The sequence below is a fragment of the Stenella coeruleoalba genome, assembly GCF_951394435.1.
Source record: "Stenella coeruleoalba genome assembly, chromosome: X".
NCBI lineage: Eukaryota > Metazoa > Chordata > Mammalia > Artiodactyla > Delphinidae > Stenella > Stenella coeruleoalba.
In genome coordinates this window covers 20,092,900-20,164,988 of record NC_137152.1, presented here as the reverse complement: position 1 = coordinate 20,164,988, position 72,089 = coordinate 20,092,900, and positions in this window count along the sequence as shown.

Below are 72,089 nucleotides of genomic sequence, written 5' to 3'. Positions count from 1 at the left end.
CCAGTACGAGTAACGAACTTGAAACTCTGATTACAAATCGTCCAACAAACAAAAGTCCAGGACCAGATGGCTTCACAGGTTATTTCTATCCAACACGTAGAAAAGAGGTAACACCCACCTTTCTCAAACTCTTCCAAACTATTGGCGTGGAAGGAACACTCTGAAACTCTTCCTGTGAGGCCACCGTCACCCTGTTGGGAAAACCAGACAAAGACAGTAGGAAAAAGAGTTACATCCCGATATCACTGATGAACTTAGATGCAAAGCGGCTCAACAAAATAGCAGCAACAGAATCCAACACCACGTTAAAAGTATCCTAACTCACCGTCAAGTGGGATTTTTCCCAGGGATGCAAGGATTCTTCAATACACGCAAATCAATGTGATTCCCCCTATTGACAATTTGAAGAGGAGAAAGCATATGATCAAGTCACTCGATGCAGAAAAGCTCGTGACAAATGTCAACACACATTTGTGATATAAAGCCTCCAGGACGTGGGCTTAGAGGGAACCTCACTCAACTTAATCAAGGACGTATACAACAAACCCGCAGCAAACATTTTCAGTGGTGAAGAACTGAAAGCATGTCCTCTAAGATCAGGAACAAGACAAGGATGACCACTCTCACCACTATTATTCATCAACATGGTTTTGGAACTTCTAGCCACGGGAATCAGAGCAGCAAAAGAAAGAAAAGGAAGGCAAACTGGAAAAGAAGAAGTCACAATGCCACTCTTTGCACATGACCTGATTCTATACTTAGAGAATCCTAAAGATGCCACCGTAAAACTAGTAGAGCTAATCCATGGATTTGGAAACGCTGCAGGACACAAAATTAATGCACAGAAATCCCTTGCATTCCTATTCATTAAGGAAGAAAAAAGGAAAGAGAAATTAAGGAAGGACTCCCATTTACCCCTGCAAGTAAAGGAATAAAATACCTAGGAATAAACCTACCTAGGGAGACAGAAAACCTGTATACAGAAAAGTATAAGACACTGATGAATGAAACTGAGGATGATACAAACAGATGAAGAGCTATACCATGTTCTTGGATAGGAAGAATCAATATTATGAAAATGACTCTACTACCCAAAGCAATCTACACATTCAGTGCAATCCCTCTCAAATTACCAATGGCAATTTTTTTACAAAAGCAGAACAAAAAATCTTAAAATGTGTATGGAGACACAAAACTCCCCGAGTGGCCAAAGCAGTTTGATGAAAAAAAAAAAGGAGCTGGAGGAATCAGGCTCCGTGACTTCGCACTGTACTACAAAGCTACGGTAACCAAGACAGCATTGGACTGGCACAAAAACAGAAATATAGATCAATGCAACAGGATAGAAAGCCCAGAGATAAAGCCACACGCCTATGCTCAACTAATCTCTGACAAAGGGGGCACGGATACACAATGGAGAAGAGACTGTCTCTTGAATACGTGGTGCTGGGGAAACTGGACAGAGACATGTAAAACAATAAGATTAGAACACTCCCAAACACCGTACACAAAAATTAAGTCAAAATGGAACAGAGACCCAAACTTAAGTCTGGACACTCTAAAACTCGTAGAGGAAAACCTAGGAAGAACGTCGTTGGACATAAATCACAAGAAGATCTTTTGTAATCCTCCTGCTAGAGTCCTGGAAATAAAAACAGAAATATCCAAGTGGGACCTCAGTAACCTTAAAAGATTTTGCTAAGCACAGGAAACTATGAGAAAGAAGAACACACAACCCACAGAAATGGGAAAAATATTTACATACAAATCAGCGGTCTGAGGATCAATCTCAAAAATACATAAACAGCTCATGCTGCTTGGTATTAAAAAAACCAACAACCCAATCTATATATGGGCAGAAGTCCTAAACACACTATTCTCCACAGAAGACATACAGGTGGCCAACAAGCAGATAAAAACCTGCTCAACATCACTAATTATTATAGAGATGCACATCAAAACTACACTGAGGTATCACCTGACACCATTTAGAACGGTCACCATCAGAAAATCAACAAAATAACTGCTGGGCACGGTGTAAAGAGAACACACTTGCACTCTTGGTGGGAGTGTAAATTGATAGAGCCACTAGGGAGGGAAGCAAGGAGATTCCTTGAAAAACTGAACATAGAAATAACGTATGACTCAGCCATCGCACACCAGGGCATAAGCCCAGAGAAGATCATAATTCTAAAAGGCACAGGCACCCCAATGTTCAGTGCAGCACTATTTACAACAGCCAGGTCATGGAAACAACTTAATGGCCACCCAAAGACGAATGGATAAAGAAGATGTGGTACCTATATACCGTGGAATATTATACAGCCACGAAAAGGAACTATGTTGGTTCATTTGTACAGGCGTGGATAGATCTAGACACTGTCATACAGAGTGAAGTCAGTCAGAAAGAGAAAATCGGATATGGTATATAAAAGCACATATATTCAACCTCGAGAAATGGTACAGATGAACCAGTGTACAGGACAGAATTGATACACAGATGTGGAGAAGTAACGTATGGCCACCAAGGGGGGAAAGTGGCAGGGTTGGTGGTGGCTGTGTGATGAATTCGGAGAGTGGGATTGACATATATACAGTAATATGTATAAGATGGATAACTAATAAGAACCTGCTGTATCAGATAATGAAGTAAGATTGCAAAGTTCACAAACCAATAAGATCAAAGGAAGAAGTTGTGTCCATCTGAACCAATCATTTACTCCATAGAAAACAAACTCTGAAGGTAGTTGGGACTGTCAATAAAAAGGTAGAAAAAGAAGAAAGAAATGACTGAAACAGCAACAAAGAAAACAATATCAAAGTTCAAAAAAACAAAAAGCTGGTTCTTTGAGAAGATAAACCATATGGATAAATCCTTAGCCAGATGCATCAAGATAAAGAGGGAGAGGACTGAAATCAATAAAATTAGAAAGGTAAAAGAAGTTACGACGGACAACACAGAAATACAAAACGTTGTAAGAGACTACTGCAATCAACTCTATGCTAACAAAATGGGCAATCTGGAAGAAATGGACAAATTCTTCGGAAGGTACGACCTTCCAAGGCTGAAGCAGGAAAAAATCGAAAATATGAACAGACCCAGTACGAGTAACGAACTTGAAACTCTGATTACAAATCGTCCAACAAACAAAAGTCCAGGACCAGATGGCTTCACAGGTTATTTCTATCCAACACGTAGAAAAGAGGTAACACCCACCTTTCTCAAACTCTTCCAAACTATTGGCGTGGAAGGAACACTCTGAAACTCTTCCTGTGAGGCCACCGTCACCCTGTTGGGAAAACCAGACAAAGACAGTAGGAAAAAGAGTTACATCCCGATATCACTGATGAACTTAGATGCAAAGCGGCTCAACAAAATAGCAGCAACAGAATCCAACACCACGTTAAAAGTATCCTAACTCACCGTCAAGTGGGATTTTTCCCAGGGATGCAAGGATTCTTCAATACACGCAAATCAATGTGATTCCCCCTATTGACAAATTGAAGAGGAGAAAGCATATGATCAAGTCACTCGATGCAGAAAAGCTCGTGACAAATGTCAACACACATTTGTGATATAAAGCCTCCAGGACGTGGGCTTAGAGGTAACCTCACTCAACTTAATCAAGGACGTATACAACAAACCCGCAGCAAACATTTTCAGTGGTGAAGAACTGAAAGCATGTCCTCTAAGATCAGGAACAAGACAAGGATGACCACTCTCACCACTATTATTCATCAACATGGTTTTGGAACTTCTAGCCACGGGAATCAGAGCAGCAAAAGAAAGAAAAGGAAGGCAAACTGGAAAAGAAGAAGTCACAATGCCACTCTTTGCACATGACCTGATTCTATACTTAGAGAATCCTAAAGATGCCACCGTAAAACTAGTAGAGCTAATCCATGGATTTGGAAACGCTGCAGGACACAAAATTAATGCACAGAAATCCCTTGCATTCCTATTCATTAAGGAAGAAAAAAGGAAAGAGAAATTAAGGAAGGACTCCCATTTACCCCTGCAAGTAAAGGAATAAAATACCTAGGAATAAACCTACCTAGGGAGACAGAAAACATGTATACAGAAAAGTATAAGACACTGATGAATGAAACTGAGGATGATACAAACAGATGAAGAGCTATACCATGTTCTTGGATAGGAAGAATCAATATTATGAAAATGACTCTACTACCCAAAGCAATCTACACATTCAGTGCAATCCCTCTCAAATTACCAATGGCAATTTTTTTACAAAAGCAGAACAAAAAATCTTAAAATGTGTATGGAGACACAAAACTCCCCGAGTGGCCAAAGCAGTTTGATGAAAAAAAAAAAGGAGCTGGAGGAATCAGGCTCCGTGACTTCGCACTGTACTACAAAGCTACGGTAACCAAGACAGCATTGGACTGGCACAAAAACAGAAATATAGATCAATGCAACAGGATAGAAAGCCCAGAGATAAAGCCACACGCCTATGCTCAACTAATCTCTGACAAAGGGGGCACGGATACACAATGGAGAAGAGACTGTCTCTTGAAAACGTGGTGCTGGGGAAACTGGACAGAGACATGTAAAACAATAAGATTAGAACACTCCCAAACACCGTACACAAAAATTAAGTCAAAATGGAACAGAGACCCAAACTTAAGTCTGGACACTCTAAAACTCGTAGAGGAAAACCTAGGAAGAACGTCGTTGGACATAAATCACAAGAAGATCTTTTGTAATCCTCCTGCTAGAGTCCTGGAAATAAAAACAGAAATATCCAAGTGGGACCTCAGTAACCTTAAAAGATTTTGCTAAGCACAGGAAACTATGAGAAAGAAGAACACACAACCCACAGAAATGGGAAAAATATTTACATACAAATCAGCGGTCTGAGGATCAATCTCAAAAATACGTAAACAGCTCATGCTGCTTGGTATTAAAAAAACCAACAACCCAATCTATACATGGGCAGAAGTCCTAAACACACTATTCTCCACAGAAGACATACAGGTGGCCAACAAGCAGATAAAAACCTGCTCAACATCACTAATTATTATAGAGATGCACATCAAAACTACACTGAGGTATCACCTCACACCATTTAGAACGGTCACCATCAGAAAATCAACAAAATAACTGCTGGGCACGGTGTAAAGAGAACACACTTGCACTCTTGGTGGGAGTGTAAATTGATAGAGCCACTAGGGAGGGAAGCAAGGAGATTCCTTGAAAAACTGAACATAGAAATAACGTATGACTCAGCCATCGCACACCAGGGCATAAGCCCAGAGAAGATCATAATTCTAAAAGGCACAGGCACCCCAATGTTCAGTGCAGCACTATTTACAACAGCCAGGTCATGGAAACAACTTAATGGCCACCCAAAGACGAATGGATAAAGAAGATGTGGTACCTATATACCGTGGAATATTATACAGCCACGAAAAGGAACTATGTTGGTTCATTTGTACAGGCGTGGATAGATCTAGACACTGTCATACAGAGTGAAGTCAGTCAGAAAGAGAAAATCGGATATGGTATATAAAAGCACATATATTCAACCTCGAGAAATGGTACAGATGAACCAGTGTACAGGACAGAATTGATACACAGATGTGGAGAAGTAACGTATGGCCACCAAGGGGGGAAAGTGGCAGGGTTGGTGGTGGCTGTGTGATGAATTCGGAGAGTGGGATTGACATATATACAGTAATATGTATAAGATGGATAACTAATAAGAACCTGCTGTATCAGATAATGAAGTAAGATTGCAAAGTTCACAAACCAATAAGATCAAAGGAAGAAGTTGTGTCCATCTGAACCAATCATTTACTCCATAGAAAACAAACTCTGAAGGTAGTTGGGACTGTCAATAAAAAGGTAGAAAAAGAAGAAAGAAATGACTGAAACAGCAACAAAGAAAACAATATCAAAGTTCAAAAAAACAAAAAGCTGGTTCTTTGAGAAGATAAACCATATGGATAAATCCTTAGCCAGATGCATCAAGATAAAGAGGGAGAGGACTGAAATCAATAAAATTAGAAAGGTAAAAGAAGTTACGACGGACAACACAGAAATACAAAACGTTGTAAGAGACTACTGCAATCAACTCTATGCTAACAAAATGGGCAATCTGGAAGAAATGGACAAATTCTTCGGAAGGTACGACCTTCCAAGGCTGAAGCAGGAAAAAATCGAAAATATGAACAGACCCAGTACGAGTAACGAACTTGAAACTCTGATTACAAATCGTCCAACAAACAAAAGTCCAGGACCAGATGGCTTCACAGGTTATTTCTATCCAACACGTAGAAAAGAGGTAACACCCACCTTTCTCAAACTCTTCCAAACTATTGGCGTGGAAGGAACACTCTGAAACTCTTCCTGTGAGGCCACCGTCACCCTGTTGGGAAAACCAGACAAAGACAGTAGGAAAAAGAGTTACATCCCGATATCACTGATGAACTTAGATGCAAAGCGGCTCAACAAAATAGCAGCAACAGAATCCAACACCACGTTAAAAGTATCCTAACTCACCGTCAAGTGGGATTTTTCCCAGGGATGCAAGGATTCTTCAATACACGCAAATCAATGTGATTCCCCCTATTGACAAATTGAAGAGGAGAAAGCATATGATCAAGTCACTCGATGCAGAAAAGCTCGTGACAAATGTCAACACACATTTGTGATATAAAGCCTCCAGGACGTGGGCTTAGAGGGAACCTCACTCAACTTAATCAAGGACGTATACAACAAACCCGCAGCAAACATTTTCAGTGGTGAAGAACTGAAAGCATGTCCTCTAAGATCAGGAACAAGACAAGGATGACCACTCTCACCACTATTATTCATCAACATGGTTTTGGAACTTCTACCCACGGGAACCAGAGCAGCAAAAGAAAGAAAAGGAAGGCAAACTGGAAAAGAAGAAGTCACAATGCCACTCTTTGCACATGACCTGATTCTATACTTAGAGAATCCTAAAGATGCCACCGTAAAACTAGTAGAGCTAATCCATGGATTTGGAAACGCTGCAGGACACAAAATTAATGCACAGAAATCCCTTGCATTCCTATTCATTAAGGAAGAAAAAAAGAAGGAGAAATTAAGGAAGGACTCCCATTTACCCCTGCAAGTAAAGGAATAAAATACCTAGGAATAAACCTACCTAGGGAGACAGAAAACCTGTATACAGAAAAGTATAAGACACTGATGAATGAAACTGAGGATGATACAAACAGATGAAGAGCTATACCATGTTCTTGGATAGGAAGAATCAATATTATGAAAATGACTCTACTACCCAAAGCAATCTACACATTCAGTGCAATCCCTCTCAAATTACCAATGGCAATTTTTTTACAAAACCAGAACAAAAAATCTTAAAATGTGTATGGAGACACAAAACTCCCCGAGTGGCCAAAGCAGTTTGATGGAAAAAAAAAAGGAGCTGGAGGAATCAGGCTCCGTGACTTCGCACTGTACTACAAAGCTACGGTAACCAAGACAGCATTGGACTGGCACAAAAACAGAAATATAGATCAATGCAACAGGATAGAAAGCCCAGAGATAAAGCCACACGCCTATGCTCAACTAATCTCTGACAAAGGGGGCACGGATACACAATGGAGAAGAGACTGTCTCTTGAATACGTGGTGCTGGGGAAACTGGACAGAGACATGTAAAACAATAAGATTAGAACACTCCCAAACACCGTACACAAAAATTAAGTCAAAATGGAACAGAGACCCAAACTTAAGTCTGGACACTCTAAAACTCGTAGAGGAAAACCTAGGAAGAACGTCGTTGGACATAAAACACAAGAAGATCTTTTGTAATCCTCCTGCTAGAGTCCTGGAAATAAAAACAGAAATATCCAAGTGGGACCTCAGTAACCTTAAAAGATTTTGCTAAGCACAGGAAACTATGAGAAAGAAGAACACACAACCCACAGAAATGGGAAAAATATTTACATACAAATCAGCGGTCTGAGGATCAATCTCAAAAATACATAAACAGCTCATGCTGCTTGGTATTAAAAAAACCAACAACCCAATCTATAAATGGGCAGAAGTCCTAAACACACTATTCTCCACAGAAGACATACAGGTGGCCAACAAGCAGATAAAAACCTGCTCAACATCACTAATTATTATAGAGATGCACATCAAAACTACACTGAGGTATCACCTCACACCATTTAGAACGGTCACCATCAGAAAATCAACAAAATAACTGCTGGGCACGGTGTAAAGAGAACACACTTGCACTCTTGGTGGGAGTGTAAATTGATAGAGCCACTAGGGAGGGAAGCAAGGAGATTCCTTGAAAAACTGAACATAGAAATAACGTATGACTCAGCCATCGCACACCAGGGCATAAGCCCAGAGAAGAGCATAATTCTAAAAGGCACAGGCACCCCAATGTTCAGTGCAGCACTATTTACAACAGCCAGGTCATGGAAACAACTTAAATGGCCACCCAAACACGAATGGATAAAGAAGATGTGGTACCTATATACCGTGGAATATTATACAGCCACGAAAAGGAACTATGTTGGTTCATTTGTACAGGCGTGGATAGATCTAGACACTGTCATACAGCGTGAAGTCAGTCAGAAAGAGAAAATCGGATATCGTATATAAAAGCACATATATTCAACCTCGAGAAATGGTACAGATGAACCAGTGTACAGGACAGAATTGATACACAGATGTGGAGAAGTAACGTATGGCCACCAAGGGGGGAAAGTGGCGGGGTTGGTGGTGGCTGTCTGATGAATTCGGAGAGTGGGATTGACATATATACAGTAATATGTATAAGATGGATAACTAATAAGAACCTGCTGTATCAGATAATGAAGTAAGATTGCAAAGTTCACAAACCAATAAGATCAAAGGAAGAAGTTGTGTCCATCTGAACCAATCATTTAGTCCATAGAAAACAATCTCTGAAGGTAGCTGGGACTGTCAATAAAAAGTTAGAAAAAGAAGAAAGAAATGACTGAAACAGCAACAAAGAAAACAATATCAAAGATCAAAAAAACAAAAAGCTGGTTCTTTGAGAAGATAAACCATATGGATAAATCCTTAGCTAGATGCATCAAGATAAAGAGGGAGAGGACTGAAATCAATAAAATTAGAAAGGTAAAAGAAGTTACAACGGACAACACAGAAATACAAAACGTTGTAAGAGACTACTGCAATCAACTCTATGCTAACAAAATGGACAATCTGGAAGAAATGGACAAATTCTTCGGAAGGTATGACCTTCCAAGGCTGAAGCAGGAAAAAATCGAAAATATGAACAGACCCAGTACGAGTAATGAACTTGAAACTCTGATTACAAATCGTCCAACAAACAAAAGTCCAGGACCAGATGGCTTCACAGGTTATTTCTATCCAACTCGTAGAAAAGAGCTAACACCCACCTTTCTCAAACTCTTCCAAACTATTGGCGTGGAAGGAACACTCTGAAACTCTTCCTGTGAGGCCACCGTCACCCTGTTGGGAAAACCAGACAAAGACAGTAGGAAAAAGAGTTACATCCCGATATCACTGATGAACTTAGATGCAAAGCGGCTCAACAAAATAGCAGCAACAGAATCCAACACCACGTTAAAAGTATCCTAACTCACCGTCAAGTGGGATTTTTCCCAGGGATGCAAGGATTCTTCAATACACGCAAATCAATGTGATTCCCCCTATTGACAAATTGAAGAGGAGAAAGCATATGATCAAGTCACTCGATGCAGAAAAGCTCGTGACAAATGTCAACACACATTTGTGATATAAAGCCTCCAGGACGTGGGCTTAGAGGGAACCTCACTCAACTTAATCAAGGACGTATACAACAAACCCGCAGCAAACATTTTCAGTGGTGAAGAACTGAAAGCATGTCCTCTAAGATCAGGAACAAGACAAGGATGACCACTCTCACCACTATTATTCATCAACATGGTTTTGGAACTTCTAGCCACGGGAATCAGAGCAGCAAAAGAAAGAAAAGGAAGGCAAACTGGAAAAGAAGAAGTCACAATGCCACTCTTTGCACATGACCTGATTCTATACTTAGAGAATCCTAAAGATGCCACCGTAAAACTAGTAGAGCTAATCCATGGATTTGGAAACGCTGCAGGACACAAAATTAATGCACAGAAATCCCTTGCATTCCTATTCATTAAGGAAGAAAAAAAGAAAGAGAAATTAAGGAAGGACTCCCATTTACCCCTGCAAGTAAAGGAATAAAATACCTAGGAATAAACCTACCTAGGGAGACAGAAAACCTGTATACAGAAAAGTATAAGACACTGATGAATGAAACTGAGGATGATACAAACAGATGAAGAGCTATACCATGTTCTTGGATAGGAAGAATCAATATTATGAAAATGACTCTACTACCCAAAGCAATCTACACATTCAGTGCAATCCCTCTCAAATTACCAATGGCAATTTTTTTACAAAACCAGAACAAAAAATCTTAAAATGTGTATGGAGACACAAAACTCCCCGAGTGGCCAAAGCAGTTTGATGAAAAAAAAAAAGGAGCTGGAGGAATCAGGCTCCGTGACTTCGCACTGTACTACAAAGCTACGGTAACCAAGACAGCATTGGACTGGCACAAAAACAGAAATATAGATCAATGCAACAGGATAGAAAGCCCAGAGATAAAGCCACACGCCTATGCTCAACTAATCTCTGACAAAGGGGGCACGGATACACAATGGAGAAGAGACTGTCTCTTGAATACGTGGTGCTGGGGAAACTGGACAGAGACATGTAAAACAATAAGATTAGAACACTCCCAAACACCGTACACAAAAATTAAGTCAAAATGGAACAGAGACCCAAACTTAAGTCTGGACACTCTAAAACTCGTAGAGGAAAACCTAGGAAGAACGTCGTTGGACATAAAACACAAGAAGATCTTTTGTAATCCTCCTGCTAGAGTCCTGGAAATAAAAACAGAAATATCCAAGTGGGACCTCAGTAACCTTAAAAGATTTTGCTAAGCACAGGAAACTATGAGAAAGAAGAACACACAACCCACAGAAATGGGAAAAATATTTACATACAAATCAGCGGTCTGAGGATCAATCTCAAAAATACGTAAACAGCTCATGCTGCTTGGTATTAAAAAAACCAACAACCCAATCTATAAATGGGCAGAAGTCCTAAACACACTATTCTCCACAGAAGACATACACGTGGCCAACAAGCAGATAAAAACCTACTCAACATCACTAATTATTATAGAGATGCACATCAAAACTACACTGAGGTATCACCTCACACCATTTAGAACGGTCACCATCAGAAAATCAACAAAATAACTGCTGGGCACGGTGTAAAGAGAACACACTTGCACTCTTGGTGGGAGTGTAAATTGATAGAGCCACTAGGGAGGGAAGCAAGGAGATTCCTTGAAAAACTGAACATAGAAATAACATATGACTCAGCCATCGCACACCAGGGCATAAGCCCAGAGAAGAGCATAATTCTAAAAGGCACAGGCACCCCAATGTTCAGTGCAGCACTATTTACAACAGCCAGGTCATGGAAACAACTTAAATGGCCACCCAAAGACGAATGGATAAAGAAGATGTGGTACCTATATACCGTGGAATATTATACAGCCATGAAAAGGAACTATGTTGGTTCATTTGTACAGGCGTGGATAGATCTAGACACTGTCATACAGCGTGAAGTCAGTCAGAAAGAGAAAATCGGATATGGTATATAAAAGCACATATATTCAACCTCGAGAAATGGTACAGATGAACCAGTGTACAGGACAGAATTGATACACAGATGTGGAGAAGTAACGTATGGCCACCAAGGGGGGAAAGTGGCAGGGTTGGTGGTGGCTGTGTGATGAATTCGGAGAGTGGGATTGACATATATACAGTAATATGTATAAGATGGATAACTAATAAGAACCTGCTGTATCAGATAATGAAGTAAGATTGCAAAGTTCACAAACCAATAAGATCAAAGGAAGAAGTTGTGTCCATCTGAACCAATCATTTACTCCATAGAAAACAAACTCTGAAGGTAGTTGGGACTGTCAATAAAAAGGTAGAAAAAGAAGAAAGAAATGACTGAAACAGCAACAAAGAAAACAATATCAAAGTTCAAAAAAACAAAAAGCTGGTTCTTTGAGAAGATAAACCATATGGATAAATCCTTAGCCAGATGCATCAAGATAAAGAGGGAGAGGACTGAAATCAATAAAATTAGAAAGGTAAAAGAAGTTATGACGGACAACACAGAAATACAAAACGTTGTAAGAGACTACTGCAATCAACTCTATGCTAACAAAATGGGCAATCTGGAAGAAATGGACAAATTCTTCGGAAGGTACGACCTTCCAAGGCTGAAGCAGGAAAAAATCGAAAATATGAACAGACCCAGTACGAGTAACGAACTTGAAACTCTGATTACAAATCGTCCAACAAACAAAAGTCCAGGACCAGATGGCTTCACAGGTTATTTCTATCCAACACGTAGAAAAGAGGTAACACCCACCTTTCTCAAACTCTTCCAAACTATTGGCGTGGAAGGAACACTCTGAAACTCTTCCTGTGAGGCCACCGTCACCCTGTTGGGAAAACCAGACAAAGACAGTAGGAAAAAGAGTTACATCCCGATATCACTGATGAACTTAGATGCAAAGCGGCTCAACAAAATAGCAGCAACAGAATCCAACACCACGTTAAAAGTATCCTAACTCACCGTCAAGTGGGATTTTTCCCAGGGATGCAAGGATTCTTCAATACACGCAAATCAATGTGATTCCCCCTATTGACAAATTGAAGAGGAGAAAGCATATGATCAAGTCACTCGATGCAGAAAAGCTTGTGACAAATGTCAACACACATTTGTGATATAAAGCCTCCAGGACGTGGGCTTAGAGGGAACCTCACTCAACTTAATCAAGGACGTATACAACAAACCCGCAGCAAACATTTTCAGTGGTGAAGAACTGAAAGCATGTCCTCTAAGATCAGGAACAAGACAAGGATGACCACTCTCACCACTATTATTCATCAACATGGTTTTGGAACTTCTAGCCACGGGAATCAGAGCAGCAAAAGAAAGAAAAGGAAGGCAAACTGGAAAAGAAGAAGTCACAATGCCACTCTTTGCACATGACCTGATTCTATACTTAGAGAATCCTAAAGATGCCACCGTAAAACTAGTAGAGCTAATCCATGGATTTGGAAACGCTGCAGGACACAAAATTAATGCACAGAAATCCCTTGCATTCCTATTCATTAACGAAGAAAAAAAGAAAGAGAAATTAAGGAAGGACTCCCATTTACCCCTGCAAGTAAAGGAATAAAATACCTAGGAATAAACCTACCTAGGGAGACAGAAAACCTGTATACAGAAAAGTATAAGACACTGATGAATGAAACTGAGGATGATACAAACAGATGAAGAGCTATACCATGTTCTTGGATAGGAAGAATCAATATTATGAAAATGACTCTACTACCCAAAGCAATCTACACATTCAGTGCAATCCCTCTCAAATTACCAATGGCAATTTTTTTACAAAACCAGAACAAAAAATCTTAAAATGTGTATGGAGACACAAAACTCCCCGAGTGGCCAAAGCAGTTTGATGAAAAAAAAAAAGGAGCTGGAGGAATCAGGCTCCGTGACTTCGCACTGTACTACAAAGCTACGGTAACCAAGACAGCATTGGACTGGCACAAAAACAGAAATATAGATCAATGCAACAGGATAGAAAGCCCAGAGATAAAGCCACACGCCTATGCTCAACTAATCTCTGACAAAGGGGGCACGGATACACAATGGAGAAGAGACTGTCTCTTGAATACGTGGTGCTGGGGAAACTGGACAGAGACATGTAAAACAATAAGATTAGAACACTCCCAAACACCGTACACAAAAATTAAGTCAAAATGGAACAGAGACCCAAACTTAAGTCTGGACACTCTAAAACTCGTAGAGGAAAACCTAGGAAGAACGTCGTTGGACATAAAACACAAGAAGATCTTTTGTAATCCTCCTGCTAGAGTCCTGGAAATAAAAACAGAAATATCCAAGTGGGACCTCAGTAACCTTAAAAGATTTTGCTAAGCACAGGAAACTATGAGAAAGAAGAACACACAACCCACAGAAATGGGAAAAATATTTACATACAAATCAGCGGTCTGAGGATCAATCTCAAAAATACGTAAACAGCTCATGCTGCTTGGTATTAAAAAAACCAACAACCCAATCTATACATGGGCAGAAGTCCTAAACACACTATTCTCCACAGAAGACATACACGTGGCCAACACGCAGATAAAAACCTGCTCAACATCACTAATTATTATAGAGATGCACATCAAAACTACACTGAGGTATCACCTCACACCATTTAGAACGGTCACCATCAGAAAATCAACAAAATAACTGCTGGGCACGGTGTAAAGAGAACACACTTGCGCTCTTGGTGGGAGTGTAAATTGATAGAGCCACTAGGGAGGGAAGCAAGGAGATTCCTTGAAAAACTGAACATAGAAATAACATATGACTCAGCCATCGCACACCAGGGCATAAGCCCAGAGAAGAGCATAATTCTAAAAGGCACAGGCACCCCAATGTTCAGTGCAGCACTATTTACAACAGCCAGGTCATGGAAACAACTTAAATGGCCACCCAAAGACGAATGGATAAAGAAGATGTGGTACCTATATACCGTGGAATATTATACAGCCACGAAAAGGAACTATGTTGGTTCATTTGTACAGGCGTGGATAGATCTAGACACTGTCATACAGCGTGAAGTCAGTCAGAAAGAGAAAATCGGATATGGTATATAAAAGCACATATATTCAACCTCGAGAAATGGTACAGATGAACCAGTGTACAGGACAGAATTGATACACAGATGTGGAGAAGTAACGTATGGCCACCAAGGGGGGAAAGTGGCAGGGTTGGTGGTGGCTGTGTGATGAATTCGGAGAGTGGGATTGACATATATACAGTAATATGTATAAGATGAATAACTAATAAGAACCTGCTGTATCAGATAATGAAGTAAGATTGCAAAGTTCACAAACCAATAAGATCAAAGGAAGAAGTTGTGTCCATCTGAACCAATCATTTACTCCATAGAAAACAAACTCTGAAGGTAGTTGGGACTGTCAATAAAAAGGTAGAAAAAGAAGAAAGAAATGACTGAAACAGCAACAAAGAAAACAATATCAAAGTTCAAAAAAACAAAAAGCTGGTTCTTTGAGAAGATAAACCATATGGATAAATCCTTAGCCAGATGCATCAAGATAAAGAGGGAGAGGACTGAAATCAATAAAATTAGAAAGGTAAAAGAAGTTACGACGGACAACACAGAAATACAAAACGTTGTAAGAGACTACTGCAATCAACTCTATGCTAACAAAATGGGCAATCTGGAAGAAATGGACAAATTCTTCGGAAGGTACGACCTTCCAAGGCTGAAGCAGGAAAAAATCGAAAATATGAACAGACCCAGTACGAGTAACGAACTTGAAACTCTGATTACAAATCGTCCAACAAACAAAAGTCCAGGACCAGATGGCTTCACAGGTTATTTCTATCCAACTCGTAGAAAAGAGCTAACACCCACCTTTCTCAAACTCTTCCAAACTATTGGCGTGGAAGGAACACTCTGAAACTCTTCCTGTGAGGCCACCGTCACCCTGTTGGGAAAACCAGACAAAGACAGTAGGAAAAAGAGTTACATCCCGATATCACTGATGAACTTAGATGCAAAGCGGCTCAACAAAATAGCAGCAACAGAATCCAACACCACGATAAAAGTATCCTAACTCACCGTCAAGTGGGATTTTTCCCAGGGATGCAAGGATTCTTCAATACACGCAAATCAATGTGATTCCCCCTATTGACAAATTGAAGAGGAGAAAGCATATGATCAAGTCACTCGATGCAGAAAAGCTCGTGACAAATGTCAACACACATTTGTGATATAAAGCCTCCAGGACGTGGGCTTAGAGGGAACCTCACTCAACTTAATCAAGGACGTATACAACAAACCCGCAGCAAACATTTTCAGTGGTGAAGAACTGAAAGCATGTCCTCTAAGATCAGGAACAAGACAAGGATGACCACTCTCACCACTATTATTCATCAACATGGTTTTGGAACTTCTAGCCACGGGAATCAGAGCAGCAAAAGAAAGAAAAGGAAGGCAAACTGGAAAAGAAGAAGTCACAATGCCACTCTTTGCACATGACCTGATTCTATACTTAGAGAATCCTAAAGATGCCACCGTAAAACTAGTAGAGCTAATCCATGGATTTGGAAACGCTGCAGGACACAAAATTAATGCACAGAAATCCCTTGCATTCCTATTCATTAAGGAAGAAAAAAAGAAAGAGCAATTAAGGAAGGACTCCCATTTACCCCTGCAAGTAAAGGAATAAAATACCTAGGAATAAACCTACCTAGGGAGACAGAAAACCTGTATACAGAAAAGTATAAGACACTGATGAATGAAACTGAGGATGATACAAACAGATGAAGAGCTATACCATGTTCTTGGATAGGAAGAATCAATATTATGAAAATGACTCTACTACCCAAAGCAATCTACACATTCAGTGCAATCCCTCTCAAATTACCAATGGCAATTTTTTTACAAAAGCAGAACAAAAAATCTTAAAATGTGTATGGAGACACAAAACTCCCCGAGTGGCCAAAGCAGTTTGATGAAAAAAAAACAGGAGCTGGAGGAATCAGGCTCCGTGACTTCGCACTGTACTACAAAGCTACGGTAACCAAGACAGCATTGGACTGGCACAAAAACAGAAATATAGATCAATGCAACAGGATAGAAAGCCCAGAGATAAAGCCACACGCCTATGCTCAACTAATCTCTGACAAAGGGGGCACGGATACACAATGGAGAAGAGACTGTCTCTTGAATACGTGGTGCTGGGGAAACTGGACAGAGACATGTAAAACAATAAGATTAGAACACTCCCAAACACCGTACACAAAAATTAAGTCAAAATGGAACAGAGACCCAAACTTAAGTCTGGACACTCTAAAACTCGTAGAGGAAAACCTAGGAAGAACGTCGTTGGACATAAATCACAAGAAGATCTTTTGTAATCCTCCTGCTAGAGTCCTGGAAATAAAAACAGAAATATCCAAGTGGGACCTCAGTAACCTTAAAAGATTTTGCTAAGCACAGGAAACTATGAGAAAGAAGAACACACAACCCACAGAAATGGGAAAAATATTTACATACAAATCAGCGGTCTGAGGATCAATCTCAAAAATACGTAAACAGCTCATGCTGCTTGGTATTAAAAAAACCAACAACCCAATCTATAAACGGGCAGAAGTCCTAAACACACTATTCTCCACAGAAGACATACAGGTGGCCAACAAGCAGATAAAAACCTGCTCAACATCACTAATTATTATAGAGATGCACATCAAAACTACACTGAGGTATCACCTCACACCATTTAGAACGGTCACCATCAGAAAATCAACAAAATAACTGCTGGGCACGGTGTAAAGAGAACACACTTGCACTCTTGGTGGGAGTGTAAATTGATAGAGCCACTAGGGAGGGAAGCAAGGAGATTCCTTGAAAAACTGAACATAGAAATAACGTATGACTCAGCCATCGCACACCAGGGCATAAGCCCAGAGAAGATCATAATTCTAAAAGGCACAGGCACCCCAATGTTCAGTGCAGCACTATTTACAACAGCCAGGTCATGGAAACAACTTAAATGGCCACCCAAAGACGAATGGATAAAGAAGATGTGGTACCTATATACCGTGGAATATTATACAGCCACGAAAAGGAACTATGTTGGTTCATTTGTACAGGCGTGGATAGATCTAGACACTGTCATACAGAGTGAAGTCAGTCAGAAAGAGAAAATCGGATATGGTATATAAAAGCACATATATTCAACCTCGAGAAATGGTACAGATGAACCAGTGTACAGGACAGAATTGATACACAGATGTGGAGAAGTAACGTATGGCCACCAAGGGGGGAAAGTGGCAGGGTTGGTGGTGGCTGTGTGATGAATTCGGAGAGTGGGATTGACATATATACAGTAATATGTATAAGATGGATAACTAATAAGAACCTGCTGTATCAGATAATGAAGTAAGATTGCAAAGTTCACAAACCAATAAGATCAAAGGAAGAAGTTGTGTCCATCTGAACCAATCATTTACTCCATAGAAAACAAACTCTGAAGGTAGTTGGGACTGTCAATAAAAAGGTAGAAAAAGAAGAAAGAAATGACTGAAACAGCAACAAAGAAAACAATATCAAAGTTCAAAAAAACAAAAAGCTGGTTCTTTGAGAAGATAAACCATATGGATAAATCCTTAGCCAGATGCATCAAGATAAAGAGGGAGAGGACTGAAATCAATAAAATTAGAAAGGTAAAAGAAGTTACGACGGACAACACAGAAATACAAAACGTTGTAAGAGACTACTGCAATCAACTCTATGCTAACAAAATGGACAATCTGGAAGAAATGGACAAATTCTTCGGAAGGTACGACCTTCCAAGGCTGAAGCAGGAAAAAATCGAAAATATGAACAGACCCAGTACGAGTAACGAACTTGAAACTCTGATTACAAATCGTCCAACAAACAAAAGTCCAGGACCAGATGGCTTCACAGGTTATTTCTATCCAACACGTAGAAAAGAGGTAACACCCACCTTTCTCAAACTCTTCCAAACTATTGGCGTGGAAGGAACACTCTGAAACTCTTCCTGTGAGGCCACCGTCACCCTGTTGGGAAAACCAGACAAAGACAGTAGGAAAAAGAGTTACATCCCGATATCACTGATGAACTTAGATGCAAAGCGGCTCAACAAAATAGCAGCAACAGAATCCAACACCACGTTAAAAGTATCCTAACTCACCGTCAAGTGGGATTTTTCCCAGGGATGCAAGGATTCTTCAATACACGCAAATCAATGTGATTCCCCCTATTGACAAATTGAAGAGGAGAAAGCATATGATCAAGTCACTCGATGCAGAAAAGCTCGTGACAAATGTCAACACACATTTGTGATATAAAGCCTCCAGGACGTGGGCTTAGAGGGAACCTCACTCAACTTAATCAAGGACGTATACAACAAACCCGCAGCAAACATTTTCAGTGGTGAAGAACTGAAAGCATGTCCTCTAAGATCAGGAACAAGACAAGGATGACCACTCTCACCACTATTATTCATCAACATGGTTTTGGAACTTCTAGCCACGGGAATCAGAGCAGCAAAAGAAAGAAAAGGAAGGCAAACTGGAAAAGAAGAAGTCACAATGCCACTCTTTGCACATGACCTGATTCTATACTTAGAGAATCCTAAAGATGCCACCGTAAAACTAGTAGAGCTAATCCATGGATTTGGAAACGCTGCAGGACACAAAATTAATGCACAGAAATCCCTTGCATTCCTATTCATTAAGGAAGAAAAAAGGAAAGAGAAATTAAGGAAGGACTCCCATTTACCCCTGCAAGTAAAGGAATAAAATACCTAGGAATAAACCTACCTAGGGAGACAGAAAACCTGTATACAGAAAAGTATAAGACACTGATGAATGAAACTGAGGATGATACAAACAGATGAAGAGCTATACCATGTTCTTGGATAGGAAGAATCAATATTATGAAAATGACTCTACTACCCAAAGCAATCTACACATTCAGTGCAATCCCTCTCAAATTACCAATGGCAATTTTTTTACAAAAGCAGAACAAAAAATCTTAAAATGTGTATGGAGACACAAAACTCCCCGAGTGGCCAAAGCAGTTTGATGAAAAAAAAAAAAACAGGAGCTGGAGGAATCAGGCTCCGTGACTTCGCACTGTACTACAAAGCTACGGTAACCAAGACAGCATTGGACTGGCACAAAAACAGAAATATAGATCAATGCAACAGGATAGAAAGCCCAGAGATAAAGCCACACGCCTATGCTCAACTAATCTCTGACAAAGGGGGCACGGATACACAATGGAGAAGAGACTGTCTCTTGAATACGTGGTGCTGGGGAAACTGGACAGAGACATGTAAAACAATAAGATTAGAACACTCCCAAACACCGTACACAAAAATTAAGTCAAAATGGAACAGAGACCCAAACTTAAGTCTGGACACTCTAAAACTCGTAGAGGAAAACCTAGGAAGAACGTCGTTGGACATAAAACACAAGAAGATCTTTTGTAATCCTCCTGCTAGAGTCCTGGAAATAAAAACAGAAATATCCAAGTGGGACCTCAGTAACCTTAAAAGATTTTGCTAAGCACAGGAAACTATGAGAAAGAAGAACACACAACCCACAGAAATGGGAAAAATATTTACATACAAATCAGCGGTCTGAGGATCAATCTCAAAAATACGTAAACAGCTCATGCTGCTTGGTATTAAAAAAACCAACAACCCAATCTATAAACGGGCAGAAGTCCTAAACACACTATTCTCCACAGAAGACATACAGGTGGCCAACAAGCAGATAAAAACCTGCTCAACATCACTAATTATTATAGAGATGCACATCAAAACTACACTGAGGTATCACCTCACACCATTTAGAACGGTCACCATCAGAAAATCAACAAAATAACTGCTGGGCACGGTGTAAAGAGAACACACTTGCACTCTTGGTGGGAGTGTAAATTGATAGAGCCACTAGGGAGGGAAGCAAGGAGATTCCTTGAAAAACTGAACATAGAAATAACGTATGACTCAGCCATCGCACACCAGGGCATAAGCCCAGAGAAGATCATAATTCTAAAAGGCACAGGCACCCCAATGTTCAGTGCAGCACTATTTACAACAGCCAGGTCATGGAAACAACTTAATGGCCACCCAAAGACGAATGGATAAAGAAGATGTGGTACCTATATACCGTGGAATATTATACAGCCACGAAAAGGAACTATGTTGGTTCATTTGTACAGGCGTGGATAGATCTAGACACTGTCATACAGAGTGAAGTCAGTCAGAAAGAGAAAATCGGATATGGTATATAAAAGCACATATATTCAACCTCGAGAAATGGTACAGATGAACCAGTGTACAGGACAGAATTGATACACAGATGTGGAGAAGTAACGTATGGCCACCAAGGGGGGAAAGTGGCAGGGTTGGTGGTGGCTGTGTGATGAATTCGGAGAGTGGGATTGACATATATACAGTAATATGTATAAGATGGATAACTAATAAGAACCTGCTGTATCAGATAATGAAGTAAGATTGCAAAGTTCACAAACCAATAAGATCAAAGGAAGAAGTTGTGTCCATCTGAACCAATCATTTACTCCATAGAAAACAAACTCTGAAGGTAGTTGGGACTGTCAATAAAAAGGTAGAAAAAGAAGAAAGAAATGACTGAAACAGCAACAAAGAAAACAATATCAAAGTTCAAAAAAACAAAAAGCTGGTTCTTTGAGAAGATAAACCATATGGATAAATCCTTAGCCAGATGCATCAAGATAAAGAGGGAGAGGACTGAAATCAATAAAATTAGAAAGGTAAAAGAAGTTACGACGGACAACACAGAAATACAAAACGTTGTAAGAGACTACTGCAATCAACTCTATGCTAACAAAATGGGCAATCTGGAAGAAATGGACAAATTCTTCGGAAGGTACGACCTTCCAAGGCTGAAGCAGGAAAAAATCGAAAATATGAACAGACCCAGTACGAGTAACGAACTTGAAACTCTGATTACAAATCGTCCAACAAACAAAAGTCCAGGACCAGATGGCTTCACAGGTTATTTCTATCCAACACGTAGAAAAGAGGTAACACCCACCTTTCTCAAACTCTTCCAAACTATTGGCGTGGAAGGAACACTCTGAAACTCTTCCTGTGAGGCCACCGTCACCCTGTTGGGAAAACCAGACAAAGACAGTAGGAAAAAGAGTTACATCCCGATATCACTGATGAACTTAGATGCAAAGCGGCTCAACAAAATAGCAGCAACAGAATCCAACACCACGTTAAAAGTATCCTAACTCACCGTCAAGTGGGATTTTTCCCAGGGATGCAAGGATTCTTCAATACACGCAAATCAATGTGATTCCCCCTATTGACAAATTGAAGAGGAGAAAGCATATGATCAAGTCACTCGATGCAGAAAAGCTCGTGACAAATGTCAACACACATTTGTGATATAAAGCCTCCAGGACGTGGGCTTAGAGGGAACCTCACTCAACTTAATCAAGGACGTATACAACAAACCCGCAGCAAACATTTTCAGTGGTGAAGAACTGAAAGCATGTCCTCTAAGATCAGGAACAAGACAAGGATGACCACTCTCACCACTATTATTCATCAACATGGTTTTGGAACTTCTAGCCACGGGAATCAGAGCAGCAAAAGAAAGAAAAGGAAGGCAAACTGGAAAAGAAGAAGTCACAATGCCACTCTTTGCACATGACCTGATTCTATACTTAGAGAATCCTAAAGATGCCACCGTAAAACTAGTAGAGCTAATCCATGGATTTGGAAACGCTGCAGGACACAAAATTAATGCACAGAAATCCCTTGCATTCCTATTCATTAAGGAAGAAAAAAAGAAAGAGAAATTAAGGAAGGACTCCCATTTACCCCTGCAAGTAAAGGAATAAAATACCTAGGAATAAACCTACCTAGGGAGACAGAAAACCTGTATACAGAAAAGTATAAGACACTGATGAATGAAACTGAGGATGATACAAACAGATGAAGAGCTATACCATGTTCTTGGATAGGAAGAATCAATATTATGAAAATGACTCTACTACCCAAAGCAATCTACACATTCAGTGCAATCCCTCTCAAATTACCAATGGCAATTTTTTTACAAAACCAGAACAAAAAATCTTAAAATGTGTATGGAGACACAAAACTCCCCGAGTGGCCAAAGCAGTTTGATGGAAAAAAAAAAGGAGCTGGAGGAATCAGGCTCCGTGACTTCGCACTGTACTACAAAGCTACGGTAACCAAGACAGCATTGGACTGGCACAAAAACAGAAATATAGATCAATGCAACAGGATAGAAAGCCCAGAGATAAAGCCACACGCCTATGCTCAACTAATCTCTGACAAAGGGGGCACGGACACAATGGAGAAGAGACTGTCTCTTGAATACGTGGTGCTGGGGAAACTGGACAGAGACATGTAAAACAATAAGATTAGAACACTCCCAAACACCGTACACAAAAATTAAGTCAAAATGGAACAGAGACCCAAACTTAAGTCTGGACACTCTAAAACTCGTAGAGGAAAACCTAGGAAGAACGTCGTTGGACATAAAACACAAGAAGATCTTTTGTAATCCTCCTGCTAGAGTCCTGGAAATAAAAACAGAAATATCCAAGTGGGACCTCAGTAACCTTAAAAGATTTTGCTAAGCACAGGAAACTATGAGAAAGAAGAACACACAACCCACAGAAATGGGAAAAATATTTACATACAAATCAGCGGTCTGAGGATCAATCTCAAAAATACGTAAACAGCTCATGCTGCTTGGTATTAAAAAAACCAACAACCCAATCTATACATGGGCAGAAGTCCTAAACACACTATTCTCCACAGAAGACATACAGGTGGCCAACAAGCAGATAAAAACCTGCTCAACATCACTAATTATTATAGAGATGCACATCAAAACTACACTGAGGTATCACCTCACACCATTTAGAACGGTCACCATCAGAAAATCAACAAAATAACTGCTGGGCACGGTGTAAAGAGAACACACTTGCACTCTTGGTGGGAGTGTAAATTGATAGAGCCACTAGGGAGGGAAGCAAGGAGATTCCTTGAAAAACTGAACATAGAAATAACGTATGACTCAGCCATCGCACACCAGGGCATAAGCCCAGAGAAGATCATAATTCTAAAAGGCACAGGCACCACAATGTTCAGTGCAGCACTATTTACAACAGCCAGGTCATGGAAACAACTTAATGGCCACCCAAAGACGAATGGATAAAGAAGATGTGGTACCTATATACCGTGGAATATTATACAGCCACGAAAAGGAACTATGTTGGTTCATTTGTACAGGCGTGGATAGATCTAGACACTGTCATACAGAGTGAAGTCAGTCAGAAAGAGAAAATCGGATATGGTATATAAAAGCACATATATTCAACCTCGAGAAATGGTACAGATGAACCAGTGTACAGGACAGAATTGATACACAGATGTGGAGAAGTAACGTATGGCCACCAAGGGGGGAAAGTGGCAGGGTTGGTGGTGGCTGTGTGATGAATTCGGAGAGTGGGATTGACATATATACAGTAATATGTATAAGATGGATAACTAATAAGAACCTGCTGTATCAGATAATGAAGTAAGATTGCAAAGTTCACAAACCAATAAGATCAAAGGAAGAAGTTGTGTCCATCTGAACCAATCATTTACTCCATAGAAAACAAACTCTGAAGGTAGTTGGGACTGTCAATAAAAAGGTAGAAAAAGAAGAAAGAAATGACTGAAACAGCAACAAAGAAAACAATATCAAAGTTCAAAAAAACAAAAAGCTGGTTCTTTGAGAAGATAAACCATATGGATAAATCCTTAGCCAGATGCATCAAGATAAAGAGGGAGAGGACTGAAATCAATAAAATTAGAAAGGTAAAAGAAGTTACGACGGACAACACAGAAATACAAAACGTTGTAAGAGACTACTGCAATCAACTCTATGCTAACAAAATGGGCAATCTGGAAGAAATGGACAAATTCTTCGGAAGGTACGACCTTCCAAGGCTGAAGCAGGAAAAAATCGAAAATATGAACAGACCCAGTACGAGTAACGAACTTGAAACTCTGATTACAAATCGTCCAACAAACAAAAGTCCAGGACCAGATGGCTTCACAGGTTATTTCTATCCAACACGTAGAAAAGAGCTAACACCCACCTTTCTCAAACTCTTCCAAACTATTGGCGTGGAAGGAACACTCTGAAACTCTTCCTGTGAGGCCACCGTCACCCTGTTGGGAAAACCAGACAAAGACAGTAGGAAAAAGAGTTACATCCCGATATCACTGATGAACTTAGATGCAAAGCGGCTCAACAAAATAGCAGCAACAGAATCCAACACCACGTTAAAAGTATCCTAACTCACCGTCAAGTGGGATTTTTCCCAGGGATGCAAGGATTCTTCAATACACGCAAATCAATGTGATTCCCCCTATTGACAAATTGAAGAGGAGAAAGCATATGATCAAGTCACTCGATGCAGAAAAGCTCGTGACAAATGTCAACACACATTTGTGATATAAAGCCTCCAGGACGTGGGCTTAGAGGGAACCTCACTCAACTTAATCAAGGACGTATACAACAAACCCGCAGCAAACATTTTCAGTGGTGAAGAACTGAAAGCATGTCCTCTAAGATCAGGAACAAGACAAGGATGACCACTCTCACCACTATTATTCATCAACATGGTTTTGGAACTTCTAGCCACGGGAATCAGAGCAGCAAAAGAAAGAAAAGGAAGGCAAACTGGAAAAGAAGAAGTCACAATGCCACTCTTTGCACATGACCTGATTCTATACTTAGAGAATCCTAAAGATGCCACCGTAAAACTAGTAGAGCTAATCCATGGATTTGGAAACGCTGCAGGACACAAAATTAATGCACAGAAATCCCTTGCATTCCTATTCATTAAGGAAGAAAAAAAGAAAGAGAAATTAAGGAAGGACTCCCATTTACCCCTGCAAGTAAAGGAATAAAATACCTAGGAATAAACCTACCTAGGGAGACAGAAAACCTGTATACAGAAAAGTATAAGACACTGATGAATGAAACTGAGGATGATACAAACAGATGAAGAGCTATACCATGTTCTTGGATAGGAAGAATCAATATTATGAAAATGACTCTACTACCCAAAGCAATCTACACATTCAGTGCAATCCCTCTCAAATTACCAATGGCAATTTTTTTACAAAACCAGAACAAAAAATCTTAAAATGTGTATGGAGACACAAAACTCCCCGAGTGGCCAAAGCAGTTTGATGAAAAAAAAAAAGGAGCTGGAGGAATCAGGCTCCGTGACTTCGCACTGTACTACAAAGCTACGGTAACCAAGACAGCATTGGACTGGCACAAAAACAGAAATATAGATCAATGCAACAGGATAGAAAGCCCAGAGATAAAGCCACACGCCTATGCTCAACTAATCTCTGACAAAGGGGGCACGGACACAATGGAGAAGAGACTGTCTCTTGAATACGTGGTGCTGGGGAAACTGGACAGAGACATGTAAAACAATAAGATTAGAACACTCCCAAACACCGTACACAAAAATTAAGTCAAAATGGAACAGAGACCCAAACTTAAGTCTGGACACTCTAAAACTCGTAGAGGAAAACCTAGGAAGAACGTCGTTGGACATAAAACACAAGAAGATCTTTTGTAATCCTCCTGCTAGAGTCCTGGAAATAAAAACAGAAATATCCAAGTGGGACCTCAGTAACCTTAAAAGATTTTGCTAAGCACAGGAAACTATGAGAAAGAAGAACACACAACCCACAGAAATGGGAAAAATATTTACATACAAATCAGCGGTCTGAGGATCAATCTCAAAAATACGTAAACAGCTCATGCTGCTTGGTATTAAAAAAACCAACAACCCAATCTATAAATGGGCAGAAGTCCTAAACACACTATTCTCCACAGAAGACATACAGGTGGCCAACAAGCAGATAAAAACCTGCTCAACATCACTAATTATTATAGAGATGCACATCAAAACTACACTGAGGTATCACCTCACACCATTTAGAACGGTCACCATCAGAAAATCAACAAAATAACTGCTGGGCACGGTGTAAAGAGAACACACTTGCACTCTTGGTGGGAGTGTAAATTGATAGAGCCACTAGGGAGGGAAGCAAGGAGATTCCTTGAAAAACTGAACATAGAAATAACGTATGACTCAGCCATCGCACACCAGGGCATAAGCCCAGAGAAGATCATAATTCTAAAAGGCACAGGCACCCCAATGTTCAGTGCAGCACTATTTACAACAGCCAGGTCATGGAAACAACTTAATGGCCACCCAAAGACGAATGGATAAAGAAGATGTGGTACCTATATACCGTGGAATATTATACAGCCACGAAAAGGAACTATGTTGGTTCATTTGTACAGGCGTGGATAGATCTAGACACTGTCATACAGAGTGAAGTCAGTCAGAAAGAGAAAATCGGATATGGTATATAAAAGCACATATATTCAACCTCGAGAAATGGTACAGATGAACCAGTGTACAGGACAGAATTGATACACAGATGTGGAGAAGTAACGTATGGCCACCAAGGGGGGAAAGTGGCAGGGTTGGTGGTGGCTGTGTGATGAATTCGGAGAGTGGGATTGACATATATACAGTAATATGTATAAGATGGATAACTAAAAAGAACCTGCTGTATCAGATAATGAAGTAAGATTGCAAAGTTCACAAACCAATAAGATCAAAGGAAGAAGTTGTGTCCATCTGAACCAATCATTTAGTCCATAGAAAACAAACTCTGAAGGTAGTTGGGACTGTCAATAAAAAGGTAGAAAAAGAAGAAAGAAATGACTGAAACAGCAACAAAGAAAACAATATCAAAGTTCAAAAAAACAAAAAGCTGGTTCTTTGAGAAGATAAACCATATGGATAAATCCTTAGCCAGATGCATCAAGATAAAGAGGGAGAGGACTGAAATCAATAAAATTAGAAAGGTAAAAGAAGTTAAAACGGACAACACAGAAATACAAAACGTTGTAAGAGACTACTGCAATCAACTCTATGCTAACAAAATGGACAATCTGGAAGAAATGGACAAATTCTTCGGAAGGTACGACCTTCCAAGGCTGAAGCAGGAAAAAATCGAAAATATGAACAGACCCAGTACGAGTAACGAACTTGAAACTCTGATTACAAATCGTCCAACAAACAAAAGTCCAGGACCAGATGGCTTCACAGGTTATTTCTATCCAACTCGTAGAAAAGAGCTAACACCCACCTTTCTCAAACTCTTCCAAACTATTGGCGTGGAAGGAACACTCTGAAACTCTTCCTGTGAGGCCACCGTCACCCTGTTGGGAAAACCAGACAAAGACAGTAGGAAAAAGAGTTACATCCCGATATCACTGATGAACTTAGATGCAAAGCGGCTCAACAAAATAGCAGCAACAGAATCCAACACCACGATAAAAGTATCATAACTCACCGTCAAGTGGGATTTTTCCCAGGGATGCAAGGATTCTTCAATACACGCAAATCAATGTGATTCCCCCTATTGACAAATTGAAGAGGAGAAAGCATATGATCAAGTCACTCGATGCAGAAAAGCTCGTGACAAATGTCAACACACATTTGTGATATAAAGCCTCCAGGACGTGGGCTTAGAGGGAACCTCACTCAACTTAATCAAGGACGTATACAACAAACCCGCAGCAAACATTTTCAGTGGTGAAGAACTGAAAGCATGTCCTCTAAGATCAGGAACAAGACAAGGATGACCACTCTCACCACTATTATTCATCAACATGGTTTTGGAACTTCTAGCCACGGGAATCAGAGCAGCAAAAGAAAGAAAAGGAAGGCAAACTGGAAAAGAAGAAGTCACAATGCCACTCTTTGCACATGACCTGATTCTATACTTAGAGAATCCTAAAGATGCCACCGTAAAACTAGTAGAGCTAATCCATGGATTTGGAAACGCTGCAGGACACAAAATTAATGCACAGAAATCCCTTGCATTCCTATTCATTAAGGTAGAAAAAAAGAAAGAGAAATTAAGGAAGGACTCCCATTTACCCCTGCAAGTAAAGGAATAAAATACCTAGGAATAAACCTACCTAGGGAGACAGAAAACCTGTATACAGAAAAGTATAAGACACTGATGAATGAAACTGAGGATGATACAAACAGATGAAGAGCTATACCATGTTCTTGGATAGGAAGAATCAATATTATGAAAATGACTCTACTACCCAAAGCAATCTACACATTCAGTGCAATCCCTCTCAAATTACCAATGGCAATTTTTTTACAAAAGCAGAACAAAAAATCTTAAAATGTGTATGGAGACACAAAACTCCCCGAGTGGCCAAAGCAGTTTGATGAAAAAAAAACAGGAGCTGGAGGAATCAGGCTCCGTGACTTCGCACTGTACTACAAAGCTACGGTAACCAAGACAGCATTGGACTGGCACAAAAACAGAAATATAGATCAATGCAACAGGATAGAAAGCCCAGAGATAAAGCCACACGCCTATGCTCAACTAATCTCTGACAAAGGGGGCACGGATACACAATGGAGAAGAGACTGTCTCTTGAATACGTGGTGCTGGGGAAACTGGACAGAGACATGTAAAACAATAAGATTAGAACACTCCCAAACACCGTACACAAAAATTAAGTCAAAATGGAACAGAGACCCAAACTTAAGTCTGGACACTCTAAAACTCGTAGAGGAAAACCTAGGAAGAACGTCGTTGGACATAAATCACAAGAAGATCTTTTGTAATCCTCCTGCTAGAGTCCTGGAAATAAAAACAGAAATATCCAAGTGGGACCTCAGTAACCTTAAAAGATTTTGCTAAGCACAGGAAACTATGAGAAAGAAGAACACACAACCCACAGAAATGGGAAAAATATTTACATACAAATCAGCGGTCTGAGGATCAATCTCAAAAATACGTAAACAGCTCATGCTGCTTGGTATTAAAAAAACCAACAACCCAATCTATACATGGGCAGAAGTCCTAAACACACTATTCTCCACAGAAGACATACAGGTGGCCAACAAGCAGATAAAAACCTGCTCAACATCACTAATTATTATAGAGATGCACATCAAAACTACACTGAGGTATCACCTGACACCATTTAGAACGGTCACCATCAGAAAATCAACAAAATAACTGCTGGGCACGGTGTAAAGAGAACACACTTGCACTCTTGGTGGGAGTGTAAATTGATAGAGCCACTAGGGAGGGAAGCAAGGAGATTCCTTGAAAAACTGAACATAGAAATAACGTATGACTCAGCCATCGCACACCAGGGCATAAGCCCAGAGAAGATCATAATTCTAAAAGGCACAGGCACCCCAATGTTCAGTGCAGCACTATTTACAACAGCCAGGTCATGGAAACAACTTAATGGCCACCCAAAGACGAATGGATAAAGAAGATGTGGTACCTATATACCGTGGAATATTATACAGCCACGAAAAGGAACTATGTTGGTTCATTTGTACAGGCGTGGATAGATCTAGACACTGTCATACAGAGTGAAGTCAGTCAGAAAGAGAAAATCGGATATGGTATATAAAAGCACATATATTCAACCTTGAGAAATGGTACAGATGAACCAGTGTACAGGACAGAATTGATACACAGATGTGGAGAAGTAACGTATGGCCACCAAGGGGGGAAAGTGGCAGGGTTGGTGGTGGCTGTGTGATGAATTCGGAGAGTGGGATTGACATATATACAGTAATATGTATAAGATGGATAACTAATAAGAACCTGCTGTATCAGATAATGAAGTAAGATTGCAAAGTTCACAAACCAATAAGATCAAAGGAAGAAGTTGTGTCCATCTGAACCAATCATTTACTCCATAGAAAACAAACTCTGAAGGTAGTTGGGACTGTCAATAAAAAGGTAGAAAAAGAAGAAAGAAATGACTGAAACAGCAACAAAGAAAACAATATCAAAGTTCAAAAAAACAAAAAGCTGGTTCTTTGAGAAGATAAACCATATGGATAAATCCTTAGCCAGATGCATCAAGATAAAGAGGGAGAGGACTGAAATCAATAAAATTAGAAAGGTAAAAGAAGTTACGACGGACAACACAGAAATACAAAACGTTGTAAGAGACTACTGCAATCAACTCTATGCTAACAAAATGGGCAATCTGGAAGAAATGGACAAATTCTTCGGAAGGTACGACCTTCCAAGGCTGAAGCAGGAAAAAATCGAAAATATGAACAGACCCAGTACGAGTAACGAACTTGAAACTCTGATTACAAATCGTCCAACAAACAAAAGTCCAGGACCAGATGGCTTCACAGGTTATTTCTATCCAACACGTAGAAAAGAGCTAACACCCACCTTTCTCAAACTCTTCCAAACTATTGGCGTGGAAGGAACACTCTGAAACTCTTCCTGTGAGGCCACCGTCACCCTGTTGGGAAAACCAGACAAAGACAGTAGGAAAAAGAGTTACATCCCGATATCACTGATGAACTTAGATGCAAAGCGGCTCAACAAAATAGCAGCAACAGAATCCAACACCACGTTAAAAGTATCCTAACTCACCGTCAAGTGGGATTTTTCCCAGGGATGCAAGGATTCTTCAATACACGCAAATCAATGTGATTCCCCCTATTGACAAATTGAAGAGGAGAAAGCATATGATCAAGTCACTCGATGCAGAAAAGCTCGTGACAAATGTCAACACACATTTGTGATATAAAGCCTCCAGGACGTGGGCTTAGAGGGAACCTCACTCAACTTAATCAAGGACGTATACAACAAACCCGCAGCAAACATTTTCAGTGGTGAAGAACTGAAAGCATGTCCTCTAAGATCAGGAACAAGACAAGGATGACCACTCTCACCACTATTATTCATCAACATGGTTTTGGAACTTCTAGCCACGGGAATCAGAGCAGCAAAAGAAAGAAAAGGAAGGCAAACTGGAAAAGAAGAAGTCACAATGCCACTCTTTGCACATGACCTGATTCTATACTTAGAGAATCCTAAAGATGCCACCGTAAAACTAGTAGAGCTAATCCATGGATTTGGAAACGCTGCAGGACACAAAATTAATGCACAGAAATCCCTTGCATTCCTATTCATTAAGGAAGAAAAAAAGAAAGAGAAATTAAGGAAGGACTCCCATTTACCCCTGCAAGTAAAGGAATAAAATACCTAGGAATAAACCTACCTAGGGAGACAGAAAACCTGTATACAGAAAAGTATAAGACACTGATGAATGAAACTGAGGATGATACAAACAGATGAAGAGCTATACCATGTTCTTGGATAGGAAGAATCAATATTATGAAAATGACTCTACTACCCAAAGCAATCTACACATTCAGTGCAATCCCTCTCAAATTACCAATGGCAATTTTTTTACAAAAGCAGAACAAAAAATCTTAAAATGTGTATGGAGACACAAAACTCCCCGAGTGGCCAAAGCAGTTTGATGAAAAAAAAAAAGGAGCTGGAGGAATCAGGCTCCGTGACTTCGCACTGTACTACAAAGCTACGGTAACCAAGACAGCATTGGACTGGCACAAAAACAGAAATATAGATCAATGCAACAGGATAGAAAGCCCAGAGATAAAGCCACACGCCTATGCTCAACTAATCTCTGACAAAGGGGGCACGGATACACAATGGAGAAGAGACTGTCTCTTGAATACGTGGTGCTGGGGAAACTGGACAGAGACATGTAAAACAATAAGATTAGAACACTCCCAAACACCGTACACAAAAATTAAGTCAAAATGGAACAGAGACCCAAACTTAAGTCTGGACACTCTAAAACTCGTAGAGGAAAACCTAGGAAGAACGTCGTTGGACATAAAACACAAGAAGATCTTTTGTAATCCTCCTGCTAGAGTCCTGGAAATAAAAACAGAAATATCCAAGTGGGACCTCAGTAACCTTAAAAGATTTTGCTAAGCACAGGAAACTATGAGAAAGAAGAACACACAACCCACAGAAATGGGAAAAATATTTACATACAAATCAGCGGTCTGAGGATCAATCTCAAAAATACGTAAACAGCTCATGCTGCTTGGTATTAAAAAAACCAACAACCCAATCTATACATGGGCAGAAGTCCTAAACACACTATTCTCCACAGAAGACATACAGGTGGCCAACAAGCAGATAAAAACCTGCTCAACATCACTAATTATTATAGAGATGCACATCAAAACTACACTGAGGTATCACCTCACACCATTTAGAACGGTCACCATCAGAAAATCAACAAAATAACTGCTGGGCACGGTGTAAAGAGAACACACTTGCACTCTTGGTGGGAGTGTAAATTGATAGAGCCACTAGGGAGGGAAGCAAGGAGATTCCTTGAAAAACTGAACATAGAAATAACATATGACTCAGCCATCGCACACCAGGGCATAAGCCCAGAGAAGATCATAATTCTAAAAGGCACAGGCACCCCAATGTTCAGTGCAGCACTATTTACAACAGCCAGGTCATGGAAACAACTTAATGGCCACCCAAAGACGAACGGATAAAGAAGATGTGGTACCTATATACCGTGGAATATTATACAGCCACGAAAAGGAACTATGTTGGTTCATTTGTACAGGCGTGGATAGATCTAGACACTGTCATACAGAGTGAAGTCAGTCAGAAAGAGAAAATCGGATATGGTATATAAAAGCACATATATTCAACCTCGAGAAATGGTACAGATGAACCAGTGTACAGGACAGAATTGATACACAGATGTGGAGAAGTAACGTATGGCCACCAAGGGGGGAAAGTGGCAGGGTTGGTGGTGGCTGTGTGATGAATTCGGAGAGTGGGATTGACATATATACAGTAATATGTATAAGATGGATAACTAATAAGAACCTGCTGTATCAGATAATGAAGTAAGATTGCAAAGTTCACAAACCAATAAGATCAAAGGAAGAAGTTGTGTCCATCTGAACCAATCATTTACTCCATAGAAAACAAACTCTGAAGGTAGTTGGGACTGTCAATAAAAAGGTAGAAAAAGAAGAAAGAAATGACTGAAACAGCAACAAAGAAAACAATATCAAAGTTCAAAAAAACAAAAAGCTGGTTCTTTGAGAAGATAAACCATATGGATAAATCCTTAGCCAGATGCATCAAGATAAAGAGGGAGAGGACTGAAATCAATAAAATTAGAAAGGTAAAAGAAGTTACGACAGACAACACAGAAATACAAAACGTTGTAAGAGACTACTGCAATCAACTCTATGCTAACAAAATGGGCAATCTGGAAGAAATGGACAAATTCTTCAGAAGGTACGACCTTCCAAGGCTGAAGCAGGAAAAAATCGAAAATATGAACAGACCCAGTACGAGTAACGAACTTGAAACTCTGATTACAAATCGTCCAACAAACAAAAGTCCAGGACCAGATGGCTTCACAGGTTATTTCTATCCAACACGTAGAAAAGAGGTAACACCCACCTTTCTCAAACTCTTCCAAACTATTGGCGTGGAAGGAACACTCTGAAACTCTTCCTGTGAGGCCACCGTCACCCTGTTGGGAAAACCAGACAAAGACAGTAGGAAAAAGAGTTACATCCCGATATCACTGATGAACTTAGATGCAAAGCGGCTCAACAAAATAGCAGCAACAGAATCCAACACCACGTTAAAAGTATCCTAACTCACCGTCAAGTGGGATTTTTCCCAGGGATGCAAGGATTCTTCAATACACGCAAATCAATGTGATTCCCCCTATTGACAATTTGAAGAGGAGAAAGCATATGATCAAGTCACTCGATGCAGAAAAGCTCGTGACAAATGTCAACACACATTTGTGATATAAAGCCTCCAGGACGTGGGCTTAGAGGGAACCTCACTCAACTTAATCAAGGACGTATACAACAAACCCGCAGCAAACATTTTCAGTGGTGAAGAACTGAAAGCATGTCCTCTAAGATCAGGAACAAGACAAGGATGACCACTCTCACCACTATTATTCATCAACATGGTTTTGGAACTTCTAGCCACGGGAATCAGAGCAGCAAAAGAAAGAAAAGGAAGGCAAACTGGAAAAGAAGAAGTCACAATGCCACTCTTTGCACATGACCTGATTCTATACTTAGAGAATCCTAAAGATGCCACCGTAAAACTAGTAGAGCTAATCCATGGATTTGGAAACGCTGCAGGACACAAAATTAATGCACAGAAATCCCTTGCATTCCTATTCATTAAGGAAGAAAAAAGGAAAGAGAAATTAAGGAAGGACTCCCATTTACCCCTGCAAGTAAAGGAATAAAATACCTAGGAATAAACCTACCTAGGGAGACAGAAAACCTGTATACAGAAAAGTATAAGACACTGATGAATGAAACTGAGGATGATACAAACAGATGAAGAGCTATACCATGTTCTTGGATAGGAAGAATCAATATTATGAAAATGACTCTACTACCCAAAGCAATCTACACATTCAGTGCAATCCCTCTCAAATTACCAATGGCAATTTTTTTACAAAAGCAGAACAAAAAATCTTAAAATGTGTATGGAGACACAAAACTCCCCGAGTGGCCAAAGCAGTTTGATGAAAAAAAAAAAGGAGCTGGAGGAATCAGGCTCCGTGACTTCGCACTGTACTACAAAGCTACGGTAACCAAGACAGCATTGGACTGGCACAAAAACAGAAATATAGATCAATGCAACAGGATAGAAAGCCCAGAGATAAAGCCACACGCCTATGCTCAACTAATCTCTGACAAAGGGGGCACGGATACACAATGGAGAAGAGACTGTCTCTTGAAAACGTGGTGCTGGGGAAACTGGACAGAGACATGTAAAACAATAAGATTAGAACACTCCCAAACACCGTACACAAAAATTAAGTCAAAATGGAACAGAGACCCAAACTTAAGTCTGGACACTCTAAAACTCGTAGAGGAAAACCTAGGAAGAACGTCGTTGGACATAAATCACAAGAAGATCTTTTGTAATCCTCCTGCTAGAGTCCTGGAAATAAAAACAGAAATATCCAAGTGGGACCTCAGTAACCTTAAAAGATTTTGCTAAGCACAGGAAACTATGAGAAAGAAGAACACACAACCCACAGAAATGGGAAAAATATTTACATACAAATCAGCGGTCTGAGGATCAATCTCAAAAATACGTAAACAGCTCATGCTGCTTGGTATTAAAAAAACCAACAACCCAATCTATACATGGGCAGAAGTCCTAAACACACTATTCTCCACAGAAGACATACAGGTGGCCAACAAGCAGATAAAAACCTGCTCAACATCACTAATTATTATAGAGATGCACATCAAAACTACACTGAGGTATCACCTGACACCATTTAGAACGGTCACCATCAGAAAATCAACAAATAACTGCTGGGCACGGTGTAAAGAGAACACACTTGCACTCTTGGTGGGAGTGTAAATTGATAGAGCCACTAGGGAGGGAAGCAAGGAGATTCCTTGAAAAACTGAACATAGAAATAACGTATGACTCAGCCATCGCACACCAGGGCATAAGCCCAGAGAAGATCATAATTCTAAAAGGCACAGGCACCCCAATGTTCAGTGCAGCACTATTTACAACAGCCAGGTCATGGAAACAACTTAATGGCCACCCAAAGACGAATGGATAAAGAAGATGTGGTACCTATATACCGTGGAATATTATACAGCCACGAAAAGGAACTATGTTGGTTCATTTGTACAGGCGTGGATAGATCTAGACACTGTCATACAGAGTGAAGTCAGTCAGAAAGAGAAAATCGGATATGGTATATAAAAGCACATATATTCAACCTCGAGAAATGGTACAGATGAACCAGTGTACAGGACAGAATTGATACACAGATGTGGAGAAGTAACGTATGGCCACCAAGGGGGGAAAGTGGCAGGGTTGGTGGTGGCTGTGTGATGAATTCGGAGAGTGGGATTGACATATATACAGTAATATGTATAAGATGGATAACTAATAAGAACCTGCTGTATCAGATAATGAAGTAAGATTGCAAAGTTCACAAACCAATAAGATCAAAGGAAGAAGTTGTGTCCATCTGAACCAATCATTTACTCCATAGAAAACAAACTCTGAAGGTAGTTGGGACTGTCAATAAAAAGGTAGAAAAAGAAGAAAGAAATGACTGAAACAGCAACAAAGAAAACAATATCAAAGTTCAAAAAAACAAAAAGCTGGTTCTTTGAGAAGATAAACCATATGGATAAATCCTTAGCCAGATGCATCAAGATAAAGAGGGAGAGGACTGAAATCAATAAAATTAGAAAGGTAAAAGAAGTTACGACGGACAACACAGAAATACAAAACGTTGTAAGAGACTACTGCAATCAACTCTATGCTAACAAAATGGGCAATCTGGAAGAAATGGACAAATTCTTCGGAAGGTACGACCTTCCAAGGCTGAAGCAGGAAAAAATCGAAAATATGAACAGACCCAGTACGAGTAACGAACTTGAAACTCTGATTACAAATCGTCCAACAAACAAAAGTCCAGGACCAGATGGCTTCACAGGTTATTTCTATCCAACACGTAGAAAAGAGCTAACACCCACCTTTCTCAAACTCTTCCAAACTATTGGCGTGGAAGGAACACTCTGAAACTCTTCCTGTGAGGCCACCGTCACCCTGTTGGGAAAACCAGACAAAGACAGTAGGAAAAAGAGTTACATCCCGATATCACTGATGAACTTAGATGCAAAGCGGCTCAACAAAATAGCAGCAACAGAATCCAACACCACGTTAAAAGTATCCTAACTCACCGTCAAGTGGGATTTTTCCCAGGGATGCAAGGATTCTTCAATACACGCAAATCAATGTGATTCCCCCTATTGACAAATTGAAGAGGAGAAAGCATATGATCAAGTCACTCGATGCAGAAAAGCTCGTGACAAATGTCAACACACATTTGTGATATAAAGCCTCCAGGACGTGGGCTTAGAGGGAACCTCACTCAACTTAATCAAGGACGTATACAACAAACCCGCAGCAAACATTTTCAGTGGTGAAGAACTGAAAGCATGTCCTCTAAGATCAGGAACAAGACAAGGATGACCACTCTCACCACTATTATTCATCAACATGGTTTTGGAACTTCTAGCCACGGGAATCAGAGCAGCAAAAGAAAGAAAAGGAAGGCAAACTGGAAAAGAAGAAGTCACAATGCCACTCTTTGCACATGACCTGATTCTATACTTAGAGAATCCTAAAGATGCCACCGTAAAACTAGTAGAGCTAATCCATGGATTTGGAAACGCTGCAGGACACAAAATTAATGCACAGAAATCCCTTGCATTCCTATTCATTAAGGAAGAAAAAAAGAAAGAGAAATTAAGGAAGGACTCCCATTTACCCCTGCAAGTAAAGGAATAAAATACCTAGGAATAAACCTACCTAGGGAGACAGAAAACCTGTATACAGAAAAGTATAAGACACTGATGAATGAAACTGAGGATGATACAAACAGATGAAGAGCTATACCATGTTCTTGGATAGGAAGAATCAATATTATGAAAATGACTCTACTACCCAAAGCAATCTACACATTCAGTGCAATCCCTCTCAAATTACCAATGGCAATTTTTTTACAAAACCAGAACAAAAAATCTTAAAATGTGTATGGAGACACAAAACTCCCCGAGTGGCCAAAGCAGTTTGATGGAAAAAAAAAAGGAGCTGGAGGAATCAGGCTCCGTGACTTCGCACTGTACTACAAAGCTACGGTAACCAAGACAGCATTGGACTGGCACAAAAACAGAAATATAGATCAATGCAACAGGATAGAAAGCCCAGAGATAAAGCCACACGCCTATGCTCAACTAATCTCTGACAAAGGGGGCACGGATACACAATGGAGAAGAGACTGTCTCTTGAATACGTGGTGCTGGGGAAACTGGACAGAGACATGTAAAACAATAAGATTAGAACACTCCCAAACACCGTACACAAAAATTAAGTCAAAATGGAACAGAGACCCAAACTTAAGTCTGGACACTCTAAAACTCGTAGAGGAAAACCTAGGAAGAACGTCGTTGGACATAAAACACAAGAAGATCTTTTGTAATCCTCCTGCTAGAGTCCTGGAAATAAAAACAGAAATATCCAAGTGGGACCTCAGTAACCTTAAAAGATTTTGCTAAGCACAGGAAACTATGAGAAAGAAGAACACACAACCCACAGAAATGGGAAAAATATTTACATACAAATCAGCGGTCTGAGGATCAATCTCAAAAATACATAAACAGCTCATGCTGCTTGGTATTAAAAAAACCAACAACCCAATCTATAAATGGGCAGAAGTCCTAAACACACTATTCTCCACAGAAGACATACAGGTGGCCAACAAGCAGATAAAAACCTGCTCAACATCACTAATTATTATAGAGATGCACATCAAAACTACACTGAGGTATCACCTCACACCATTTAGAACGGTCACCATCAGAAAATCAACAAAATAACTGCTGGGCACGGTGTAAAGAGAACACACTTGCACTCTTGGTGGGAGTGTAAATTGATAGAGCCACTAGGGAGGGAAGCAAGGAGATTCCTTGAAAAACTGAACATAGAAATAACATATGACTCAGCCATCGCACACCAGGGCATAAGCCCAGAGAAGAGCATAATTCTAAAAGGCACAGGCACCCCAATGTTCAGTGCAGCACTATTTACAACAGCCAGGTCATGGAAACAACTTAAATGGCCACCCAAACACGAATGGATAAAGAAGATGTGGTACCTATATACCGTGGAATATTATACAGCCACGAAAAGGAACTATGTTGGTTCATTTGTACAGGCGTGGATAGATCTAGACACTGTCATACAGCGTGAAGTCAGTCAGAAAGAGAAAATCGGATATCGTATATAAAAGCACATATATTCAACCTCGAGAAATGGTACAGATGAACCAGTGTACAGGACAGAATTGATACACAGATGTGGAGAAGTAACGTATGGCCACCAAGGGGGGAAAGTGGCGGGGTTGGTGGTGGCTGTGTGATGAATTCGGAGAGTGGGATTGACATATATACAGTAATATGTATAAGATGGATAACTAATAAGAACCTGCTGTATCAGATAATGAAGTAAGATTGCAAAGTTCACAAACCAATAAGATCAAAGGAAGAAGTTGTGTCCATCTGAACCAATCATTTAGTCCATAGAAAACAATCTCTGAAGGTAGCTGGGACTGTCAATAAAAAGTTAGAAAAAGAAGAAAGAAATGACTGAAACAGCAACAAAGAAAACAATATCAAAGATCAAAAAAACAAAAAGCTGGTTCTTTGAGAAGATAAACCATATGGATAAATCCTTAGCTAGATGCATCAAGATAAAGAGGGAGAGGACTGAAATCAATAAAATTAGAAAGGTAAAAGAAGTTACAACGGACAACACAGAAATACAAAACGTTGTAAGAGACTACTGCAATCAACTCTATGCTAACAAAATGGACAATCTGGAAGAAATGGACAAATTCTTCGGAAGGTACGACCTTCCAAGGCTGAAGCAGGAAAAAATCGAAAATATGAACAGACCCAGTACGAGTAATGAACTTGAAACTCTGATTACAAATCGTCCAACAAACAAAAGTCCAGGACCAGATGGCTTCACAGGTTATTTCTATCCAACACGTAGAAAAGAGCTAACACCCACCTTTCTCAAACTCTTCCAAACTATTGGCGTGGAAGGAACACTCTGAAACTCTTCCTGTGAGGCCACCGTCACCCTGTTGGGAAAACCAGACAAAGACAGTAGGAAAAAGAGTTACATCCCGATATCACTGATGAACTTAGATGCAAAGCGGCTCAACAAAATAGCAGCAACAGAATCCAACACCACGTTAAAAGTATCATAACTCACCGTCAAGTGGGATTTTTCCCAGGGATGCAAGGATTCTTCAATACACGCAAATCAATGTGATTCCCCCTATTGACAAATTGAAGAGGAGAAAGCATATGATCAAGTCACTCGATGCAGAAAAGCTCGTGACAAATGTCAACACACATTTGTGATATAAAGCCTCCAGGACGTGGGCTTAGAGGGAACCTCACTCAACTTAATCAAGGACGTATACAACAAACCCGCAGCAAACATTTTCAGTGGTGAAGAACTGAAAGCATGTCCTCTAAGATCAGGAACAAGACAAGGATGACCACTCTCACCACTATTATTCATCAACATGGTTTTGGAACTTCTAGCCACGGGAATCAGAGCAGCAAAAGAAAGAAAAGGAAGGCAAACTGGAAAAGAAGAAGTCACAATGCCACTCTTTGCACATGACCTGATTCTATACTTAGAGAATCCTAAAGATGCCACCGTAAAACTAGTAGAGCTAATCCATGGATTTGGAAACGCTGCAGGACACAAAATTAATGCACAGAAATCCCTTGCATTCCTATTCATTAAGGAAGAAAAAAAGAAAGAGAAATTAAGGAAGGACTCCCATTTACCCCTGCAAGTAAAGGAATAAAATACCTAGGAATAAACCTACCTAGGGAGACAGAAAACATGTATACAGAAAAGTATAAGACACTGATGAATGAAACTGAGGATGATACAAACAGATGAAGAGCTATACCATGTTCTTGGATAGGAAGAATCAATATTATGAAAATGACTCTACTACCCAAAGCAATCTACACATTCAGTGCAATCCCTCTCAAATTACCAATGGCAATTTTTTTACAAAACCAGAACAAAAAATCTTAAAATGTGTATGGAGACACAAAACTCCCCGAGTGGCCAAAGCAGTTTGATGAAAAAAAAAAAGGAGCTGGAGGAATCAGGCTCCGTGACTTCGCACTGTACTACAAAGCTACGGTAACCAAGACAGCATTGGACTGGCACAAAAACAGAAATATAGATCAATGCAACAGGATAGAAAGCCCAGAGATAAAGCCACACGCCTATGCTCAACTAATCTCTGACAAAGGGGGCACGGATACACAATGGAGAAGAGACTGTCTCTTGAATACGTGGTGCTGGGGAAACTGGACAGAGACATGTAAAACAATAAGATTAGAACACTCCCAAACACCGTACACAAAAATTAAGTCAAAATGGAACAGAGACCCAAACTTAAGTCTGGACACTCTAAAACTCGTAGAGGAAAACCTAGGAAGAACGTCGTTGGACATAAAACACAAGAAGATCTTTTGTAATCCTCCTGCTAGAGTCCTGGAAATAAAAACAGAAATATCCAAGTGGGACCTCAGTAACCTTAAAAGATTTTGCTAAGCACAGGAAACTATGAGAAAGAAGAACACACAACCCACAGAAATGGGAAAAATATTTACATACAAATCAGCGGTCTGAGGATCAATCTCAAAAATACGTAAACAGCTCATGCTGCTTGGTATTAAAAAAACCAACAACCCAATCTATAAATGGGCAGAAGTCCTAAACACACTATTCTCCACAGAAGACATACAGGTGGCCAACAAGCAGATAAAAACCTGCTCAACATCACTAATTATTATAGAGATGCACATCAAAACTACACTGAGGTATCACCTCACACCATTTAGAACGGTCACCATCAGAAAATCAACAAAATAACTGCTGGGCACGGTGTAAAGAGAACACACTTGCACTCTTGGTGGGAGTGTAAATTGATAGAGCCACTAGGGAGGGAAGCAAGGAGATTCCTTGAAAAACTGAACATAGAAATAACGTATGACTCAGCCATCGCACACCAGGGCATAAGCCCAGAGAAGATCATAATTCTAAAAGGCACAGGCACCCCAATGTTCAGTGCAGCACTATTTACAACAGCCAGGTCATGGAAACAACTTAATGGCCACCCAAAGACGAATGGATAAAGAAGATGTGGTACCTATATACCGTGGAATATTATACAGCCACGAAAAGGAACTATGTTGGTTCATTTGTACAGGCGTGGATAGATCTAGACACTGTCATACAGAGTGAAGTCAGTCAGAAAGAGAAAATCGGATATGGTATATAAAAGCACATATATTCAACCTCGAGAAATGGTACAGATGAACCAGTGTACAGGACAGAATTGATACACAGATGTGGAGAAGTAACGTATGGCCACCAAGGGGGGAAAGTGGCGGGGTTGGTGGTGGCTGTGTGATGAATTCGGAGAGTGGGATTGACATATATACAGTAATATGTATAAGATGGATAACTAATAAGAACCTGCTGTATCAGATAATGAAGTAAGATTGCAAAGTTCACAAACCAATAAGATCAAAGGAAGAAGTTGTGTCCATCTGAACCAATCATTTACTCCATAGAAAACAAACTCTGAAGGTAGTTGGGACTGTCAATAAAAAGGTAGAAAAAGAAGAAAGAAATGACTGAAACAGCAACAAAGAAAACAATATCAAAGTTCAAAAAAACAAAAAGCTGGTTTTTTGAGAAGATAAACCATATGGATAAATCCTTAGCCAGATGCATCAAGATAAAGAGGGAGAGGACTGAAATCAATAAAATTAGAAAGGTAAAAGAAGTTACGACGGACAACACAGAAATACAAAACGTTGTAAGAGACTACTGCAATCAACTCTATGCTAACAAAATGGGCAATCTGGAAGAAATGGACAAATTCTTCGGAAGGTACGACCTTCCAAGGCTGAAGCAGGAAAAAATCGAAAATATGAACAGACCCAGTACGAGTAACGAACTTGAAACTCTGATTACAAATCGTCCAACAAACAAAAGTCCAGGACCAGATGGCTTCACAGGTTATTTCTATCCAACACGTAGAAAAGAGGTAACACCCACCTTTCTCAAACTCTTCCAAACTATTGGCGTGGAAGGAACACTCTGAAACTCTTCCTGTGAGGCCACCGTCACCCTGTTGGGAAAACCAGACAAAGACAGTAGGAAAAAGAGTTACATCCCGATATCACTGATGAACTTAGATGCAAAGCGGCTCAACAAAATAGCAGCAACAGAATCCAACACCACGTTAAAAGTATCCTAACTCACCGTCAAGTGGGATTTTTCCCAGGGATGCAAGGATTCTTCAATACACGCAAATCAATGTGATTCCCCCTATTGACAAATTGAAGAGGAGAAAGCATATGATCAAGTCACTCGATGCAGAAAAGCTCGTGACAAATGTCAACACACATTTGTGATATAAAGCCTCCAGGACGTGGGCTTAGAGGGAACCTCACTCAACTTAATCAAGGACGTATACAACAAACCCGCAGCAAACATTTTCAGTGGTGAAGAACTGAAAGCATGTCCTCTAAGATCAGGAACAAGACAAGGATGACCACTCTCACCACTATTATTCATCAACATGGTTTTGGAACTTCTAGCCACGGGAACCAGAGCAGCAAAAGAAAGAAAAGGAAGGCAAACTGGAAAAGAAGAAGTCACAATGCCACTCTTTGCACATGACCTGATTCTATACTTAGAGAATCCTAAAGATGCCACCGTAAAACTAGTAGAGCTAATCCATGGATTTGGAAACGCTGCAGGACACAAAATTAATGCACAGAAATCCCTTGCATTCCTATTCATTAAGGAAGAAAAAAAGAAGGAGAAATTAAGGAAGGACTCCCATTTACCCCTGCAAGTAAAGGAATAAAATACCTAGGAATAAACCTACCTAGGGAGACAGAAAACCTGTATACAGAAAAGTATAAGACACTGATGAATGAAACTGAGGATGATACAAACAGATGAAGAGCTATACCATGTTCTTGGATAGGAAGAATCAATATTATGAAAATGACTCTACTACCCAAAGCAATCTACACATTCAGTGCAATCCCTCTCAAATTACCAATGGCAATTTTTTTACAAAACCAGAACAAAAAATCTTAAAATGTGTATGGAGACACAAAACTCCCCGAGTGGCCAAAGCAGTTTGATGAAAAAAAAAAAGGAGCTGGAGGAATCAGGCTCCGTGACTTCGCACTGTACTACAAAGCTACGGTAACCAAGACAGCATTGGACTGGCACAAAAACAGAAATATAGATCAATGCAACAGGATAGAAAGCCCAGAGATAAAGCCACACGCCTATGCTCAACTAATCTCTGACAAAGGGGGCACGGATACACAATGGAGAAGAGACTGTCTCTTGAATACGTGGTGCTGGGGAAACTGGACAGAGACATGTAAAACAATAAGATTAGAACACTCCCAAACACCGTACACAAAAATTAAGTCAAAATGGAACAGAGACCCAAACTTAAGTCTGGACACTCTAAAACTCGTAGAGGAAAACCTAGGAAGAACGTCGTTGGACATAAAACACAAGAAGATCTTTTGTAATCCTCCTGCTAGAGTCCTGGAAATAAAAACAGAAATATCCAAGTGGGACCTCAGTAACCTTAAAAGATTTTGCTAAGCACAGGAAACTATGAGAAAGAAGAACACACAACCCACAGAAATGGGAAAAATATTTACATACAAATCAGCGGTCTGAGGATCAATCTCAAAAATACATAAACAGCTCATGCTGCTTGGTATTAAAAAAACCAACAACCCAATCTATAAATGGGCAGAAGTCCTAAACACACTATTCTCCACAGAAGACATACAGGTGGCCAACAAGCAGATAAAAACCTGCTCAACATCACTAATTATTATAGAGATGCACATCAAAACTACACTGAGGTATCACCTCACACCATTTAGAACGGTCACCATCAGAAAATCAACAAAATAACTGCTGGGCACGGTGTAAAGAGAACACACTTGCACTCTTGGTGGGAGTGTAAATTGATAGAGCCACTAGGGAGGAAAGCAAGGAGATTCCTTGAAAAACTGAACATAGAAATAACGTATGACTCAGCCATCGCACACCAGGGCATAAGCCCAGAGAAGAGCATAATTCTAAAAGGCACAGGCACCCCAATGTTCAGTGCAGCACTATTTACAACAGCCAGGTCATGGAAACAACTTAAATGGCCACCCAAACACGAATGGATAAAGAAGATGTGGTACCTATATACCGTGGAATATTATACAGCCACGAAAAGGAACTATGTTGGTTCATTTGTACAGGCGTGGATAGATCTAGACACTGTCATACAGCGTGAAGTCAGTCAGAAAGAGAAAATCGGATATCGTATATAAAAGCACATATATTCAACCTCGAGAAATGGTACAGATGAACCAGTGTACAGGACAGAATTGATACACAGATGTGGAGAAGTAACGTATGGCCACCAAGGGGGGAAAGTGGCGGGGTTGGTGGTGGCTGTGTGATGAATTCGGAGAGTGGGATTGACATATATACAGTAATATGTATAAGATGGATAACTAATAAGAACCTGCTGTATCAGATAATGAAGTAAGATTGCAAAGTTCACAAACCAATAAGATCAAAGGAAGAAGTTGTGTCCATCTGAACCAATCATTTAGTCCATAGAAAACAATCTCTGAAGGTAGCTGGGACTGTCAATAAAAAGTTAGAAAAAGAAGAAAGAAATGACTGAAACAGCAACAAAGAAAACAATATCAAAGATCAAAAAAACAAAAAGCTGGTTCTTTGAGAAGATAAACCATATGGATAAATCCTTAGCTAGATGCATCAAGATAAAGAGGGAGAGGACTGAAATCAATAAAATTAGAAAGGTAAAAGAAGTTACAACGGACAACACAGAAATACAAAACGTTGTAAGAGACTACTGCAATCAACTCTATGCTAACAAAATGGACAATCTGGAAGAAATGGACAAATTCTTCGGAAGGTATGACCTTCCAAGGCTGAAGCAGGAAAAAATCGAAAATATGAACAGACCCAGTACGAGTAATGAACTTGAAACTCTGATTACAAATCGTCCAACAAACAAAAGTCCAGGACCAGATGGCTTCACAGGTTATTTCTATCCAACTCGTAGAAAAGAGCTAACACCCACCTTTCTCAAACTCTTCCAAACTATTGGCGTGGAAGGAACACTCTGAAACTCTTCCTGTGAGGCCACCGTCACCCTGTTGGGAAAACCAGACAAAGACAGTAGGAAAAAGAGTTACATCCCGATATCACTGATGAACTTAGATGCAAAGCGGCTCAACAAAATAGCAGCAACAGAATCCAACACCACGTTAAAAGTATCCTAACTCACCGTCAAGTGGGATTTTTCCCAGGGATGCAAGGATTCTTCAATACACGCAAATCAATGTGATTCCCCCTATTGACAAATTGAAGAGGAGAAAGCATATGATCAAGTCACTCGATGCAGAAAAGCTCGTGACAAATGTCAACACACATTTGTGATATAAAGCCTCCAGGACGTGGGCTTAGAGGGAACCTCACTCAACTTAATCAAGGACGTATACAACAAACCCGCAGCAAACATTTTCAGTGGTGAAGAACTGAAAGCATGTCCTCTAAGATCAGGAACAAGACAAGGATGACCACTCTCACCACTATTATTCATCAACATGGTTTTGGAACTTCTAGCCACGGGAATCAGAGCAGCAAAAGAAAGAAAAGGAAGGCAAACTGGAAAAGAAGAAGTCACAATGCCACTCTTTGCACATGACCTGATTCTATACTTAGAGAATCCTAAAGATGCCACCGTAAAACTAGTAGAGCTAATCCATGGATTTGGAAACGCTGCAGGACACAAAATTAATGCACAGAAATCCCTTGCATTCCTATTCATTAAGGAAGAAAAAAAGAAAGAGAAATTAAGGAAGGACTCCCATTTACCCCTGCAAGTAAAGGAATAAAATACCTAGGAATAAACCTACCTAGGGAGACAGAAAACCTGTATACAGAAAAGTATAAGACACTGATGAATGAAACTGAGGATGATACAAACAGATGAAGAGCTATACCATGTTCTTGGATAGGAAGAATCAATATTATGAAAATGACTCTACTACCCAAAGCAATCTACACATTCAGTGCAATCCCTCTCAAATTACCAATGGCAATTTTTTTACAAAACCAGAACAAAAAATCTTAAAATGTGTATGGAGACACAAAACTCCCCGAGTGGCCAAAGCAGTTTGATGAAAAAAAAAAAGGAGCTGGAGGAATCAGGCTCCGTGACTTCGCACTGTACTACAAAGCTACGGTAACCAAGACAGCATTGGACTGGCACAAAAACAGAAATATAGATCAATGCAACAGGATAGAAAGCCCAGAGATAAAGCCACACGCCTATGCTCAACTAATCTCTGACAAAGGGGGCACGGATACACAATGGAGAAGAGACTGTCTCTTGAATACGTGGTGCTGGGGAAACTGGACAGAGACATGTAAAACAATAAGATTAGAACACTCCCAAACACCGTACACAAAAATTAAGTCAAAATGGAACAGAGACCCAAACTTAAGTCTGGACACTCTAAAACTCGTAGAGGAAAACCTAGGAAGAACGTCGTTGGACATAAAACACAAGAAGATCTTTTGTAATCCTCCTGCTAGAGTCCTGGAAATAAAAACAGAAATATCCAAGTGGGACCTCAGTAACCTTAAAAGATTTTGCTAAGCACAGGAAACTATGAGAAAGAAGAACACACAACCCACAGAAATGGGAAAAATATTTACATACAAATCAGCGGTCTGAGGATCAATCTCAAAAATACGTAAACAGCTCATGCTGCTTGGTATTAAAAAAACCAACAACCCAATCTATAAATGGGCAGAAGTCCTAAACACACTATTCTCCACAGAAGACATACACGTGGCCAACAAGCAGATAAAAACCTACTCAACATCACTAATTATTATAGAGATGCACATCAAAACTACACTGAGGTATCACCTCACACCATTTAGAACGGTCACCATCAGAAAATCAACAAAATAACTGCTGGGCACGGTGTAAAGAGAACACACTTGCACTCTTGGTGGGAGTGTAAATTGATAGAGCCACTAGGGAGGGAAGCAAGGAGATTCCTTGAAAAACTGAACATAGAAATAACATATGACTCAGCCATCGCACACCAGGGCATAAGCCCAGAGAAGAGCATAATTCTAAAAGGCACAGGCACCCCAATGTTCAGTGCAGCACTATTTACAACAGCCAGGTCATGGAAACAACTTAAATGGCCACCCAAAGACGAATGGATAAAGAAGATGTGGTACCTATATACCGTGGAATATTATACAGCCATGAAAAGGAACTATGTTGGTTCATTTGTACAGGCGTGGATAGATCTAGACACTGTCATACAGCGTGAAGTCAGTCAGAAAGAGAAAATCGGATATGGTATATAAAAGCACATATATTCAACCTCGAGAAATGGTACAGATGAACCAGTGTACAGGACAGAATTGATACACAGATGTGGAGAAGTAACGTATGGCCACCAAGGGGGGAAAGTGGCAGGGTTGGTGGTGGCTGTGTGATGAATTCGGAGAGTGGGATTGACATATATACAGTAATATGTATAAGATGGATAACTAATAAGAACCTGCTGTATCAGATAATGAAGTAAGATTGCAAAGTTCACAAACCAATAAGATCAAAGGAAGAAGTTGTGTCCATCTGAACCAATCATTTAGTCCATAGAAAACAAACTCTGAAGGTAGTTGGGACTGTCAATAAAAAGGTAGAAAAAGAAGAAAGAAATGACTGAAACAGCAACAAAGAAAACAATATCAAAGTTCAAAAAAACAAAAAGCTGGTTCTTTGAGAAGATAAACCATATGGATAAATCCTTAGCCAGATGCATCAAGATAAAGAGGGAGAGGACTGAAATCAATAAAATTAGAAAGGTAAAAGAAGTTATGACGGACAACACAGAAATACAAAACGTTGTAAGAGACTACTGCAATCAACTCTATGCTAACAAAATGGGCAATCTGGAAGAAATGGACAAATTCTTCGGAAGGTACGACCTTCCAAGGCTGAAGCAGGAAAAAATCGAAAATATGAACAGACCCAGTACGAGTAACGAACTTGAAACTCTGATTACAAATCGTCCAACAAACAAAAGTCCAGGACCAGATGGCTTCACAGGTTATTTCTATCCAACACGTAGAAAAGAGGTAACACCCACCTTTCTCAAACTCTTCCAAACTATTGGCGTGGAAGGAACACTCTGAAACTCTTCCTGTGAGGCCACCGTCACCCTGTTGGGAAAACCAGACAAAGACAGTAGGAAAAAGAGTTACATCCCGATATCACTGATGAACTTAGATGCAAAGCGGCTCAACAAAATAGCAGCAACAGAATCCAACACCACGTTAAAAGTATCCTAACTCACCGTCAAGTGGGATTTTTCCCAGGGATGCAAGGATTCTTCAATACACGCAAATCAATGTGATTCCCCCTATTGACAAATTGAAGAGGAGAAAGCATATGATCAAGTCACTCGATGCAGAAAAGCTTGTGACAAATGTCAACACACATTTGTGATATAAAGCCTCCAGGACGTGGGCTTAGAGGGAACCTCACTCAACTTAATCAAGGACGTATACAACAAACCCGCAGCAAACATTTTCAGTGGTGAAGAACTGAAAGCATGTCCTCTAAGATCAGGAACAAGACAAGGATGACCACTCTCACCACTATTATTCATCAACATGGTTTTGGAACTTCTAGCCACGGGAATCAGAGCAGCAAAAGAAAGAAAAGGAAGGCAAACTGGAAAAGAAGAAGTCACAATGCCACTCTTTGCACATGACCTGATTCTATACTTAGAGAATCCTAAAGATGCCACCGTAAAACTAGTAGAGCTAATCCATGGATTTGGAAACGCTGCAGGACACAAAATTAATGCACAGAAATCCCTTGCATTCCTATTCATTAACGAAGAAAAAAAGAAAGAGAAATTAAGGAAGGACTCCCATTTACCCCTGCAAGTAAAGGAATAAAATACCTAGGAATAAACCTACCTAGGGAGACAGAAAACCTGTATACAGAAAAGTATAAGACACTGATGAATGAAACTGAGGATGATACAAACAGATGAAGAGCTATACCATGTTCTTGGATAGGAAGAATCAATATTATGAAAATGACTCTACTACCCAAAGCAATCTACACATTCAGTGCAATCCCTCTCAAATTACCAATGGCAATTTTTTTACAAAACCAGAACAAAAAATCTTAAAATGTGTATGGAGACACAAAACTCCCCGAGTGGCCAAAGCAGTTTGATGAAAAAAAAAAAGGAGCTGGAGGAATCAGGCTCCGTGACTTCGCACTGTACTACAAAGCTACGGTAACCAAGACAGCATTGGACTGGCACAAAAACAGAAATATAGATCAATGCAACAGGATAGAAAGCCCAGAGATAAAGCCACACGCCTATGCTCAACTAATCTCTGACAAAGGGGGCACGGATACACAATGGAGAAGAGACTGTCTCTTGAATACGTGGTGCTGGGGAAACTGGACAGAGACATGTAAAACAATAAGATTAGAACACTCCCAAACACCGTACACAAAAATTAAGTCAAAATGGAACAGAGACCCAAACTTAAGTCTGGACACTCTAAAACTCGTAGAGGAAAACCTAGGAAGAACGTCGTTGGACATAAAACACAAGAAGATCTTTTGTAATCCTCCTGCTAGAGTCCTGGAAATAAAAACAGAAATATCCAAGTGGGACCTCAGTAACCTTAAAAGATTTTGCTAAGCACAGGAAACTATGAGAAAGAAGAACACACAACCCACAGAAATGGGAAAAATATTTACATACAAATCAGCGGTCTGAGGATCAATCTCAAAAATACGTAAACAGCTCATGCTGCTTGGTATTAAAAAAACCAACAACCCAATCTATACATGGGCAGAAGTCCTAAACACACTATTCTCCACAGAAGACATACACGTGGCCAACACGCAGATAAAAACCTGCTCAACATCACTAATTATTATAGAGATGCACATCAAAACTACACTGAGGTATCACCTCACACCATTTAGAACGGTCACCATCAGAAAATCAACAAAATAACTGCTGGGCACGGTGTAAAGAGAACACACTTGCGCTCTTGGTGGGAGTGTAAATTGATAGAGCCACTAGGGAGGGAAGCAAGGAGATTCCTTGAAAAACTGAACATAGAAATAACATATGACTCAGCCATCGCACACCAGGGCATAAGCCCAGAGAAGAGCATAATTCTAAAAGGCACAGGCACCCCAATGTTCAGTGCAGCACTATTTACAACAGCCAGGTCATGGAAACAACTTAAATGGCCACCCAAAGACGAATGGATAAAGAAGATGTGGTACCTATATACCGTGGAATATTATACAGCCACGAAAAGGAACTATGTTGGTTCATTTGTACAGGCGTGGATAGATCTAGACACTGTCATACAGCGTGAAGTCAGTCAGAAAGAGAAAATCGGATATCGTATATAAAAGCACATATATTCAACCTCGAGAAATGGTACAGATGAACCAGTGTACAGGACAGAATTGATACACAGATGTGGAGAAGTAACGTATGGCCACCAAGGGGGGAAAGTGGCAGGGTTGGTGGTGGCTGTGTGATGAATTCGGAGAGTGGGATTGACATATATACAGTAATATGTATAAGATGGATAACTAATAAGAACCTGCTGTATCAGATAATGAAGTAAGATTGCAAAGTTCACAAACCAATAAGATCAAAGGAAGAAGTTGTGTCCATCTGAACCAATCATTTACTCCATAGAAAACAAACTCTGAAGGTAGTTGGGACTGTCAATAAAAAGGTAGAAAAAGAAGAAAGAAATGACTGAAACAGCAACAAAGAAAACAATATCAAAGTTCAAAAAAACAAAAAGCTGGTTCTTTGAGAAGATAAACCATATGGATAAATCCTTAGCCAGATGCATCAAGATAAAGAGGGAGAGGACTGAAATCAATAAAATTAGAAAGGTAAAAGAAGTTACGACGGACAACACAGAAATACAAAACGTTGTAAGAGACTACTGCAATCAACTCTATGCTAACAAAATGGGCAATCTGGAAGAAATGGACAAATTCTTCGGAAGGTACGACCTTCCAAGGCTGAAGCAGGAAAAAATCGAAAATATGAACAGACCCAGTACGAGTAACGAACTTGAAACTCTGATTACAAATCGTCCAACAAACAAAAGTCCAGGACCAGATGGCTTCACAGGTTATTTCTATCCAACACGTAGAAAAGAGCTAACACCCACCTTTCTCAAACTCTTCCAAACTATTGGCGTGGAAGGAACACTCTGAAACTCTTCCTGTGAGGCCACCGTCACCCTGTTGGGAAAACCAGACAAAGACAGTAGGAAAAAGAGTTACATCCCGATATCACTGATGAACTTAGATGCAAAGCGGCTCAACAAAATAGCAGCAACAGAATCCAACACCACGTTAAAAGTATCCTAACTCACCGTCAAGTGGGATTTTTCCCAGGGATGCAAGGATTCTTCAATACACGCAAATCAATGTGATTCCCCCTATTGACAAATTGAAGAGGAGAAAGCATATGATCAAGTCACTCGATGCAGAAAAGCTCGTGACAAATGTCAACACACATTTGTGATATAAAGCCTCCAGGACGTGGGCTTAGAGGGAACCTCACTCAACTTAATCAAGGACGTATACAACAAACCCGCAGCAAACATTTTCAGTGGTGAAGAACTGAAAGCATGTCCTCTAAGATCAGGAACAAGACAAGGATGACCACTCTCACCACTATTATTCATCAACATGGTTTTGGAACTTCTAGCCACGGGAATCAGAGCAGCAAAAGAAAGAAAAGGAAGGCAAACTGGAAAAGAAGAAGTCACAATGCCACTCTTTGCACATGACCTGATTCTATACTTAGAGAATCCTAAAGATGCCACCGTAAAACTAGTAGAGCTAATCCATGGATTTGGAAACGCTGCAGGACACAAAATTAATGCACAGAAATCCCTTGCATTCCTATTCATTAAGGAAGAAAAAAAGAAAGAGAAATTAAGGAAGGACTCCCATTTACCCCTGCAAGTAAAGGAATAAAATACCTAGGAATAAACCTACCTAGGGAGACAGAAAACCTGTATACAGAAAAGTATAAGACACTGATGAATGAAACTGAGGATGATACAAACAGATGAAGAGCTATACCATGTTCTTGGATAGGAAGAATCAATATTATGAAAATGACTCTACTACCCAAAGCAATCTACACATTCAGTGCAATCCCTCTCAAATTACCAATGGCAATTTTTTTACAAAAGCAGAACAAAAAATCTTAAAATGTGTATGGAGACACAAAACTCCCCGAGTGGCCAAAGCAGTTTGATGAAAAAAAAAAAGGAGCTGGAGGAATCAGGCTCCGTGACTTCGCACTGTACTACAAAGCTACGGTAACCAAGACAGCATTGGACTGGCACAAAAACAGAAATATAGATCAATGCAACAGGATAGAAAGCCCAGAGATAAAGCCACACGCCTATGCTCAACTAATCTCTGACAAAGGGGGCACGGATACACAATGGAGAAGAGACTGTCTCTTGAATACGTGGTGCTGGGGAAACTGGACAGAGACATGTAAAACAATAAGATTAGAACACTCCCAAACACCGTACACAAAAATTAAGTCAAAATGGAACAGAGACCCAAACTTAAGTCTGGACACTCTAAAACTCGTAGAGGAAAACCTAGGAAGAACGTCGTTGGACATAAAACACAAGAAGATCTTTTGTAATCCTCCTGCTAGAGTCCTGGAAATAAAAACAGAAATATCCAAGTGGGACCTCAGTAACCTTAAAAGATTTTGCTAAGCACAGGAAACTATGAGAAAGAAGAACACACAACCCACAGAAATGGGAAAAATATTTACATACAAATCAGCGGTCTGAGGATCAATCTCAAAAATACGTAAACAGCTCATGCTGCTTGGTATTAAAAAAACCAACAACCCAATCTATACATGGGCAGAAGTCCTAAACACACTATTCTCCACAGAAGACATACAGGTGGCCAACAAGCAGATAAAAACCTGCTCAACATCACTAATTATTATAGAGATGCACATCAAAACTACACTGAGGTATCACCTCACACCATTTAGAACGGTCACCATCAGAAAATCAACAAAATAACTGCTGGGCACGGTGTAAAGAGAACACACTTGCACTCTTGGTGGGAGTGTAAATTGATAGAGCCACTAGGGAGGGAAGCAAGGAGATTCCTTGAAAAACTGAACATAGAAATAACATATGACTCAGCCATCGCACACCAGGGCATAAGCCCAGAGAAGATCATAATTCTAAAAGGCACAGGCACCCCAATGTTCAGTGCAGCACTATTTACAACAGCCAGGTCATGGAAACAACTTAATGGCCACCCAAAGACGAACGGATAAAGAAGATGTGGTACCTATATACCGTGGAATATTATACAGCCACGAAAAGGAACTATGTTGGTTCATTTGTACAGGCGTGGATAGATCTAGACACTGTCATACAGAGTGAAGTCAGTCAGAAAGAGAAAATCGGATATGGTATATAAAAGCACATATATTCAACCTCGAGAAATGGTACAGATGAACCAGTGTACAGGACAGAATTGATACACAGATGTGGAGAAGTAACGTATGGCCACCAAGGGGGGAAAGTGGCAGGGTTGGTGGTGGCTGTGTGATGAATTCGGAGAGTGGGATTGACATATATACAGTAATATGTATAAGATGGATAACTAATAAGAACCTGCTGTATCAGATAATGAAGTAAGATTGCAAAGTTCACAAACCAATAAGATCAAAGGAAGAAGTTGTGTCCATCTGAACCAATCATTTACTCCATAGAAAACAAACTCTGAAGGTAGTTGGGACTGTCAATAAAAAGGTAGAAAAAGAAGAAAGAAATGACTGAAACAGCAACAAAGAAAACAATATCAAAGTTCAAAAAAACAAAAAGCTGGTTCTTTGAGAAGATAAATCATATGGATAAATCCTTAGCCAGATGCATCAAGATAAAGAGGGAGAGGACTGAAATCAATAAAATTAGAAAGGTAAAAGAAGTTACGACAGACAACACAGAAATACAAAACGTTGTAAGAGACTACTGCAATCAACTCTATGCTAACAAAATGGGCAATCTGGAAGAAATGGACAAATTCTTCAGAAGGTACGACCTTCCAAGGCTGAAGCAGGAAAAAATCGAAAATATGAACAGACCCAGTACGAGTAACGAACTTGAAACTCTGATTACAAATCGTCCAACAAACAAAAGTCCAGGACCAGATGGCTTCACAGGTTATTTCTATCCAACACGTAGAAAAGAGGTAACACCCACCTTTCTCAAACTCTTCCAAACTATTGGCGTGGAAGGAACACTCTGAAACTCTTCCTGTGAGGCCACCGTCACCCTGTTGGGAAAACCAGACAAAGACAGTAGGAAAAAGAGTTACATCCCGATATCACTGATGAACTTAGATGCAAAGCGGCTCAACAAAATAGCAGCAACAGAATCCAACACCACGTTAAAAGTATCCTAACTCACCGTCAAGTGGGATTTTTCCCAGGGATGCAAGGATTCTTCAATACACGCAAATCAATGTGATTCCCCCTATTGACAATTTGAAGAGGAGAAAGCATATGATCAAGTCACTCGATGCAGAAAAGCTCGTGACAAATGTCAACACACATTTGTGATATAAAGCCTCCAGGACGTGGGCTTAGAGGGAACCTCACTCAACTTAATCAAGGACGTATACAACAAACCCGCAGCAAACATTTTCAGTGGTGAAGAACTGAAAGCATGTCCTCTAAGATCAGGAACAAGACAAGGATGACCACTCTCACCACTATTATTCATCAACATGGTTTTGGAACTTCTAGCCACGGGAATCAGAGCAGCAAAAGAAAGAAAAGGAAGGCAAACTGGAAAAGAAGAAGTCACAATGCCACTCTTTGCACATGACCTGATTCTATACTTAGAGAATCCTAAAGATGCCACCGTAAAACTAGTAGAGCTAATCCATGGATTTGGAAACGCTGCAGGACACAAAATTAATGCACAGAAATCCCTTGCATTCCTATTCATTAAGGAAGAAAAAAGGAAAGAGAAATTAAGGAAGGACTCCCATTTACCCCTGCAAGTAAAGGAATAAAATACCTAGGAATAAACCTACCTAGGGAGACAGAAAACCTGTATACAGAAAAGTATAAGACACTGATGAATGAAACTGAGGATGATACAAACAGATGAAGAGCTATACCATGTTCTTGGATAGGAAGAATCAATATTATGAAAATGACTCTACTACCCAAAGCAATCTACACATTCAGTGCAATCCCTCTCAAATTACCAATGGCAATTTTTTTACAAAAGCAGAACAAAAAATCTTAAAATGTGTATGGAGACACAAAACTCCCCGAGTGGCCAAAGCAGTTTGATGAAAAAAAAAAAGGAGCTGGAGGAATCAGGCTCCGTGACTTCGCACTGTACTACAAAGCTACGGTAACCAAGACAGCATTGGACTGGCACAAAAACAGAAATATAGATCAATGCAACAGGATAGAAAGCCCAGAGATAAAGCCACACGCCTATGCTCAACTAATCTCTGACAAAGGGGGCACGGATACACAATGGAGAAGAGACTGTCTCTTGAATACGTGGTGCTGGGGAAACTGGACAGAGACATGTAAAACAATAAGATTAGAACACTCCCAAACACCGTACACAAAAATTAAGTCAAAATGGAACAGAGACCCAAACTTAAGTCTGGACACTCTAAAACTCGTAGAGGAAAACCTAGGAAGAACGTCGTTGGACATAAATCACAAGAAGATCTTTTGTAATCCTCCTGCTAGAGTCCTGGAAATAAAAACAGAAATATCCAAGTGGGACCTCAGTAACCTTAAAAGATTTTGCTAAGCACAGGAAACTATGAGAAAGAAGAACACACAACCCACAGAAATGGGAAAAATATTTACATACAAATCAGCGGTCTGAGGATCAATCTCAAAAATACATAAACAGCTCATGCTGCTTGGTATTAAAAAAACCAACAACCCAATCTATATATGGGCAGAAGTCCTAAACACACTATTCTCCACAGAAGACATACAGGTGGCCAACAAGCAGATAAAAACCTGCTCAACATCACTAATTATTATAGAGATGCACATCAAAACTACACTGAGGTATCACCTGACACCATTTAGAACGGTCACCATCAGAAAATCAACAAAATAACTGCTGGGCACGGTGTAAAGAGAACACACTTGCACTCTTGGTGGGAGTGTAAATTGATAGAGCCACTAGGGAGGGAAGCAAGGAGATTCCTTGAAAAACTGAACATAGAAATAACGTATGACTCAGCCATCGCACACCAGGGCATAAGCCCAGAGAAGATCATAATTCTAAAAGGCACAGGCACCCCAATGTTCAGTGCAGCACTATTTACAACAGCCAGGTCATGGAAACAACTTAATGGCCACCCAAAGACGAATGGATAAAGAAGATGTGGTACCTATATACCGTGGAATATTATACAGCCACGAAAAGGAACTATGTTGGTTCATTTGTACAGGCGTGGATAGATCTAGACACTGTCATACAGAGTGAAGTCAGTCAGAAAGAGAAAATCGGATATGGTATATAAAAGCACATATATTCAACCTCGAGAAATGGTACAGATGAACCAGTGTACAGGACAGAATTGATACACAGATGTGGAGAAGTAACGTATGGCCACCAAGGGGGGAAAGTGGCAGGGTTGGTGGTGGCTGTGTGATGAATTCGGAGAGTGGGATTGACATATATACAGTAATATGTATAAGATGGATAACTAATAAGAACCTGCTGTATCAGATAATGAAGTAAGATTGCAAAGTTCACAAACCAATAAGATCAAAGGAAGAAGTTGTGTCCATCTGAACCAATCATTTACTCCATAGAAAACAAACTCTGAAGGTAGTTGGGACTGTCAATAAAAAGGTAGAAAAAGAAGAAAGAAATGACTGAAACAGCAACAAAGAAAACAATATCAAAGTTCAAAAAAACAAAAAGCTGGTTCTTTGAGAAGATAAACCATATGGATAAATCCTTAGCCAGATGCATCAAGATAAAGAGGGAGAGGACTGAAATCAATAAAATTAGAAAGGTAAAAGAAGTTACGACGGACAACACAGAAATACAAAACGTTGTAAGAGACTACTGCAATCAACTCTATGCTAACAAAATGGGCAATCTGGAAGAAATGGACAAATTCTTCGGAAGGTACGACCTTCCAAGGCTGAAGCAGGAAAAAATCGAAAATATGAACAGACCCAGTACGAGTAACGAACTTGAAACTCTGATTACAAATCGTCCAACAAACAAAAGTCCAGGACCAGATGGCTTCACAGGTTATTTCTATCCAACACGTAGAAAAGAGGTAACACCCACCTTTCTCAAACTCTTCCAAACTATTGGCGTGGAAGGAACACTCTGAAACTCTTCCTGTGAGGCCACCGTCACCCTGTTGGGAAAACCAGACAAAGACAGTAGGAAAAAGAGTTACATCCCGATATCACTGATGAACTTAGATGCAAAGCGGCTCAACAAAATAGCAGCAACAGAATCCAACACCACGTTAAAAGTATCCTAACTCACCGTCAAGTGGGATTTTTCCCAGGGATGCAAGGATTCTTCAATACACGCAAATCAATGTGATTCCCCCTATTGACAAATTGAAGAGGAGAAAGCATATGATCAAGTCACTCGATGCAGAAAAGCTCGTGACAAATGTCAACACACATTTGTGATATAAAGCCTCCAGGACGTGGGCTTAGAGGTAACCTCACTCAACTTAATCAAGGACGTATACAACAAACCCGCAGCAAACATTTTCAGTGGTGAAGAACTGAAAGCATGTCCTCTAAGATCAGGAACAAGACAAGGATGACCACTCTCACCACTATTATTCATCAACATGGTTTTGGAACTTCTAGCCACGGGAATCAGAGCAGCAAAAGAAAGAAAAGGAAGGCAAACTGGAAAAGAAGAAGTCACAATGCCACTCTTTGCACATGACCTGATTCTATACTTAGAGAATCCTAAAGATGCCACCGTAAAACTAGTAGAGCTAATCCATGGATTTGGAAACGCTGCAGGACACAAAATTAATGCACAGAAATCCCTTGCATTCCTATTCATTAAGGAAGAAAAAAGGAAAGAGAAATTAAGGAAGGACTCCCATTTACCCCTGCAAGTAAAGGAATAAAATACCTAGGAATAAACCTACCTAGGGAGACAGAAAACCTGTATACAGAAAAGTATAAGACACTGATGAATGAAACTGAGGATGATACAAACAGATGAAGAGCTATACCATGTTCTTGGATAGGAAGAATCAATATTATGAAAATGACTCTACTACCCAAAGCAATCTACACATTCAGTGCAATCCCTCTCAAATTACCAATGGCAATTTTTTTACAAAAGCAGAACAAAAAATCTTAAAATGTGTATGGAGACACAAAACTCCCCGAGTGGCCAAAGCAGTTTGATGAAAAAAAAAAAGGAGCTGGAGGAATCAGGCTCCGTGACTTCGCACTGTACTACAAAGCTACGGTAACCAAGACAGCATTGGACTGGCACAAAAACAGAAATATAGATCAATGCAACAGGATAGAAAGCCCAGAGATAAAGCCACACGCCTATGCTCAACTAATCTCTGACAAAGGGGGCACGGATACACAATGGAGAAGAGACTGTCTCTTGAAAACGTGGTGCTGGGGAAACTGGACAGAGACATGTAAAACAATAAGATTAGAACACTCCCAAACACCGTACACAAAAATTAAGTCAAAATGGAACAGAGACCCAAACTTAAGTCTGGACACTCTAAAACTCGTAGAGGAAAACCTAGGAAGAACGTCGTTGGACATAAATCACAAGAAGATCTTTTGTAATCCTCCTGCTAGAGTCCTGGAAATAAAAACAGAAATATCCAAGTGGGACCTCAGTAACCTTAAAAGATTTTGCTAAGCACAGGAAACTATGAGAAAGAAGAACACACAACCCACAGAAATGGGAAAAATATTTACATACAAATCAGCGGTCTGAGGATCAATCTCAAAAATACGTAAACAGCTCATGCTGCTTGGTATTAAAAAAACCAACAACCCAATCTATACATGGGCAGAAGTCCTAAACACACTATTCTCCACAGAAGACATACAGGTGGCCAACAAGCAGATAAAAACCTGCTCAACATCACTAATTATTATAGAGATGCACATCAAAACTACACTGAGGTATCACCTCACACCATTTAGAACGGTCACCATCAGAAAATCAACAAAATAACTGCTGGGCACGGTGTAAAGAGAACACACTTGCACTCTTGGTGGGAGTGTAAATTGATAGAGCCACTAGGGAGGGAAGCAAGGAGATTCCTTGAAAAACTGAACATAGAAATAACGTATGACTCAGCCATCGCACACCAGGGCATAAGCCCAGAGAAGATCATAATTCTAAAAGGCACAGGCACCCCAATGTTCAGTGCAGCACTATTTACAACAGCCAGGTCATGGAAACAACTTAATGGCCACCCAAAGACGAATGGATAAAGAAGATGTGGTACCTATATACCGTGGAATATTATACAGCCACGAAAAGGAACTATGTTGGTTCATTTGTACAGGCGTGGATAGATCTAGACACTGTCATACAGAGTGAAGTCAGTCAGAAAGAGAAAATCGGATATGGTATATAAAAGCACATATATTCAACCTCGAGAAATGGTACAGATGAACCAGTGTACAGGACAGAATTGATACACAGATGTGGAGAAGTAACGTATGGCCACCAAGGGGGGAAAGTGGCAGGGTTGGTGGTGGCTGTGTGATGAATTCGGAGAGTGGGATTGACATATATACAGTAATATGTATAAGATGGATAACTAATAAGAACCTGCTGTATCAGATAATGAAGTAAGATTGCAAAGTTCACAAACCAATAAGATCAAAGGAAGAAGTTGTGTCCATCTGAACCAATCATTTACTCCATAGAAAACAAACTCTGAAGGTAGTTGGGACTGTCAATAAAAAGGTAGAAAAAGAAGAAAGAAATGACTGAAACAGCAACAAAGAAAACAATATCAAAGTTCAAAAAAACAAAAAGCTGGTTCTTTGAGAAGATAAACCATATGGATAAATCCTTAGCCAGATGCATCAAGATAAAGAGGGAGAGGACTGAAATCAATAAAATTAGAAAGGTAAAAGAAGTTACGACGGACAACACAGAAATACAAAACGTTGTAAGAGACTACTGCAATCAACTCTATGCTAACAAAATGGGCAATCTGGAAGAAATGGACAAATTCTTCGGAAGGTACGACCTTCCAAGGCTGAAGCAGGAAAAAATCGAAAATATGAACAGACCCAGTACGAGTAACGAACTTGAAACTCTGATTACAAATCGTCCAACAAACAAAAGTCCAGGACCAGATGGCTTCACAGGTTATTTCTATCCAACACGTAGAAAAGAGCTAACACCCACCTTTCTCAAACTCTTCCAAACTATTGGCGTGGAAGGAACACTCTGAAACTCTTCCTGTGAGGCCACCGTCACCCTGTTGGGAAAACCAGACAAAGACAGTAGGAAAAAGAGTTACATCCCGATATCACTGATGAACTTAGATGCAAAGCGGCTCAACAAAATAGCAGCAACAGAATCCAACACCACGTTAAAAGTATCCTAACTCACCGTCAAGTGGGATTTTTCCCAGGGATGCAAGGATTCTTCAATACACGCAAATCAATGTGATTCCCCCTATTGACAAATTGAAGAGGAGAAAGCATATGATCAAGTCACTCGATGCAGAAAAGCTCGTGACAAATGTCAACACACATTTGTGATATAAAGCCTCCAGGACGTGGGCTTAGAGGGAACCTCACTCAACTTAATCAAGGACGTATACAACAAACCCGCAGCAAACATTTTCAGTGGTGAAGAACTGAAAGCATGTCCTCTAAGATCAGGAACAAGACAAGGATGACCACTCTCACCACTATTATTCATCAACATGGTTTTGGAACTTCTAGCCACGGGAATCAGAGCAGCAAAAGAAAGAAAAGGAAGGCAAACTGGAAAAGAAGAAGTCACAATGCCACTCTTTGCACATGACCTGATTCTATACTTAGAGAATCCTAAAGATGCCACCGTAAAACTAGTAGAGCTAATCCATGGATTTGGAAACGCTGCAGGACACAAAATTAATGCACAGAAATCCCTTGCATTCCTATTCATTAAGGAAGAAAAAAAGAAAGAGAAATTAAGGAAGGACTCCCATTTACCCCTGCAAGTAAAGGAATAAAATACCTAGGAATAAACCTACCTAGGGAGACAGAAAACCTGTATACAGAAAAGTATAAGACACTGATGAATGAAACTGAGGATGATACAAACAGATGAAGAGCTATACCATGTTCTTGGATAGGAAGAATCAATATTATGAAAATGACTCTACTACCCAAAGCAATCTACACATTCAGTGCAATCCCTCTCAAATTACCAATGGCAATTTTTTTACAAAACCAGAACAAAAAATCTTAAAATGTGTATGGAGACACAAAACTCCCCGAGTGGCCAAAGCAGTTTGATGGAAAAAAAAAAGGAGCTGGAGGAATCAGGCTCCGTGACTTCGCACTGTACTACAAAGCTACGGTAACCAAGACAGCATTGGACTGGCACAAAAACAGAAATATAGATCAATGCAACAGGATAGAAAGCCCAGAGATAAAGCCACACGCCTATGCTCAACTAATCTCTGACAAAGGGGGCACGGATACACAATGGAGAAGAGACTGTCTCTTGAATACGTGGTGCTGGGGAAACTGGACAGAGACATGTAAAACAATAAGATTAGAACACTCCCAAACACCGTACACAAAAATTAAGTCAAAATGGAACAGAGACCCAAACTTAAGTCTGGACACTCTAAAACTCGTAGAGGAAAACCTAGGAAGAACGTCGTTGGACATAAAACACAAGAAGATCTTTTGTAATCCTCCTGCTAGAGTCCTGGAAATAAAAACAGAAATATCCAAGTGGGACCTCAGTAACCTTAAAAGATTTTGCTAAGCACAGGAAACTATGAGAAAGAAGAACACACAACCCACAGAAATGGGAAAAATATTTACATACAAATCAGCGGTCTGAGGATCAATCTCAAAAATACATAAACAGCTCATGCTGCTTGGTATTAAAAAAACCAACAACCCAATCTATAAATGGGCAGAAGTCCTAAACACACTATTCTCCACAGAAGACATACAGGTGGCCAACAAGCAGATAAAAACCTGCTCAACATCACTAATTATTATAGAGATGCACATCAAAACTACACTGAGGTATCACCTCACACCATTTAGAACGGTCACCATCAGAAAATCAACAAAATAACTGCTGGGCACGGTGTAAAGAGAACACACTTGCACTCTTGGTGGGAGTGTAAATTGATAGAGCCACTAGGGAGGGAAGCAAGGAGATTCCTTGAAAAACTGAACATAGAAATAACATATGACTCAGCCATCGCACACCAGGGCATAAGCCCAGAGAAGAGCATAATTCTAAAAGGCACAGGCACCCCAATGTTCAGTGCAGCACTATTTACAACAGCCAGGTCATGGAAACAACTTAAATGGCCACCCAAACACGAATGGATAAAGAAGATGTGGTACCTATATACCGTGGAATATTATACAGCCACGAAAAGGAACTATGTTGGTTCATTTGTACAGGCGTGGATAGATCTAGACACTGTCATACAGCGTGAAGTCAGTCAGAAAGAGAAAATCGGATATCGTATATAAAAGCACATATATTCAACCTCGAGAAATGGTACAGATGAACCAGTGTACAGGACAGAATTGATACACAGATGTGGAGAAGTAACGTATGGCCACCAAGGGGGGAAAGTGGCGGGGTTGGTGGTGGCTGTGTGATGAATTCGGAGAGTGGGATTGACATATATACAGTAATATGTATAAGATGGATAACTAATAAGAACCTGCTGTATCAGATAATGAAGTAAGATTGCAAAGTTCACAAACCAATAAGATCAAAGGAAGAAGTTGTGTCCATCTGAACCAATCATTTAGTCCATAGAAAACAATCTCTGAAGGTAGCTGGGACTGTCAATAAAAAGTTAGAAAAAGAAGAAAGAAATGACTGAAACAGCAACAAAGAAAACAATATCAAAGATCAAAAAAACAAAAAGCTGGTTCTTTGAGAAGATAAACCATATGGATAAATCCTTAGCTAGATGCATCAAGATAAAGAGGGAGAGGACTGAAATCAATAAAATTAGAAAGGTAAAAGAAGTTACAACGGACAACACAGAAATACAAAACGTTGTAAGAGACTACTGCAATCAACTCTATGCTAACAAAATGGACAATCTGGAAGAAATGGACAAATTCTTCGGAAGGTACGACCTTCCAAGGCTGAAGCAGGAAAAAATCGAAAATATGAACAGACCCAGTACGAGTAATGAACTTGAAACTCTGATTACAAATCGTCCAACAAACAAAAGTCCAGGACCAGATGGCTTCACAGGTTATTTCTATCCAACACGTAGAAAAGAGCTAACACCCACCTTTCTCAAACTCTTCCAAACTATTGGCGTGGAAGGAACACTCTGAAACTCTTCCTGTGAGGCCACCGTCACCCTGTTGGGAAAACCAGACAAAGACAGTAGGAAAAAGAGTTACATCCCGATATCACTGATGAACTTAGATGCAAAGCGGCTCAACAAAATAGCAGCAACAGAATCCAACACCACGTTAAAAGTATCATAACTCACCGTCAAGTGGGATTTTTCCCAGGGATGCAAGGATTCTTCAATACACGCAAATCAATGTGATTCCCCCTATTGACAAATTGAAGAGGAGAAAGCATATGATCAAGTCACTCGATGCAGAAAAGCTCGTGACAAATGTCAACACACATTTGTGATATAAAGCCTCCAGGACGTGGGCTTAGAGGGAACCTCACTCAACTTAATCAAGGACGTATACAACAAACCCGCAGCAAACATTTTCAGTGGTGAAGAACTGAAAGCATGTCCTCTAAGATCAGGAACAAGACAAGGATGACCACTCTCACCACTATTATTCATCAACATGGTTTTGGAACTTCTAGCCACGGGAATCAGAGCAGCAAAAGAAAGAAAAGGAAGGCAAACTGGAAAAGAAGAAGTCACAATGCCACTCTTTGCACATGACCTGATTCTATACTTAGAGAATCCTAAAGATGCCACCGTAAAACTAGTAGAGCTAATCCATGGATTTGGAAACGCTGCAGGACACAAAATTAATGCACAGAAATCCCTTGCATTCCTATTCATTAAGGAAGAAAAAAAGAAAGAGAAATTAAGGAAGGACTCCCATTTACCCCTGCAAGTAAAGGAATAAAATACCTAGGAATAAACCTACCTAGGGAGACAGAAAACATGTATACAGAAAAGTATAAGACACTGATGAATGAAACTGAGGATGATACAAACAGATGAAGAGCTATACCATGTTCTTGGATAGGAAGAATCAATATTATGAAAATGACTCTACTACCCAAAGCAATCTACACATTCAGTGCAATCCCTCTCAAATTACCAATGGCAATTTTTTTACAAAACCAGAACAAAAAATCTTAAAATGTGTATGGAGACACAAAACTCCCCGAGTGGCCAAAGCAGTTTGATGAAAAAAAAAAAGGAGCTGGAGGAATCAGGCTCCGTGACTTCGCACTGTACTACAAAGCTACGGTAACCAAGACAGCATTGGACTGGCACAAAAACAGAAATATAGATCAATGCAACAGGATAGAAAGCCCAGAGATAAAGCCACACGCCTATGCTCAACTAATCTCTGACAAAGGGGGCACGGATACACAATGGAGAAGAGACTGTCTCTTGAATACGTGGTGCTGGGGAAACTGGACAGAGACATGTAAAACAATAAGATTAGAACACTCCCAAACACCGTACACAAAAATTAAGTCAAAATGGAACAGAGACCCAAACTTAAGTCTGGACACTCTAAAACTCGTAGAGGAAAACCTAGGAAGAACGTCGTTGGACATAAAACACAAGAAGATCTTTTGTAATCCTCCTGCTAGAGTCCTGGAAATAAAAACAGAAATATCCAAGTGGGACCTCAGTAACCTTAAAAGATTTTGCTAAGCACAGGAAACTATGAGAAAGAAGAACACACAACCCACAGAAATGGGAAAAATATTTACATACAAATCAGCGGTCTGAGGATCAATCTCAAAAATACGTAAACAGCTCATGCTGCTTGGTATTAAAAAAACCAACAACCCAATCTATAAATGGGCAGAAGTCCTAAACACACTATTCTCCACAGAAGACATACAGGTGGCCAACAAGCAGATAAAAACCTGCTCAACATCACTAATTATTATAGAGATGCACATCAAAACTACACTGAGGTATCACCTCACACCATTTAGAACGGTCACCATCAGAAAATCAACAAAATAACTGCTGGGCACGGTGTAAAGAGAACACACTTGCACTCTTGGTGGGAGTGTAAATTGATAGAGCCACTAGGGAGGGAAGCAAGGAGATTCCTTGAAAAACTGAACATAGAAATAACGTATGACTCAGCCATCGCACACCAGGGCATAAGCCCAGAGAAGATCATAATTCTAAAAGGCACAGGCACCCCAATGTTCAGTGCAGCACTATTTACAACAGCCAGGTCATGGAAACAACTTAATGGCCACCCAAAGACGAATGGATAAAGAAGATGTGGTACCTATATACCGTGGAATATTATACAGCCACGAAAAGGAACTATGTTGGTTCATTTGTACAGGCGTGGATAGATCTAGACACTGTCATACAGAGTGAAGTCAGTCAGAAAGAGAAAATCGGATATGGTATATAAAAGCACATATATTCAACCTCGAGAAATGGTACAGATGAACCAGTGTACAGGACAGAATTGATACACAGATGTGGAGAAGTAACGTATGGCCACCAAGGGGGGAAAGTGGCGGGGTTGGTGGTGGCTGTGTGATGAATTCGGAGAGTGGGATTGACATATATACAGTAATATGTATAAGATGGATAACTAATAAGAACCTGCTGTATCAGATAATGAAGTAAGATTGCAAAGTTCACAAACCAATAAGATCAAAGGAAGAAGTTGTGTCCATCTGAACCAATCATTTACTCCATAGAAAACAAACTCTGAAGGTAGTTGGGACTGTCAATAAAAAGGTAGAAAAAGAAGAAAGAAATGACTGAAACAGCAACAAAGAAAACAATATCAAAGTTCAAAAAAACAAAAAGCTGGTTCTTTGAGAAGATAAACCATATGGATAAATCCTTAGCCAGATGCATCAAGATAAAGAGGGAGAGGACTGAAATCAATAAAATTAGAAAGGTAAAAGAAGTTACGACGGACAACACAGAAATACAAAACGTTGTAAGAGACTACTGCAATCAACTCTATGCTAACAAAATGGGCAATCTGGAAGAAATGGACAAATTCTTCGGAAGGTACGACCTTCCAAGGCTGAAGCAGGAAAAAATCGAAAATATGAACAGACCCAGTACGAGTAACGAACTTGAAACTCTGATTACAAATCGTCCAACAAACAAAAGTCCAGGACCAGATGGCTTCACAGGTTATTTCTATCCAACACGTAGAAAAGAGGTAACACCCACCTTTCTCAAACTCTTCCAAACTATTGGCGTGGAAGGAACACTCTGAAACTCTTCCTGTGAGGCCACCGTCACCCTGTTGGGAAAACCAGACAAAGACAGTAGGAAAAAGAGTTACATCCCGATATCACTGATGAACTTAGATGCAAAGCGGCTCAACAAAATAGCAGCAACAGAATCCAACACCACGTTAAAAGTATCCTAACTCACCGTCAAGTGGGATTTTTCCCAGGGATGCAAGGATTCTTCAATACACGCAAATCAATGTGATTCCCCCTATTGACAAATTGAAGAGGAGAAAGCATATGATCAAGTCACTCGATGCAGAAAAGCTCGTGACAAATGTCAACACACATTTGTGATATAAAGCCTCCAGGACGTGGGCTTAGAGGGAACCTCACTCAACTTAATCAAGGACGTATACAACAAACCCGCAGCAAACATTTTCAGTGGTGAAGAACTGAAAGCATGTCCTCTAAGATCAGGAACAAGACAAGGATGACCACTCTCACCACTATTATTCATCAACATGGTTTTGGAACTTCTACCCACGGGAACCAGAGCAGCAAAAGAAAGAAAAGGAAGGCAAACTGGAAAAGAAGAAGTCACAATGCCACTCTTTGCACATGACCTGATTCTATACTTAGAGAATCCTAAAGATGCCACCGTAAAACTAGTAGAGCTAATCCATGGATTTGGAAACGCTGCAGGACACAAAATTAATGCACAGAAATCCCTTGCATTCCTATTCATTAAGGAAGAAAAAAAGAAGGAGAAATTAAGGAAGGACTCCCATTTACCCCTGCAAGTAAAGGAATAAAATACCTAGGAATAAACCTACCTAGGGAGACAGAAAACCTGTATACAGAAAAGTATAAGACACTGATGAATGAAACTGAGGATGATACAAACAGATGAAGAGCTATACCATGTTCTTGGATAGGAAGAATCAATATTATGAAAATGACTCTACTACCCAAAGCAATCTACACATTCAGTGCAATCCCTCTCAAATTACCAATGGCAATTTTTTTACAAAACCAGAACAAAAAATCTTAAAATGTGTATGGAGACACAAAACTCCCCGAGTGGCCAAAGCAGTTTGATGAAAAAAAAAAAGGAGCTGGAGGAATCAGGCTCCGTGACTTCGCACTGTACTACAAAGCTACGGTAACCAAGACAGCATTGGACTGGCACAAAAACAGAAATATAGATCAATGCAACAGGATAGAAAGCCCAGAGATAAAGCCACACGCCTATGCTCAACTAATCTCTGACAAAGGGGGCACGGATACACAATGGAGAAGAGACTGTCTCTTGAATACGTGGTGCTGGGGAAACTGGACAGAGACATGTAAAACAATAAGATTAGAACACTCCCAAACACCGTACACAAAAATTAAGTCAAAATGGAACAGAGACCCAAACTTAAGTCTGGACACTCTAAAACTCGTAGAGGAAAACCTAGGAAGAACGTCGTTGGACATAAAACACAAGAAGATCTTTTGTAATCCTCCTGCTAGAGTCCTGGAAATAAAAACAGAAATATCCAAGTGGGACCTCAGTAACCTTAAAAGATTTTGCTAAGCACAGGAAACTATGAGAAAGAAGAACACACAACCCACAGAAATGGGAAAAATATTTACATACAAATCAGCGGTCTGAGGATCAATCTCAAAAATACATAAACAGCTCATGCTGCTTGGTATTAAAAAAACCAACAACCCAATCTATAAATGGGCAGAAGTCCTAAACACACTATTCTCCACAGAAGACATACAGGTGGCCAACAAGCAGATAAAAACCTGCTCAACATCACTAATTATTATAGAGATGCACATCAAAACTACACTGAGGTATCACCTCACACCATTTAGAACGGTCACCATCAGAAAATCAACAAAATAACTGCTGGGCACGGTGTAAAGAGAACACACTTGCACTCTTGGTGGGAGTGTAAATTGATAGAGCCACTAGGGAGGAAAGCAAGGAGATTCCTTGAAAAACTGAACATAGAAATAACGTATGACTCAGCCATCGCACACCAGGGCATAAGCCCAGAGAAGAGCATAATTCTAAAAGGCACAGGCACCCCAATGTTCAGTGCAGCACTATTTACAACAGCCAGGTCATGGAAACAACTTAAATGGCCACCCAAACACGAATGGATAAAGAAGATGTGGTACCTATATACCGTGGAATATTATACAGCCACGAAAAGGAACTATGTTGGTTCATTTGTACAGGCGTGGATAGATCTAGACACTGTCATACAGCGTGAAGTCAGTCAGAAAGAGAAAATCGGATATCGTATATAAAAGCACATATATTCAACCTCGAGAAATGGTACAGATGAACCAGTGTACAGGACAGAATTGATACACAGATGTGGAGAAGTAACGTATGGCCACCAAGGGGGGAAAGTGGCGGGGTTGGTGGTGGCTGTGTGATGAATTCGGAGAGTGGGATTGACATATATACAGTAATATGTATAAGATGGATAACTAATAAGAACCTGCTGTATCAGATAATGAAGTAAGATTGCAAAGTTCACAAACCAATAAGATCAAAGGAAGAAGTTGTGTCCATCTGAACCAATCATTTAGTCCATAGAAAACAATCTCTGAAGGTAGCTGGGACTGTCAATAAAAAGTTAGAAAAAGAAGAAAGAAATGACTGAAACAGCAACAAAGAAAACAATATCAAAGATCAAAAAAACAAAAAGCTGGTTCTTTGAGAAGATAAACCATATGGATAAATCCTTAGCTAGATGCCTCAAGATAAAGAGGGAGAGGACTGAAATCAATAAAATTAGAAAGGTAAAAGAAGTTACAACGGACAACACAGAAATACAAAACGTTGTAAGAGACTACTGCAATCAACTCTATGCTAACAAAATGGACAATCTGGAAGAAATGGACAAATTCTTCGGAAGGTATGACCTTCCAAGGCTGAAGCAGGAAAAAATCGAAAATATGAACAGACCCAGTACGAGTAATGAACTTGAAACTCTGATTACAAATCGTCCAACAAACAAAAGTCCAGGACCAGATGGCTTCACAGGTTATTTCTATCCAACTCGTAGAAAAGAGCTAACACCCACCTTTCTCAAACTCTTCCAAACTATTGGCGTGGAAGGAACACTCTGAAACTCTTCCTGTGAGGCCACCGTCACCCTGTTGGGAAAACCAGACAAAGACAGTAGGAAAAAGAGTTACATCCCGATATCACTGATGAACTTAGATGCAAAGCGGCTCAACAAAATAGCAGCAACAGAATCCAACACCACGTTAAAAGTATCCTAACTCACCGTCAAGTGGGATTTTTCCCAGGGATGCAAGGATTCTTCAATACACGCAAATCAATGTGATTCCCCCTATTGACAAATTGAAGAGGAGAAAGCATATGATCAAGTCACTCGATGCAGAAAAGCTCGTGACAAATGTCAACACACATTTGTGATATAAAGCCTCCAGGACGTGGGCTTAGAGGGAACCTCACTCAACTTAATCAAGGACGTATACAACAAACCCGCAGCAAACATTTTCAGTGGTGAAGAACTGAAAGCATGTCCTCTAAGATCAGGAACAAGACAAGGATGACCACTCTCACCACTATTATTCATCAACATGGTTTTGGAACTTCTAGCCACGGGAATCAGAGCAGCAAAAGAAAGAAAAGGAAGGCAAACTGGAAAAGAAGAAGTCACAATGCCACTCTTTGCACATGACCTGATTCTATACTTAGAGAATCCTAAAGATGCCACCGTAAAACTAGTAGAGCTAATC